The 72,089-nt window shown below is 36.2% G+C and overlaps 4 protein-coding genes and 1 pseudogene across 4 annotated transcripts in view; all 5 read left to right on the forward strand.

Annotated features, from left to right (window-relative positions):
• The first annotated feature begins 5,525 nt into the window (after positions 1-5,525).
• Positions 5,526-36,798, forward strand: LOC109086688 (mucin-5B-like). The gene is given in 29 exon segments (XM_042752813.1): positions 5,526-5,692; positions 6,626-6,639; positions 6,735-6,770; positions 6,875-6,902; positions 6,904-7,140; positions 7,288-7,402; positions 7,900-7,987; positions 8,070-8,149; positions 9,083-9,293; positions 13,512-13,637; positions 13,862-13,979; positions 14,069-14,207; positions 14,338-14,445; positions 14,702-14,771; positions 14,999-15,133; positions 19,259-19,356; positions 19,359-19,422; positions 19,595-19,693; positions 19,814-19,955; positions 20,098-20,352; positions 20,449-20,489; positions 20,622-20,725; positions 20,892-21,043; positions 25,199-25,337; positions 25,791-25,895; positions 26,136-26,304; positions 26,409-26,665; positions 35,455-35,519; positions 36,534-36,798. Coding segments are annotated over 29 exon segments (3,627 nt in total).
• Positions 36,799-37,514: 716 nt separating this feature from the next.
• LOC122142386 lies at positions 37,515-39,140 on the forward strand (annotated as a pseudogene).
• LOC122142387 (cell wall protein DAN4-like) lies at positions 39,112-39,945 on the forward strand. Its single transcript, XM_042752815.1, has one exon. The coding sequence runs from the start codon at positions 39,235-39,237 to the stop codon at positions 39,943-39,945; it is 711 nt and encodes a 236-aa protein (XP_042608749.1). The 5' UTR covers positions 39,112-39,234.
• A 9,153-nt stretch (positions 39,946-49,098) lies between these two features.
• On the forward strand, positions 49,099-52,084 carry LOC109113373 (intestinal mucin-like protein). The gene is made up of 7 exons (XM_019126169.2): positions 49,099-49,230; positions 49,336-49,455; positions 49,929-50,027; positions 50,133-50,252; positions 50,830-50,869; positions 51,043-51,162; positions 51,696-52,084. Exons 1-7 carry the CDS (start codon positions 49,222-49,224, stop codon positions 51,710-51,712), a joined length of 525 nt encoding a protein of 174 aa, XP_018981714.2. The 5' UTR covers positions 49,099-49,221; the 3' UTR covers positions 51,713-52,084.
• Positions 52,085-57,064: 4,980 nt separating this feature from the next.
• LOC109113853 (mucin-2) overlaps positions 57,065-72,089 on the forward strand; it is a 24,891-nt gene continuing 9,866 nt past the window's right edge. The window contains 30 exon segments of the mRNA XM_042752573.1: positions 57,065-57,208; positions 58,130-58,391; positions 58,483-58,597; positions 58,936-59,026; positions 59,189-59,310; positions 59,432-59,657; positions 59,782-59,907; positions 60,169-60,283; positions 60,604-60,742; positions 60,873-60,986; positions 61,518-61,584; positions 61,689-61,826; positions 61,921-62,085; positions 62,436-62,530; positions 62,806-62,932; positions 63,670-63,925; positions 64,033-64,085; positions 64,496-64,596; positions 64,715-64,866; positions 65,406-65,544; positions 65,638-65,742; positions 66,047-66,226; positions 66,347-66,589; positions 66,703-66,859; positions 67,102-67,236; positions 69,285-71,000; positions 71,003-71,180; positions 71,182-71,369; positions 71,372-71,669; positions 71,671-71,973. Of these exon segments, the coding sequence (XP_042608507.1) occupies positions 57,136-57,208; positions 58,130-58,391; positions 58,483-58,597; positions 58,936-59,026; positions 59,189-59,310; positions 59,432-59,657; positions 59,782-59,907; positions 60,169-60,283; positions 60,604-60,742; positions 60,873-60,986; positions 61,518-61,584; positions 61,689-61,826; positions 61,921-62,085; positions 62,436-62,530; positions 62,806-62,932; positions 63,670-63,925; positions 64,033-64,085; positions 64,496-64,596; positions 64,715-64,866; positions 65,406-65,544; positions 65,638-65,742; positions 66,047-66,226; positions 66,347-66,589; positions 66,703-66,859; positions 67,102-67,236; positions 69,285-71,000; positions 71,003-71,180; positions 71,182-71,369; positions 71,372-71,669; positions 71,671-71,973 (6,179 nt within the window). The 5' untranslated portion in view covers positions 57,065-57,135.

Raw genomic sequence — 72,089 nt, forward strand, 5'->3', positions numbered from 1 at the left:
GAATGCGGCTACTCGCCCCAAGACCAAACAACCCCAATCTTATCTTCTTTCGGCTCCCCACTACCAGCTCTGGCATCAGCCAAGGCCGCTGTTGGAACAACAACTCCCCCGGAAGAGCACTGCAGCGAGACGCTCTTGCGTTCCTCCCCCGACTCCACAGACACCTGCTGATTGTTGACTGTGTCTGGGACCTGATCAAGGCTGTCTCCATGGCAAATTGCTGTGTATCGCTATCACAATCCTGCCAGACTGAGGCATCTAGATTTGATGCCAGGAGTAGCAACTCTCCAGGCCTACATACAAGAACTTTTACATACATACACTCACACATACACAAATATACACATACACTCACCTAAAGGATTATTAGGAACACCTGTTCAATTTCTCATTAATGCAATTATCTAATCAACCAATCACATGGCAGTTGCTTCAATGCATTTAGGGGTGTGGTCCTGGTCAAAACAATCTCCTGAACTCCAAACTGAATGTCAGAATGGGAAAGAAAGGTGATTTAAGCAATTTTGAGCATGGCATGGTTGTTGGTGCCAGACGGGCCGGTCTGAGTATTTCACAATCTGCTCAGTTACTGGGATTTTCACGCACAACCATTTCTAGGTTTTACAAAGAATGGTGTGAAAAGGGAAAAACATCCAGTATGCGGCAGTCCTGTGGGCGAAAATGCCTTGTCGATGCTAGAGGTCAGAGGAGAATGGGCCGACTGATTCAAGCTGATAGAAGAGCAACTTTGACTGAAATAACCACTCATTACAACCGAGGTATGCAGCAAAGCATTTGTGAAGCCACAACACGCACAACCTTGAGGCGGATGGGGTTACAACAGCAGAAGACCCCATCGGATACCACTCATCTCCACTACAAATAGGAAAAAGAGGCTACAATTTGCACAAGCTCACCAAAATTGGACAGTTGAAGACTGGAAAAATGTTGCCTGGTCTGATGAGTCTCGATTTCTTTTTTTTTTTTTTTTTTTTTTTTTGAACTGTGTTTTTATTGAACTTTTTTCCTTTTTTATAAAAAAAAAAAAAAAAAAAAAAAAACAATAACAACAATTAAAGTTAAAATAAATACACAAATCCTTGACAGCACTTCAAAGAATACACCACATACCAGTACATTCGCTGCATTGTTCAAGCATTAACATATATTAAGTCCATTTATTTCCAGCAGATTTTCTATTAGTGTCCACCTCTGTCGAAAAATGTCCGATTTCAACTGCAAGTCTGCTGTCATCTTCTCAAACATGTATATCTGTTTCAGTCTATGTGTCCATTCTGTCACAGCGGGCTCACGCACCTTCATTCAGTTCACAGTGATTATCTTCCTAGCTTTCCATTAACAAGATATGCAATACAAATAAGTGGGATTTACTGAACTGATCTGAGGGGAACCATCAAGCACAAAAAAAAATTCTGGATGCATCGGAATATCTCTTTCTAAAACTTTACTGATTTCCCTTTTAACACCTTGCCAATACTCTTGTATTTTGGGACATTCCCAGAATATATGCACATAGTCCCCCACCATCCCGCAACCTCTCCAGCATTGTGATAATGGCGAAGTACTGTCAAATCTGGCAACCACCAGTGGAACTCTAAAGAATCTCATTTTCATTTTCCAATCAAATTCCTTCTACATTTGACTGCTGATACCCTTATGACAGCTTGCACATATATGTAACCACATCTCATCCTCTATTACAGCATTTAACTCTAGTTCCCAGTTTCTTTTGATATGAAATGTGTCATCAGATTGGTCCTGCATTAACTTCCCATAAATATGTGCTATATGATTTTTAGTGGGTAAATCATGTTCAATAATATTGATAAAATATTTGTCAATATTTGTTGGAGATCTTTTAATGATGTCCCAGTGTTTATGAGTTGTGATATAGTGTCGTAATTGTAAATACCTAAAGAGATCCTTAAATCTCAATGTAAACTTGTCACGTAATTGAGAAAAAGATCTTATGGTTTCTCCATCAAAAATTTGATTACCGTATTTTCCGCACTATAAGGCGCACCGGATTATAAGGCGCACCTTCAATGAATGGCCTATTTTAGAACCGTTTTCATATATAGGGCGCACCGGATTATAAGGCGCATAGAATAGAAGATACTGCCGTCAAACGTTTGACTGGGTTTGCGTTATGCATCCACTAGATGGAGCTGTGCTAAAGGGAATGTCAACATTTTGACAGAGCGCCTTGATCCATATATAAGGCCTGGTTCACACGGGACGATTTTAAAATTGTTGGCCGATTTTCCAAACCTGAGAGACCCCACACACGGCGATAAAAAATCACGGGTCTAACAGTTTTGGTCGTACAGTGTGTGGTGTGCAGCCACACGGCAAAATCAACACATCACACACGAACCGATTTGACTCCTGAGCATTCCCATGTCAGACGGCAAATCTCGCAAAATCCCTCGAGATCAAACGTGACTTCAGAGTAAACAATCATGGCGGACGAATGTTGCTGATCTGTAGACACTGGATAAGTTTAGTTCATTCATTCCTGGTTTCCACGCGCTGTTTGATCTGTGAATAACGGAGAAATGTGAATGTTTCTCTCTAGATCTCGCAGCGATGTTATTACTTCTGTGGTGAATTCAAATGCTTTCTTTACTGGATCTCATTAGCGCTGTGTAGCAACAGCGTCGCATGATCATGATCGGTTCGCGCTGCACTGGTCCAAACTGATAAACAGTCCGTCAACCACACAATAAGTATCATTACTGGACTTTCTGGTGCGCCATGCCGCTGGCTGTTTTGATTTTGTTTCCCGGTACTTCCTCACCGCCTCGTCACATCGCTTTCTGATTGGCTACACGCCACAGTCCACAGGCTGCGTGATCGTTTGTTCTCGGGGGACACCACACACGAGAAGAAATCGGGCCAAATAAATCCAACATGTTGGATATCCCCGATTTGAGATCGGAGCGGGTCCCGACGTCCTTCCCGAGCAGAGGAGAGCAGTCTTAACACACCACACACAGCAGGAATATTTGATCAGATTATTTTACGATAATCGGAGCATCCTAAGATTGTCGGAAGGGGTGAATCGGGGCTAAAATCGGCCTAATTATCCTGCTGTGTGAACCAGCCTTAAGGCACTCCGGATTATAAGGCGCACTGTTGTTTTTTGAGAAAATTAAAGGCTTTTAAGTGCGCCTTATAGTGCGGAAAATATGGTAAATATCTTTAAACCATTCTTTTCCCATCTACTAAAGGCACTATCCCATATAGAAGGGAGGAAATCTGGGTTACCTTTAATAGGTATTGCACGTGATATGGTGATTACTCCTCTAAACTTTTTTTGTATTGTGGACAAAATTTGTTTTCTTCATTATTTTCTGTGCTTGCAAGTCCATGAATGGCAGAACTGTCAAAGAGACTCCAGGAAGCGAATTCTGTTCAATATTAACCCATTCTGCCTCCTTATCAATGCCAAGCCAAGCAGCCATAGCCCTAAGCTGAGCAGCCCAATAATAGTATCTAAGATTAGAAAGGTTCAAACCCCCCCTGAGTCTCGATTTCTGTTGAGACATTCAGATGGTAGAGTCAGAATTTGGCATAAACAGAATGAGAACATGGATCCATCATGCCTTGTTACCACTGTGCAGGCTGGTGGTGGTGGTTGTAATGGTGTGGGGGATGTTTTCTTGGCACACTTTAGGCCCCTTAGTGCCAATTGGGCATCGTTTAATTGCCACGGCCTACCTGAGCATTGTTTCTGACCATGTCCATCCCTTTATGACCACCATGTACCCGTCCCTCTGATGGCTACTTCCAGCAGGATAATGCACCATGTCACAAAGCTCGAATCATTTCAAATTGGTTTCTTGAACATGACAATGAGTTCACTGTACTAAAATGGCCCCCACAGTCACCAGATCTCAACCCCAATAGAGCATCTTTGGGATGTGGTGGAACGGGAGCTTCGTGCCCTGGATGGTGCCCTGCATTAATCTCCATCAACTGCAAGATGCTATCCTATCAATATGGGCCAACATTTCTAAAGAATGCTTTCAGCACCTTGTTGAATCAATGCCACGTAGAATTAGGCAGTTCTGAAGGCGAAAGGGGGTCAAACACAGTATTAGTATGGTGTTCCTAATAATCCTTTAGGTGAGTGTATATACAGATATGCATTCACCCCAACCCAGCCCCCATCCCTCGCCTTCGCCGCTTTGTACCGCCAGTCTGACAAGCGGGTCTGCGACCAGCGCCGTAGGGCTGCAGGACCGGATGGCTGCTTGCCTGTGCTGGATTACCTCGACCCCCCTTTTTCCCCTCCCCTGTTGCAAGTTGTGTGTTTATGCTGTATTGATTATGTGCTTTTGTTGCTGAGGTGTTTTTCTTGTTCTCACACTGTACTCCCAAAAGGAGCATAGTCTGGGTGTTGTTTTTTTCTCCTCCCTTCCCTAATGTTATGCTGTATTTCTTCTTCCCCTGTACTGCATTTCGCTGCCTTGTACCCACATGTGCAATGACAATAAAGTTGAATCTAATCTAATCTAGTAATTAAAAATATATATTGAATTAAAAATAGGCCTATATACTTTTCCTAATATGTGTCACATCCTGTATGAACGCAACATAAAATAATGCCCTCTTCCATATAAAAAAGTGGATGGGACTGTCAAGGACAGACACCATCCAAAAAAAACAAACAAACACAAAACAAAAACTAAAGCAAAACAAACAAACAAACAAACAAAAGAAAAACATAAAAGTAGCTGTGCACTATTTCTGAAGTGTTCTACAGCCATACGTTAGTTTTGTCCGTTATTCAATGACAATCTCTTCTGTTGACCTTCTACTAAAGTTTCTTATTTAAAGGGGAAGCTTGCTGATTTTCAACCAGGGTTGTAAACAAACCACGTTTAAGGAGTTCACACTTACATATAATAAACAGAGTAAAGGTTAGGCGTATTTGGCGTGCTGTCCGAGGGGAGGACTCCGAGCTCGGAATTTTGGCCTGTGTTAAAAGTGTCAGACCAACCTGGATATATGAATGCAGAAAATTATTAATTCCTATGTCTGAACCAAACAGTGTGTACATTTAGTTGTTGTTGTTTTTTTATTATTACAGTCATGCACTATTGTTGATGTAATGTTTTAGATTATGTAAACCAGTATAAATGCAAGTAGACTTTTTGCTAGCCCAGAACTAGCAACAGCTAGTAGATAGGAAGATATTGAATAGTTTCTCTAGAAAACAATTTTGTCCCCATTGGATTCACACCCTTGTTTAGTTTGAAATGAAATACAGATACATACAGTTTTGTCAGTGGCAAAAGTGTTTCTCACAACCAAGGTTTGCATTAATCAAATACAGCTATTGAACAATAAACATTTATCTGATTAAAAGATATAATCTCTTGGTAATGCATTAGATGGGTTCCACCTTGTCATCACAAATAACATTCTTCCAAAGAAGAGGACAATTCACTATAAAAGAGCTAGTGTTGACGTATTGTTCACATTAGCTCTTGAGGATGGCCATTGTCTCCATGGGGGTTGTGATGATGTCCCAGATGTGGATGCTGAGATGGGTCATGCTACTGATGGGGCTCCAGCTGACACAAGCAGGTTGGATGACTATAATCAGTTTTGTTTTCTCATTTGACAATATTATTGCACTATATTACACAACATGTGCAACGTGTAAATATGTGTCTCTGTCTTTTTATGTTTATAGCTGTAACAGATTATACAGAGAACCCAACAGTGACAGGTAAATATTTCTTATAATGCCTTACAGGCACTAATTTTAAACACGGGAAAATTCATATACATTTTTAATTGTAGGGGAAATTAATGCATTCCTTTCTGTGATCAAGGGAGAAAAGTGCATTTATCAGCATATGAAAAGAAGTTGAAAAAAAAAAATTTATTAAAAGTCAAATATGCTTTCTTTACGTTCATTACAAATTAATCTGATTCAGTGCGTAAATAATACAAATAATAATACATTTTATTTATTGGTGCCTTTGAAGTACAACAATATACATACAACAAAACTTTTGAACAAACTGAGTTTTGGCAATGTTTTTCTTCTTACATTTTGGACTATGTAAAGGAATGACCATGTAATTTTTTTTCTTTCTCTATCCAATTCAAGTATATTTGTATAGCGCTTTTTACGATACAAATCGTTGCAAAGCAACTTTACAGAAAATTACGTTTCAACAATATTTAGTAGTAGCTTATCAGTGGTGACTGTCAGTTTATGTATATATGGCAGAAATGTACAGAAAAATCAATTAAAGACTTAATCAAACAGACAATGAACACTATTAACAACAATTATTATATGGTGCAATCAAACTTATAGCAAAATTTTCTCTTTTAAATTGTAAATTATTGATAATGTGTCTGTTGCTCCCCCTTCCCTGTTTGTTTGTTGGTTCGGATGGATGTTGTTTTGTTAATATAAAAAAGTTAAAAGTTGATCACAAAAAACAAAACTGAGTTTGACCCAATAGATAGGCTCTAAACCAGGAAAAGGGAACACCATTGATTCCAAAATATGCAATATTTCTAAGTTTTAGTTTACTAATTGCACCTAACATAATTAGTAAATTCATTATTTTAGCCCCAGTACTACTTGCATTGATTTATAATTAATCAAATAATTAAAATGACTGAACTCTTTACACGATTCAAACTGTTTAATGATGTTCCTCTTTGTCTTCTATATTTAGCGTTCCCTGACATGACAAATCTCATTGTAACTACAGGTATGCAGTCTTTAAAAAATTTGTAATCACTGAAACTGCCATTTCAGTGCAGGTTTAATATTTAGATCAGATCACACATTAATAAACTTTCTCTCTTGGTTTAGTTGTACCGAATCCTGACCATCGGTTCACAATGCAGCACATGGGGAAATTTCCACTTCAAGACCTTTGATGGTCATTTCTTTCAAGTGCCAGACACGTGCAACTACATTCTGGCCAGTTTGTGCAACAGAGAGCTGATTTCTGATTTTAACATTAAAATTCAAAGAAAGATTGTAAATAACTCAGTCACTTTCAGCAAAATCACAGTAGATCTTCAGGGGACAGTCATTGAACTCACCAACGACAATATCATCATGGACAAACAAGTGTGAGTTTTTTTTTTAATATGAACTTGAAAATGCATCCAAATGTCTTATAATTCTTAAAAAAAACAATTAGTAATATTTCTAAAAATAGAAATATTTGTTAAATATTATGATTTCTCTCTCTCTCTCTCTGAAACTTGCTTTAACAGGTTGTATAATGCAACACATAAGAATGGAATTACAGTCATGTTGAGTACATCAAGTGTTAAGATCTCTAACAATCATGGGGTGAATGTCTTTTGGGAGAAGGACCAATCTTTATTGGTATGCCGTTTCTCTATTCATTTATACGAGTACTGTATTTGCATTTTGCATTATGTGTTTTGGTTATGCTTTATTTTTTTTTGTCCACTTTAGACATTAACCTTAAGTAACTTTGCGACAACGTGTCAAGTAACTCTCATTACAGTATTAGTGTAGTATTGGTAGACTGTTGGGTTATGACTCACATTTCACTGTTGGTTATATATTCTCTATATAATCGTGTATGTGACGAATAAAAATCTTGAATCTTGATTAGGGAAAGTAAGCTGACATGCAAAGTTGTAAAGTTACTTCTAGTCAGTAATGTCATTTTAGGGACCATCAAAATAAGTACAGATATTAAAACAGTCTACTAATACTCTAGTTGTATTATTCGGCAGAATGTCTAAAGTGGACTATCAAAATAAAGTATTACCTGTATTTGTGGCACAGTTGGACAAATAGAGCCTCATCTCAGTCATCTAAAAATCATATATTTTATAATATGATGTTCCCAGATTGAACTTCCGGAAAAGTACCAAAACCAGACCTGTGGACTTTGTGGAAACTTCAATGGCAACAAGACTGATGATTCATTTGACAACGGTAAACCTAATTTTGATAAAAACTAAAATAATTTAGTAGTTCATATTTTAATATATGATATCTAAACATTTGATTCATATAGGTTTGGCCACATGGAAAGTGCCTCTATTAGAATCTTGTGAGGACGTCATAATTCAACCTAATGATCAGTGCAAAAACCAGGTATTATGAAATAAAATTAAAGTTGTTATTATTTTAACAGATTTTGAACTTGTGCCTTAATGTCATCACATACCGTGTAAACGATAAATATTACATTTTAAATTGTTTTATGTCAATTACTAATTGACTTTAAACATTGGCAGATCACTGTGCTGTTCTGACTACATGACTTCTTGTATGTCTTGAAATTGTTGTGGTGATCCGGTACAGGGGCTCACACACTGCATGAGCTGACAACAAATCTATAACCCAATGACTATCCAGTCCCCAAACCACGTTTTGTCACAAAAACACACATGAAAAGTGGAAGAGGAATGACGCGTGAAACAGGAGTTGTTTATTTGAAAATGGACCTCGGGAAGAAATTAGTGCTGCAAGCTGTTTGCACAATGATCTGTTCTAAAAAAAATTTATCCATTTCTTGTGTCCAAACTTTTCTCAAGGCCATGTTGCTGCTGCTGTTTTTCTTTCGGTGACTTCAAACCATGCCTTGCTCTCTCATTGGCTGTAGCTCATCACAACACCTGACACCATGTAATGTCGAGTCGGCTGACAGGTCCAGATATTTATCATGCTAGATATTTTTCTGGCGTCAACGAGCCTCTTTGATTTGTCGTTGAGTAGTTCACACATAAAGATTGCGAGCGCTGATTACCCACTGATTTTCAGAAGGTACACGGACCTTTAAAATAAACAAAAATTAATAATAATGACAAAAAACACAACACAATGACTAAAACTCAGACTAAAATGAAAATGGAAAATATAAAAATAAAAACTAATTCAGACTATTAATAAAAACTAAAATAGGATCTCAATGATTCTAAAATAAAACTGACTAGTCAAAAGGCCTTTAAAATGCTAAAAAGTAAAAGAAAGAAAGAGACATTGCTGTGCTCTGAATTTATTTTTTTTATTTTTTTTAAGTCCCAGACAAGCGTTTGCCAGCAGTATCTCCGCAGTCCAGGGTTTGATGACTGTTACAATGTGATGGACATGGGTTCATTTGAAAAAGCCTGTGAAGTCGACCTGTGTCAGTGTTACGCCAATCACGACTGTCTCTGCAACACGCTCACAGAGATTTCACGACAATGCACTCATGCTGGAGGAATACCAGGAACATGGAGGACAGAACAGCTCTGTCGTGAGTATGATCAAAGACTATGTTTTTTCAATATGCGTTCTTATGTGATCTTGCATCCTTGTGTTCTCGCTCTACGTCATCATTAACCACTGAAGTTCAATTCCAATACTCAAGAACACAAGTATAGAGGACACATGAAAGTGCCTGGATGTGTTCTTGATAGTGATGGGTCGTTCTTGAACGATTCGTTCATTTTGAACGAATCTTTAATGTGACTCGGGAAGAACGAGTTGTCTCGGGGAGTGATTCGTTCAGTCGCGCATGTGCAAAATTCTATAGGTTCTGTACTGGAATTAGTCTAGTTCACCTGTTTCAGTCAATGCAGTCTGAGCCGGAAAGAGAATTGATTAGTTCATCTCATGAGTCTTTCGGGTTTGAGTCGTTCCTTTATCACGTGACAGACCCATAAGCGTTACCAATGCAGTCTGAGCCGGAAAGAGAATTGATTAGTTCTTTTCCTTTTTTTTTTTTTTTTTTTTTTTATTAATGCCAAGGTAGCAAAGATAAAAGTACAGAGAATGTCAATATTGCATACAAAGAATTGGCATTACATGCAAAGCACCATTTACAAACGTATGTAAACATAAAAATAAATAATACTAAACGAAATCTTTAACAAAATAAATTGAAAAGATTAAATAAATTAACTGTTTTAACAGCCTTAAGATTTTTGGAAAATTAAATAATTACAGTTTGGATATACTGTTGAACCTCTTTAAAAAAAAAAAAAAAAAAAAAAAAAAAAAAAAAACAATATATAAAGGATTTTGATGAGTGAATTTACTGTGGTGAATGTGAAATTTTGCAAGAAGTCATAATAGGTTAATAATAAAATATTCATTAATTTTGTCTTTTTGAATATTAAAGAAGCCAAACAGTACATCCTTAAAAAGCAGAGAGAAACCCTGGAGCACACGGCGATGGATAACATTAGAGAATTCAATTCAAAAAAGCTGTATGTGAGGACAATCCCAAACGATATGTACAGTATATCAGTTTCATTAGGGTCACCACAAAAAGAACAGCTTGTATCAATGTCTGACTTAAACCTTTTCAAAAACACTTTAGCTGGGTAAAATCTGTGTAACAATTTGAATTAGATTTCTCTAACCTTGTTATTTATTATGTATTTCGAAGACAGAGTCCATACTTTTTTCCAGTCAATATGATCAACCACATTCTTCCAATAAGATATCACCTATGGAGTTGTTACAAACTCCTTTTGAAAAAGTGATCTAATATTATAGTTATGTGATGAAGGATGTGACAAAAAGCATAGTTTTCCTACTGGGATTTCAAATGGGTTTAAAGAAATAGATAAAGTGTTGGATGATCTAACAGAGTCCCTTAAAGCATAACAGCTCCTTTGGGAATTGTGTCCATGAAAATGGAGAATTCCTTGGGAGTTACTGGAAAATTAAATTTACATAAGAATTCTTTGCAACTTAAAATAAGACTTTCTGAGTTAAATAACTGGGAAACAACCAAACAATTTTTCTCAAACCAGTTATTAAAAAAACAAAGATTTTCTCTTATATAAAATGTCTTGATTGTTCCAAATGAAGTACCAGTGAGGGGTGCTTAAAAATTAATGACCATGCAAGTAATGCCTGTTTATGAAATTTAGATAAATTGCAAGGGATTCTAGCAATATTATAATTACAGATCAATAGGAAAGGGAGACCACCTTATTTGGAAAAGTAGTAATTGGGCATAAAATTCCACAAAAACTGTCTAATCCAATTAATTTTGAAAGTGTTGTTCAAAGAAAAGAATTCAAGGAAATTAAACCCACCATAATCATATGTGTTCATTAATAAATACTCTTTATTACCTTTGTTTTATCATTCAGTGTATAGAAAATAACCATCATGACAAAAATTCATACATTTATAAACTGTAAGAAGTAAAAAGCTACAATTTGAAACCAGAAATGCAGTAACTGTTAGAGTAAATAATAATTATAATAATGATGATGATGATGATGATGATGATGATAATAATAATGACTATGCACCCGTTTGTAAGGAAGCTTGTAAATTAATTTCTCTATCCAATGCTGTCACGTCACGTGACAAAAGAATGAACGATAGGTTAAAGCCTTTTATACAGTCTTTTTATTATTATTATTATTATTATTATTATTATTATTAAACAATACAAACATTAAAACATTAAGGCAGTACATTTAATATCATAAAGTCAAAAAAATAAAATAATAATAATAATAGTAATAATATACACACAGATTTGTTGCCAGGGTAACTCCAGTCTATGGTCAAAGCTTATGGGTCTGTCACATGATAAAGGAATGACTTAAACCCGAAAGACTCATGAGATGAACTAATCAATTTTCTTTCCACTCAGACTGCATAGGTTAACTCAAACCCGAAGATTTGTCAGATAAGAGGTGAGGTGAGCTAATCATAGACTGAAGACCCAGTTAAACAATGAATTAATCTTTTCTGTTTATTATAGCATTATAGTTTTGTATTGTTTGTAGTGTGATCAACGTTTGCATAAGTACTAGTAGACATTAGGGAAGTAACACGTAACATTTTAATTATACTTTGATAAAAAGAACGAAATGAACAAAATAACTCGAAAAAAGATTCGTTCATTTTGCTGAACGATACTCAAAGGTCCGAGTCGGTAAAATGATCCAAACTTCCCATCACTAGGGCTGCATCCGAAAACTTAGGCAGGTGACTTGCTGCCTTACTGCTGTATCAGGCAATGACTTTGCAGGCAGCGTTTTTGCATGAAGGCACCTCATGAACTGATTTTGGACAGGCTTCTGAGGCAGAGTAATGGTTGAATGATCTACAGCAAAAAATAGAGAGCTTTGGTGATAACTAAGTGGATATTTAATTACTGCAGTATTAATTTCTCACTAGAAATGACATAAAAAGTGGAAAAAGTTGGTTTAAAATGTATATTTACACACAAACTGACCACCAATTACAACTTTCAGACACCATCTTCATTTTTTGGCTTAACTGTCACAGAATGGAACGCACAGGATTGTGGGATATCAAAGGCAGCGAAGGATACATCTATGCTGCCTTCAAAAATTGGCCAGATGAAGGCATCTCAGGAGACAGGAACTGAAGCTAACATTGAATTCGGATGTGCCTTGATGCCTTCCTACCTTGGAATGCGTCCTCCGAAGGCAGCATTTTTCAGTTTTCGGATGCAGCCTAGTTCTTGAAATTGATTTTTCATTTTATGCATGCATTGTAGATTTGAAACTTTGGAACTTTTAGAAGACACTGCGAGTGGATGATGTACAGAAGCCTGTAAGCTTTAAACTTCTCATTCTTGCTTGACAGACTACCGCTGCAGCTTGCAAATACTCGACGGCTCATGAAAGTAAACATCTGTCATTATGTTTTACATTTTTAATGACGTGAAAAAGCATATTAAAAAGAATTTTTACTTGGTGAACAGTTTTGGAGAATTTGATGTTTCCCCATTCAAAGGGCTGCACTTGCATGCCCGAGAGGCATTTCAAAGATGGCCGCTGAGTGACATGACTTGCCATAAAGGGACTTTGGTATGATTGACTATCCATCTTTTTCCTGAGTAACCAATGAGTGCCACCATGATGGATTCTAATTTCTGTTTGGGTGCTCTCGTGTTCTGGTCTCCAAAGAAATCCATGTTAAACGGGATTAAAATAGATTGACTGAATTAATTAAACTGAAACTTATATTTTCAATATAACTAAATATAAACCTGATGTGCACAGGGTTAAGCTGCACTGTTGTTGGCCACCACAGTAACAGCAATAAGCTTAAGGAAATACTTGTTTTGCATACCAGCAAATCTGTCTGTGTCCGGCGCTGTATGCCTGGCATAAACACTGACAAAAGAAAACGAGCATGTCACCTAAACACTCATTTTAAACTCATTAAAATGTCAGGTTACTGCAAAAAGAGGGTCATTGTGAAACTGTAAAGTGATAAAACTATGGCACCATGTGGTTTTTAACATTAATATTATTAGCTCTGAAAATATGTTAATTTAACTACAAACACCAGAGGCCGGAAATGTCAAGCATCGTTCCAGTATGAGACTTCCGTGTTCAGAAAAAAGGTGGATAAACAAATAAAAACAATAGAGAGATACATTCTACAGTATGTTTCATAACAGTTAATTTTGCACAGCAGCAATGATGATATATTTTGATACTATTTCATTTGTTCTGTGGAGCAGCAAAGACATGTCCTCTGAACCTGCAATATCTGGAGTGTGGGAGTCCGTGTAAGAACACCTGCTCAGATCCAGATGCAAATCAGCGGTGTAAAGAGCACTGTGTGGATGGCTGTTTCTGTCCTGTTGGTGAGAAAAGATTTACAAAATGACAAAACAAGTTTTTCTGCAACTAGATTAAGTGTTTCCACTACATGGGTCTATTTTCAAATGAAGCTTCTCCTTGCAAAAATATGCTTATCATGCTTCAAGTATTACATTAGCTGCAAGCAGAGCTTAATTTATGATCAGATTTGTTTTTTTTTTTTGTTATAAATATGGTTGGTAATTTTTTTTTATTTTTTTTTGTAAAGGTACGGTTGAGGATGACATTGGTCAGAGTGGCTGTGTTAATGTAAATGAATGCCCTTGTGAACATGACGGCACAGTATATCGATCAGGAGAGTCTTACAAACAAGCTTGCAAAAAATGGTAACATTTTTTACATTTAAATATTTAAATGCACTTTAAATACCACTTACATATTTCCCCATGCTAACAATGCTGCCATACTCTCTCAGTAAGTGCACTGCTGGACGCTGGACTTGTACATACCTGGATTGTCCCGGAATCTGCTCTGTTGTTGGAGGGTCTCACGTCACCACTTATGATGGAAAGACCTTTACCTTCAGCGGCAACTGTGACTACATCCTCACTAAGGTCTGCCAGTACAGCAGATGATCCCCACAATTAGAAAAGTGGGGTCATTATAAAGGTTTCCATGCCGCTGAATATAATATGATATATATAATTTGGAGGTTCTTACAATCTTTTTGTTTTTTAATTCCAGCACTCTAATGACAGTGGCATTGCAGTTGTGGGAAATCTGGCACAGTGTGATTGGGGCCGATCAGACACATGTCTAAATTCAGTTACCCTTGTCATCTCAGGGACCACTGTAAGCGCTGGGTTTAATTTTCATACTGATCCATGTTTTCTTCATTCAAATTCAAAGATAACCAAAATAATGTTTCTAAGAGCACCAGCAAATGTGTCTGTGTTCAAAATGGTACACTTGCTTTCAGCATAGTGCACATTACCTATGGTATACTCCACTATTTTACTTTTATACTCAAAAAAATTAGCAAAATCCTTCAAGATGCAATTACAAAACATATTTTGTTTTCTTTTTTGTTGTTTTACTTATAAAACAGATTAGTTTTTCCTCCAGTGGTGCTGTGACACTGAATCGAAACAGTCCATATAAGCTTCCTGTGACCACAGGTGGGTTGTCAAAAACGGGGATCGCTCTATTATGAACGTTAAAAATAAAATAAAATTTAATTTAATTTAATTAAACATAATTAAATGCATTTTTCAAAAGATACAGGGCTTTTTCTTGCTTCTATAAATTCAGATATCCTGTAAGCATAGCCTATTAGCATTAACAAAAAGACACTGATGACTAGATGTTCTGTTTTGTATCCTAACCACCTATTTAATTGTCCCAGGTCCTGTGAGCATCTTCCAGCCCTCTTCCTCCTTCATCATTGCTGATATGAAGAGTCTTCGTCTAGAGATACAGTTGGCTCCAGTCATGCAGTTGTATATTGTAGCCAGCACTGAAGAGAAAGGAAAGATGAGTGGTGAGTTTTCAAAAATATGTGATTAGAATCACTTATTCTTATGGAGTGTCCATTTACTCTAAGTGCAAATAGCCCACCTTGTTGGCAGGTGCTATTTACACTAGCTCCGCTCACCAATGTCTGGTTGGCGTAGAAAACAGTATACAAAAGATGGACATTGAACAAAAGGCTCAGTGGCGTAGGGTGTAAAGAGCATGATGGAATCTTTTGATGCAATCGACAGGAGTTCGACACCGTCTTTTGCCGAAATCACTCTTTTCTCTTTTCCTGTCACACATCAGATTGGAAAGGCATTCATTTTCAATAAAAACGAAGGAAATATTTAAAAAATAGAAATAAAGTGCATTGCAGCAATTTAATAATAAAGTGTTGATCGGGTAGGTTTAGGGGTAGGTGTAGGGAGGGCTTTATTGTCCCGATACATGGCGGCATCCATTTAGTAATTAAATAAATATGATCATTTAAACTCAATATGTTATTTCTGCGTGCTGTTTTATATTGTAGTACAATAATGAGGTGCAAATATCTGCCATTTTTGTCACTAAGTATAAACAGTATTTACTATTTACACTTATTCCAAAGAAAATGTTGCTATTTTTACATAGTGTAAATGGAATATGTCGTTATTTGCACTTAGTGTAAATACTAAATAGCATATTGCCAATTAAAAGTGTAAATATCATCTATCGCTTAGCCGCTGCCCTTTTTGTTGTGGAACGAGTAAAAAAAGTGCAACTTACTTTTAATACTTAAATATTATAAATTGACCAAATGTTAACATTGCTAAAATTTATAAAATTATATATCAGTGGTGTGCGGTGGTGTTTTAAAATGAAGAGGCAGTTTTATATATATATATATATATATATAAATTCATGCTCCTGTTACACTTAATGTCAGATTTTCTTGGTTAAATAAACATTAGGCTACATAAAGAAGAGAGAACAAATATAATTCTATTTTGTATTAAAAAAAACAAAAAAAAAAAAACAAAAAAAAAAAAAAACAAAAAAAAGATAACAAATATAATTCTATTTTGTGTTTGATTAACATTATTTTTATTTTATATTATATTTTAAATACTAATTATACATTTCATAGTGTTCATAGCATTATTTTAAATTTTTTAAACAATATTTTGAAAATACTTCACAATAAGGTCTCATTAGTTAACATTATTTAGTCTAACTACTTTATTTAACATGAACTAAGAATACACAATTCTTCTACAGCATTTATCAATCATTTATTAATAGCAGTATTTTCTTAGCGATATGCTATTTACACTACTACGTGCCGGATTCGAATCCAGGTCGATTGCATCAAAAATGACTCCGGGAGGTCGCATTACCATCTATGTCACTAAACCTATTAAAATATTATCGTCTTTTGTAGTAATCACACGTTGGTGGGTGGAGTTAGTGTAAATAGCCTCTGGCAGCAAGATGGGCTATTTGCACTTAGTGTTGTTCTTTTTAATAGTCAACTTATTTTCGGGTCATCGTCATAAAGGCACAAAGATACATATTTCATCAAGCTGAATGCTCACTAAAAACTGACATAGTCATCATATTTTCTGGCCATTTCAAGTTTTATTTTGACGTGACACAAAGCAATGATATCTCATGACTATCTAAGTGGGTGAGTTATTTGCTTACTTTATAATTAGTCAATAACCCATCATTTTCTTCAAGTTCATTCAGGCTGAGAGCTTGCACGAAAACAAGAGGCAGGATTTATTCCATGAACCAATCACATCCAATCATAACTGATCATATCCAATTATAGCATGATGAAGGCATTATCTCCTCTCATGTGATTTTCCCCCATTCATTCTAAGTTACCCCCCACTAAACCCACAGCACGCTAAGGGGTCTCTATTGTAAGTCTATAGACTGAAGGGAGTCAAGCCTCCCTTGCCTCCTATATATATATAGTATATATATATATAGTATATATATATACATACACACAACACACAACACAACACACACTGAACAAAATTATAAACGCAACACTTTCGTTTTTTTGCCCATCAGTTTTGTCTTTCTGTTTTTCTTGAGCTGAACTCAAAGATCTAAGACTTTTTCTATGTACACAAAATGCCTATTTCTTTCAAATATTGTTCACAAATCTGTCTAAATCTGTGTTAGTGACCTCTTCTCATTTGCCGAGATAATCCATCTACCTCACAGGTGTGGCATATCAAGATGCTGATTAGACAGCATGATTATTGCACAGGTGTACCTTAGGCTGGTCACAATAAAAGGCCACTCTTAAATGTGCAGTTTTATTGCATTGGGGGGTCCGGGGGGTCCGAAAACCAGTCAGTATCCGGTGTGACCACCATTTGCCTCACGCAGTGCAACACATCTCCTTCACATAGAGTTGATCAGATTGTTGATTGTGGCCTGTGGAATGTTGGTCCACTCCTCTTCAATGGCTGTGCAAAGTTGCTGGATATTGGCAGGAACTGCAACATACTGTTGTATACGTCGATCCAGAGGATCCCAAACATGCTCAATGGGTGACATGTCTGGTGAGTATGCTGGCCATGCAAGAACTGTGATGTTTTCAGCTTCCAGGAATTGTGTACAGACCCTTGCAACATGGGGCCATGCATTATCATGCTGCAACATGATGTGATGGTTGTGGATGAATGGCACAACAATGGGTCTCAGGATCTCGTCACGGTATCGCTGTGCGTTCAAAATGCCATCAGTAAAATGCACCTGTATTCGTTGTCCATAACATATGCCTGGCCATACCATAACCCCACCGCCACCATGGGCCACTCGATACACAACTTTGACATCAGCAAACCGCTCACCCACTTAATGCCATACATGCTGTCTGCCATCTGCCCTGTACAGTGAAAACCGGGATTCATCCATGAAGAGAACACATCCCCAAAGTGCCAGACGCCATCGAATGTGAGCATTTGCCCACTCAATTCGGTTACGATGACAAACTGCAGTTAGGTCGAGACCCCGATGAGGACGACGAGCATGCAAATGAGCTTCCCAGAGACGGTTTCTGACAGTTTTTGCAGAAATTCTTTGGTTATGCAAACCGATTGTTGCAGCAGCTGTCCAGGTGGCTGGTCTCAGACGATCTTGGAGGTGAAGATGCTGGATGTGGAGGTCCTGGGCTGGTGTGGTTACACGTGGTCTGCGGTTGTGAGGCCGGTTGGATGTACTGCCAAATTCTCTGAAATGCCTTTGGAGACGGCTAATGGTAGAGAAAGGAACATTCAATTCATGAGCACATTCATATTCACATTCAATTCATATGGTTGTGGGTTCGAGTCTCGGGCCGGCAATACCACAACTTAGGTGCCCTCGAGCAAGGCACCGAACCCCCAACTGCTCCCCGGGCGCCGCAGCATAAATGGCTGCCCACTTCTCCGGGTGTGTGTGTTCACTGCTGTGTGTGCACTTTGGATGGGTTAAATGCAGAGCACGAATTCATACTTGGCTGTATTCATAGCATACTTGGATGTATGTCGGGTCACAACAATCACAACACAACAGCTCTGGTGGACATTCCTGCAGTCAGCATGCCAATTGCACGCTCCCTCAAAACTTGCGACATCTGTGGCATTGTGCTGTGTGATGGAACTGCACATTTTAGAGTGGCCTTTTATTGTGGCCAGCCTAAGGCACACCTGTGCAATAATCATGCTGTCTAATCAGCATCTTGATATGCCACACCTGTGAGGTGGGTGGATTATCTCAGCAAAGAAGAAGTGGTCACTAACACAGATTAAGACAGATTTGTGAACAATATTAGAGAGAAACAGGCCTTTTGTGCACATAGAAAAAGTCTTAGATCTTAGAGCTCAGCTCATGAAAAATGGGGGCAAAAAGAAAAGTGTTGCTTTTATAATTTTGTTCAGTGTATACAAACACACACACCCACACACACAACACACACACACACACACACACACACCACACACACCACACACATATATATATATATATTATATATATATATATATAAATAATATATAAATATATATATACTGTATGACACCTTTAAGAAAGGACTTTTCAAAAATGTATCAGTGCATAGTGAATAAATTACAGGCATACTTTTAATTCTATATCTTGCTTCTTTTAGGTCTGTGTGGAAACTATAATGATGTCCAATTAGATGACTTCAGAATAGAGTCGGGCATCACAGAGGGCACACCAATACCCTTTGTCAACTCTTGGAAAAACCAAACAGTTGTCCAAATCTTGAAAACACATTTGACAACCCCTGTAGTCTGCATTCAGAGATAGGTACTCAGTTTTATTAACATAAAGGCTATTTTTTAGTATGCAAAAATTCCCAGTCTGATATTTGTTTTATTTGGGATACTAGAGGACAATGACCTATTCAGTTTTTGTCAATGTTAAAATATGGCTTTTTTGTCAGAATTAAAATCTAGAGTGTTTTTATTTTTTTATTCAGAGAAGGTAGCTATTAACTGGTGTTCCCATCTTACCGACCCAAATGGAGTATTTTCTGCATGTCATTCAGAAATATCTTCTGAGATTTACTACCAAGTGAGTTTTTTTGCACAAAATGATAAGGTAAATGAAATATGATATAAGCCCCGTGAAAATTAATAAGAGCTCTTCTCATTCTCTAATAAGGTCTGGGGAAGGCTTTTGGTTTCATCCTCTGCAGTGGTGTGCCCCTATGACACATGCAAATGGTGGCAGTATAGCGTTAACGAGTGGCGAATGTATGTGTGCAAGGCCGTGTCCAACTATGCCCACACCTGTGCTGCCAGAGGAATTATTCTCCAGGGCTGGATGGATTCTTGACCCCTGTGGTGAGAACTTCAGAAGGGAGATTTTTTTGTTTACATGTATGGGGCTTGAAAATCTTCATTATTACTATATTAGCAACAGTATTAACATGTTTGAATCACTTTCTAAAAAAGAAACTTCAAAAGTGTGTTTGTCTGTCTGCACAGTGACTAAGTGTTCAGCCAACATGAAGTACTCCTACGGCGTGACCAGCTGTGGCAGCACATGCCACTCTCTTAGTGTACAAGATAGCACCTGCCAAGGGTCCTTCACACCTGTAGATGGTTGTGTATGTCCTGAGGACACCTACCTCAATGATGTCAGGAAGTGTGTGCCTGCTGACCAGTGTCCTTGTTACAGTGGCAACCAGGTCATAGAACCATCAGGAATAATCTACAATAATGGTGTTAAATGGTAAAAATAGTAGTTCAGCATATGTTTTTGACACATTATTCATTATTGATAAAACATTTTTTTAACTTTTGATGCCTTCTTTTTTTTTTATTACAGCACCTGTAACCTTGGCAAATTACACTGCTCCAGCCAAGAAGGTGAGCTGCAAATACCTCTTGCCAAATTCAAATTCCACCTGCCAAATTCAAATTAAGATGTCACTGAGATATGGCAACATTGGTATGAATTTTGCAAGTTTTCTGTTCCTCATCCATGTATCTGTTGTTTAGATTGTGAGGATCCAATGGTCTTCTTCAACTGCTCAAATTATGAACAAGGACGCAAAGGGACAGAGTGTCAGAGGACATGTGAGAAACAAGACCCCAACAATTGTGTGAGTTAGAATGGATGGTTGGATGAGAACAAATGAAAAAAAAAAAGAAAAGAATAATATAATTATTTTGTATTTATATAGTTTACTGATAACCTGAAATAGCAAATCTTGCAGAGCATATGATGTTGCACTAATGCTGGTCCTTCTTGGTTTGTTCTGTCTGTAGGTGAGTACGGGGTGTGTATCAGGGTGTATGTGTCCAGATGACCTTCTGGCTGATGGAAAAGGTGGGTGTGTGAAGAGGACAAACTGCACCTGTGTCCACAACGGACTCAGCTATTCACCTGGAGAGCAAGTTCAAGAGGACTGTAACACCTGGTGAGCCTTATATAGATAACCCATGTTTTTATAGTGTATTATTGAAGGTTCATATAATACTGAACTGCATTTTCTCTGCAAGTTGTTAACATGTTGTGTTGAACATCTAATACAGCACCCATTCATTTGAATTTTAGGATAAAAGCAGTTGGGATGTTTGTGCTATTTTAATCTTCACTGTTTAAAATCTAGCCAAAATATCAGAACGTGGTGAAACATCATTGTTTGCGATGCACCTCACATTGCCTTGAAAATAGACCAGACACCTGTGAGATCAAAGGATATTCACACTTATTTACGTTGTTGCTAATAAACTGGATGTAATTTAAATTTTGTTTTAAAACAAGACACCCAAATCACTTATTAATTTCCTCCATCAGAAAATTGTTTATTATATTAAATTAATCTGTTATTAATTTAATACACACAATTATTTTAGTTAATTTAGAAATAACCTATTCCATACAGAGAATGCAATGAAAGTGTTTGGGAATATATTTTGTATTTACAGTATACACATAAAAACATGATATCAAAGTAAAACAAAGAGAGCAACACATCACGGTTGTTTAAACCAAAGAGCTTTAGGCTGTGACATCAGCAAGTTGTTCCCCATTGTGCCTTTACAGGGTTACTCCACCGCAAAATGAAAATTTTGTCAGTAATTACTTACCCCCATGTCGTTCCAAACCTGTGAAAGCTTCGTTCATCTTCGGAACACAATTTAAGATATTTTGGATGAAAACCGGTTGGCTTGAGACTGTTCCATAGACTGACAAATAAATAACAGTGTCAAGGTCCAGGAAAGTATGAAAAGCATCGTCAGAATAATCCATCTGCCATCAGTGATTCAACTGTAACGTTATAAAGCGACGAAAATTCTTTTTGTACACAAAGAAAAAAAAAAAGATTTTATTCAACAATTCCCCTCCTCTGTGTCTCTCCAAATCAGCGTAGTGCCATTTTGGCATACACTCTTCTGTGTCAGCCGCGATGCACCGATGTGCTGTTTGCTTTCAAACCAAAGCATAAATACACATAAAAAACATATCTTTGTGGCGTGGCTGATACAGAAGAGCGTAAGCCTCTTGCATACTGCTCAGATTTCTATATTGTTTAGGGTGGGGATAAATAAAATGTGATCTGCCATGACGTCATAATCGTGTTGCATTGTGGTCTATGGTGTGGAATGAAGTGTGCATATGAAGCAGACTCACTCACTCTGTCAAAATCAAGGGGTCGAGTGTATGTTCATATAAACTTTCCTCGTCCACTTCCAGTGGAATGCACTTAAAAATGACAGGTCCCCAAGGGGAAGTGCTAAGGAAAGTTCTCAAGTGTGTGTCTAAAACATAGACTGTAAAAAAAGATGGATGACACAGCTCCAATTCCTTACACTATAGAAAAGTGAAGCCAAAGCATTTCAGTATGGCTGCTGCAATCTTGAGTAAATGACATCATTTGGAGCCAGAGTTTGCACAGTAGAGATTTGTTTGGAGCCAGAATCTGCGCAGTAGTGTCCCGCCCAAACTCCCTCAGACCCAATCAAACATAGCGACACGCCCCATTTTTATAGCATCAGATTACTAGCTAAAATCAAACTTATCACAAAAACAAACAATTTAACATATATCAGCGTGATAACAACTGCCTTAAATGACCAAAACCATCTTTCAGAAAATTGTATTGGCAGTGTAATTTATGTTTTTTATTTTGACTCAAGTCCCATTTGTTTACATGGAGAGGGCAGGGTTTATGATCTGTACTGCAGCCAGCCACCAAGGCGTGATCAAAGAGCCCACAGCTTGACTTTTCAGGACGTGTGAGGCACACCTGGGTCTAAAAGTTGAGTGGAACGCAGCCTTTGATGGGCGCTGCAGTCACCTTTTGATCAAATATGCTGTCAAAGTACTGTGAGAGCAAAATGAGACCAGCCTTCAAGGTCAAGCCAGAGATTATACTACTATAGGGAGATGAGGGGGTCTGTATTACTTACTATTGGAGAAAGCGTAACGGCTAACTTGGATCACGTGTCCCCTAATAACCAATCACATTACAGCCTCGACGTCATTGAATTTCAGATGGGAAGTTCAGATAATTTTACAGACTCGGACCTTTGAGTCTCATTCAACAAAATAAATGAATCGTTTTTCAAGTAATTTTGTTCATTTCATTCATTTTAGCAAAATATAATTAAAATGTTACGTGTTACTTCCCCAACTACTACTTACGCAAACATTGATCACACTAACAATACAAAACTATGATGCTATAAGAAACAGAAAAGAGGAATTCATTATTTGCCTGGGTCTTTAGTCTATGATTAGTTTATCTCACCTCTTATCTGACAAGTGTTCGGGTTTGAGTCATTCATTCATCACGTGACAGCCCCATAAACTTAACCAATGCAGTCTGAGCTGGAAAGACAAATTGATTAGTTCATCTCTCAAGTCTTTCGAGTCATTCGGTCTTTTGTCACGTGACAGCATTGGATAGAGTAATTAGTTAATTTACAACCTTCCTTACAAACGGGTGCATAGTTACTATTATTATTATTATTATTATCATCATTATTATTTACTCTTAGTTACGTGATGCGTTTCTAGTCTCAAATTGAAGCTTTTTATTTCTTACAGTTTATAAATGTGTGAATTTCTGTCATGATGTTTCTTTTCCATAACACTGAATGTGGTAATAAAGATAATAAAGAGTTGGTTATTATTATTAAGTCTCTTTTTGGCTCAGACTGCATAGTTAAATTTATGGGGCTGTCACTTGATGAACAAACAACTCGAAAAACCCAAAGACTCGAAACTAAACGAACTAATCTCAAAATGAACGAATCTTTCAAGAACGACCCATCACTATTTCAGAGTTGTAAGACACTCAATCGCAGTCTACGGATACAATCGGAATGAATCAGAAGTGCCTTCTCTTATATAATGGCTTTTTTTTTTTGTGGTAAACTCTAAAAATAGTTAAATCCAAAAGTATTGTTCAGTGTAAAACATGTTGAAGTTTAGCAGATAGGCTGTCAATTGATTAAATGATAAACCGTCTCCTTTAAAATGCTGTTTATTCAGCATAGTAAAGCCTCTCCTCCATTGAAATCCATTCAAAAAAATGGCCTCTGGTCTCCTTTCCATGTATTGCCAGACCAGAAGCGTTAGCTTTAGCCGTTACGCTTTTTCGGCTAATGGTTGTAGGCTAGCCTTCTAGTGGCTTTGGTCAGGCACTGCAGTTGCTCAAAATCGGCTGCGAAAGCCTTGATGACGACACACTTTATTCTCATTGGTCAGATTCTGTGATGACAAGGACGATGTGTGTTTCGGGTTTATTCTAACAATTTCATTCCAATAATGCTCACAAATCTGTGTTTTATAACAGTAAAAGCTTTTTAGTGTAGTTGTTTAGTGTAGTTGTCTATTATATTGAATCGTGTTTATCAAAAACACTGATAAAAGCATATATACCTCTACTTTATTGGTATTTAAATAGTATATGTTTATGTTGAACTTCATTCATGAACAGATGGCACTGTATTAAGCAGTATATAAAAAGTGTTTCTGTTGCTCATGAAAACGTTTCTGAAACATCTGTGTATTTCACAAATATTGCATTTAATTCACTTAATCTGTGATAAGAGTATGCAAACACCTTTACTTGACGTCTCCGCTTTTAATTCCGCCCCGATTTCAAGCGGCTACTCTCGCCAGCTGGTGACAGGCTAGTGTAGTTCATCTCGAACAAGCCTAATCTTACAATTGCCTCTAGTTTGTTCCGTGTGAGAAGTAATGGGCATCATTTGTTTTATGTGGATATATATTCATATATTCATTCAAATTATTCATTTTACTATGAGGGTAACAGCTGCTTCATGACCAGTTTGAAAGTACATTAAATTATTGCTATCACAAGATATGTACATTTGTGTAATATACTTCGAGCTTACCATGTATAATATATTTGTTCATTTCTGTAGCATGCTTTTTTGACTTTGATTAACATCAAAATAAAACTGACTGATTCAGAAGCTGCTACCATGTTGTCTCCCCTCTTCACTTTTCTAATTAAATGATGCTGAAACAGGGATTTCCAGACCCTTTTACATTGATGAGAACAGTATGGTAATAATTGTTATGTTTAATATTTCAGCACATGCACAAATGGGATGTGGACTTGTACTGAAAAGGCATGCTACGGCACCTGTACCATCTACGGTGAAGGTCATTTCAGGACTTTTGATGGCAGGAGATACTCCCTCTACAGAGAATGCGAACACACCATAGCCCGTGTATGTTTTTCCATGTCTGTGTCACTTAGTGGTGGACAGTAACTAAGTATTTTTTTATTTTGTTACTAAACTTCAATACATTTGTAAAGTATCTGTATGTTTTATTTTGTATTTTAAACTCTTACTTTTACTGCATTCCAAAGAATAATATCATACTTTTTATTTAACTACATTTAATTAAACCAAATTCTTCATTATTTTGAACTGAATAAATCAGTACCCATTCTGACACAAGCCAGGACTGTAACTGCTCTTGAGTCAGCAACTCAATGATTCAAAATTTCAGATAAAGCAAAAGTATAAGAAAAGTAAGAAAAAGTAAAAGAAAACAAAAACAAAGAATGCAGTTAACATGTATTTCAACTTGCAAAAGTATTGCAACTGTTTAGTGAAGTCACTCATATGTGGCAACTTCTTCACTCCCTGACATGTTACTGTTTGTGACGCTTCTAGGATAATTGCAATATGGACCAGACTCTCTCCTTCAGCCTTGTCACACAGAACAAATTCTGTGAGACCACCAACACCATCTGCAAGTCTATCAGTCTCGAATTTGGGGTGAGGTTATTTCAAAGCTCAAACTAAGCATTAATGTAGTAGAAAATGTGTAAAAGTGTGTAACATGCATATCACTAATGTATACATATATGTAAAGAGGATAGACATTTTTTTTTTTAATTCTAATGCAAAATTTGTGATATAATTTGTGACCTTGCAACAATGTCATAAGAGAGAGATATCCAGTTACATATATTGGAGTTATAGAGTGTTTTGATACTCACTGTTCAAATCCTGCAGAGATATGAGATACTTTTATCAGAGGATGGAGTCAAAGTTGTTGAAAGCAACGGCACTGATTACCAATATAAGATCCATTCTGCTGGAATATATGTTGTCACAGAGGTCAAAGGTCTTTTGAACTTAATCTGGGACAATAAAACAAGTTTAATGCTTCAACTCGATCCCAAATTTAAGGTATGCATTCTTTAAAGGTACACCCATTCAGACACAAACTCGAAATCGCAATAACTTTTGTTTTTGTTCTTATACTCTAATAATCTTCTTGATGTTTTTTGTGGGGGGGGGTGTGTGGTGTGTGTGGTGTTTTTGATTTTAATGATGGTAATGCGAAAAATGACTTTATGAAGCACAATGGAGAAGTGGTGACAGATCCAGAAGATTTTGGAAATAGCTGGAAGGTGAATCCCGACTGCCCAGATGTGACAAACATGATAAATGTTTGTAAAGAAAATCCACATCGGAGAGTCTGGGCTGTAAAACAGTGCAGCATAATAACAACTGATGTCTTTAAAGACTGCCATGCACTTGTAAGTAACAGTATAAACTATTTTCTACAGTAGTTACATGTGATGTGTATTTTTAAATTTCACATACACGTATGTTTTTGGGAAACCTGTTTAAAAATACTGATTATTTTTACAATACTTTTTGGTGACACTAGTGGCACAGAAATTGCACTTAACCTTTAAACGTTTAGAACAAAAACAAGCCGAATTTTGACCTTCTGCTTTTATCTCTTTGTCTGTACATGAGAGATTATTTGACATGTTCAGCCATCCTTGGTTTTGTAAAAAAATAAACACACACACACACACACACACACACACACATACATATATATATATATACACATACTGTATATATATATATATATATATATACACACACAGCAGGTAAAATAAATACTGAACACGTCATCATTTTTCTTAGTAAATATATTTCTAAACAGGGCTCTAGAGTGCGACCAATTTGGTGGCACATGCGACCTAATTTCTCAATGGTGCCACTAAAAAAAATCAGAGGTCGCAACGGTGTGACCAGCCATTTGAGGGGGAAAAAAAGTCTTCGCGACTCTGAAAGTCTCCCTGTGGTTCAGCAACAGACACTAGAGCCCTGCATTTCAGCCCGAGCCCGACGGCCCCCGAATTTTTTTTACGCCCCTCGAGCCAGGCTTCGGGATAATTTTCACGTCATAGTTAAGACACGGACCAGGCCTCCCACCTGTTTAAGACTTCTCCTTACTTGTATATTTTAAACATCCATCAATTAGTGATGAAAATTTTTTTTTTGCCACGCTGGTGGAAACAACACGAGACCGTGCTACCGCGACCGTCAAGAGTGACTCGGCAGTGTTTATTGTCCCACAGCAGCAGTGCAGCTGAACAGTTCTCCGTTCAAATGCACGCAATAGGCTCAAGCTTGCCACAAAGCACCAGCAAAAATAATTACCATGAATGTGACAGGGGGAAATAGTAAGGAGATATCTGGAATTATTTACTAATAAAAATTAATGTTTTCTGAGTCTGTGTCGCAAGGATGAAGTTGCTGATCCTGACTCTCCATCTCATTAGACGTGCCTTTAGAGAGAAGTGCATCTTTACGGAATATGATTATAATGAAAGATGTTTTGTTTTCGATTTGTTTTATTTCGTTAAATAATCATTTAAAGCTTTCTATAGCTATATTTTTCATGTCTGTGAGTCATGTTTTCATTGAGTTTCGGTTCATTTTTGTACTCCTGTTAAAGACGAGACGCAGAAAGCGCATCGTGTTTGTTTTCTTTATTTTATAAAAGCACAACGTTTTGTTGATATTGTGAGTGCACACAAATAAAAGTAGACCCTTTGCAGGTACGAATGATGTATTACTCTTACCTTTTTGTGCAAAAATGCTGGCGTATCTACTGAAAAAAATGCAAGTGATCATGCTGGCGTCTCCATGTCCTGAAGCGTCTCCGCACAAACTATTGGATATAGCGCACATTTATCTGGGTCTAACGTTTAAACATTGTTATATGCTTGAACTGTTTTATATCTATAGATTTTATTTTAGGCGAGTCGTGATGATTTGAGAAGGCTACATTGATCAGACATAGGCTCACTGTCTAATGCTTTAGTTTTTCTAAATTAAATTAATAAAAAAATGAATCAGTGTAGAGGGGCCAAGTCTGGAAGATTTTGATGCTAGAGAGAGTGTGGCCAGCTGGTTTAGCCAAGGCCAAAGGTCAAGAAGGCCAAACTACAGGAGTTTACCATCCGAGGGGCATGTGACTGTAATGGAGTATAGGTCCCATAAGACATTGAGCCATGAGATGTTCAGTTTGAAGCCCTTAAAAAAACACTTAATTTTAGATTTTTCTCTTTTTCTTTCATTTATCTTGAGATGTTTTACAGTGTAATGTTTTTCAGCTCAGTGAAATACTTTAAGCACCAACCCATTTTTCAGTAAGTTACCTTTCTTGTAGATTTGTTCTTCAAATAAAGAACTTTATGTTGACCAGATTGTTAGATAATCATTTACAAGTCAATATTGCCTATATGGACAGCGATTAAAAAAAAAAAAAAAAAGTGAACTTGTAAAACTGTGTTAAATGCAATGCGGATGAAAATTTAGGTGCACTTAACTTTTGTGTTGGTGCACCTAAGAAAATAAGTTAGGCGCACCAGTGCAACCAGTGCAAAAAGTTAGTCTAGAGCCCTGCTAAAGGCGCTGTTTACATGAAATTTTCACCAGATGTTGGTAACAACCCAAGTATTCCATACATACAAAGAAAACAAAACAAATAAGTTTAGAAATTAAGTTCCATGTAATAAAATGGAATGACCCAGGGAAAGTATTGGACACGCTAACTGAAATTTATTTTTTTATTTTGTTAACATAACGACTTTTGTTGTTAATGACAGCTTTCAAGATGGCCTCCTGTAGGAGAAGAAACTAGTCGCATGCATTGCTCAGGTGTGATTTTGGCCCATCCTTCCACACAAACAGTCTTCAAATCTTGAAGGTTCTGTGGGCCTCTTCTAAGAACTCTAATCTTTAGTTCTTTCCATAGATTTTCTATTGGATTCAAGGTCATTGGCTGGGCCATTCTGGCAGCTTTATTTTCTTTTTCTGAAACCAAATGAGAGTTTCCTTGGCTGTGCTTGTGATCATTGTCTCGCTGGAATGTCCACCCTCATTTCATCTTCATCATAATGGTAGATGGCAGCAGATTTTTATCAAGAATGTCTCGGTACATTTTCCATTCATCTTTCCTTCAATTATATGAATTTTGCCCTGTACCACACCATGATGTGTTTGAGGTGATGCGCAGGTGACATTTGACCTCCAAACATGGTGTGTATTAAGGCATCCAAAGAGTTTAATTTTGGTCTCATTGGACCAGACTAGATGTTGTTTGGCATTTGATGTTTTGTTTGAGAACATGGTGTGTATTAAGGCATCCAAAGCTGTTAAATGAGCTTCAGCATGCTTTTTCTTCAACAATAAAGCCTTTTGTGGTGAGCGTGCATACAGACCTGAGTGTATTACTTATTGTTTTCTTTGAAACAATTGTACTTGCTAATTCCAGGTCTTTCTGAAGATCTCCACAAGTGGTCCTTGGCTCTTAGAAAACTTTTAGAAGGTCTATAGAGAGAGCCTTTGCTTTTTTACCCACCCCATCATGAAATGGTTTCTTGTTGTTGCACATTTGTAATGGAGCGACCTTTTTTATAGGCCATCAGTTGGGACTAAAACCAGCTAATATTAATTTTTTTTTCCCACTGGGAACTAGGGGACATGGATTGCTTTTTAATTACAGATAGATTTCTGCTGGTGTCTTGGATTCCATGCCTTTTTGTACCTCCATTTCTTTTTGTGTTCAATACTTTTCCCTAGGTCATTCCACTTTATTACACAGAGCTTAATTTCTGAACTTATTTGTTTGGTTTCCATACAGTGAAAATGGGTTCTATGTACCCCAGAAACTTTCTTTTTATGTACAAAAACAGTTGAAACATTGTTCAATAAATCATCTTGTGTTCCGTAGCAGAAAGAGAGTCATCCAGGCTTGGCATGAGGTTGACTGATGACAGAATGTGTGTTTTGGGGGAAATAGACCTTTAATATTTTATATTAACTTAATTCAACATGATATATCTACTAACAGTTAAAAAACTTTAGGGGGGGGAGGAAACATGATATATCTACTAACAGTAACTAAGAGGAAGAAAATCAAGCAAAAATGTGGCATGAAGAAGAAAATGATAGAAGCTATGAAATGTTCTATTTCTTTGTTCCTGGGTCACCTGTACATGTGACAGTGGGGGTGACTGTGATTGTCTCTGTACTGCAGTGGCAGCTTACGCTACTGAATGCCGTAAAAAAAAAGTTTGTGTTGAATGGCGGAGCCAAAAAATGTGCCGTAAGTCCTAATATTTCCTAAATTCATTTAATATTTTACTATTGCCTTTAACCCTCAAGCATCCTTCGGGACAAATGTTGCGAAAATCGGTTAGTTTTTTTTTTGTTTGTTTTTTTTTGTTTCCTTAATCTGAGTGGTACAAGACTTGACTACTTTTCCTAAGATTGCCACCTGAACACACACACACACACAACACACACAACACCACACACAACCACACACTCAACTCACTCACCTCACACACACCACACACACACAACACACACACACACACACACACACACACACACACACACACACACACACACACACACACAAAGTCAGATCAATGTCCTACTGCAAGATTTGTTGATGACTCCAAACAAAATATGTCTGAAACATGCTACTTGATAGGTTTATTGTTTATTCTTACTTGTTTGGTACCATTTTAGTTTTTTGAGTTGAACTGAAATTTGATGTTTTTTTTTTTTGTTAGAAATAAATGATTACTCTGTTTCCTACTTTGTCCTTTCCTTAAAGCGTGGTCAGATTTGTCAGTAACACTTCATTTTAAGGTGCCCTTGTTACACATTTTACATGCACTTATTATCATAATAACAATTATGCATAATTACATGCAAGTAACCATAAGCCAAACCTTAATCTTAACCCTAACCATATAGTAAGTACATGTAATTAATTAATATTACTCCGTACTTAAATGTTTACTTACACTGCTACAAGGACACCTTAAAATAAAATGTAACGGATTTGTCTGTACGCATATTTCGGCACCTTTGTATAGAATTTTTTTTTATTCTACAATTTTAAGTTGTGATAAAATCTAAAACTTAAAGAGGTTAAGTTCATTAAAACAATGGTTTATAGATTTTAGCCTGTATGAAGACAGTGAGTACTACAGCCAAATAGTGGCTATTGTTATTTTTATACCATCATATGTCACCAAAGACACCAGCTTTTTATGTTTTGGCTGTCTGAACTTGCTGGAATTATTATTTTTTTAACTGAAGTAAAAGTAATATTTAATATATATATATATATATATATATATATATATATATATATATATATATATATATATATATAAAATTTTACATTAAAAAATGGTACTTTTAGAGGTAAACAAATAAAAAAACAACAACACACAAAATACATACATTTATAGTTTTATATTTGATCGGAGATAGTCATATGACATTTATATATAAAAAAAATTGGATCACACCTGAGACCTCTGTGCCCAAATTTATCCGCGTAGGACCAGTTAAGAGCTAATATATGAAGAATACTTGAGGGTTAAACATACACAACACATTATATGTAAGTGTTTCTTTTACTATTCTACAAATTTGAGGGTTAAACATACACAACACACTATACAGTGTATGTAAGTGTTTATTTTAATGTTCTACAAATTTAAAGGGTTAGTTCACCCATAAATGAAAATTCTGTCATTAATTACTCATCTTCGTTCCAAACCCGTAAGACCTTCGTTCATCTTCAGAACACAAATTAAGATATTTTATGAAATCCAAGAGCTTTCTGACGCTGCATAGACAGCAACGCAACTGAAATGTTCCCAGGCCCAGAAACATATGCTCATTCTGTCAAATCAACCACATTTCAGAAACTTTCCCGGCTCAAATTTTTAATTTTGCTAATATTTCTTCTGAAGAAAGATAAACATGTATAGTGCTGAAAGCCAAAATATTAAATGTCATGGATGAATATTTACTGAGTAATCCACTATTTTTTTAGAGGGGGGTCAAAATAGCACTTTTCACTTGAGATTCAGAGGGGGTTTAAATCTCAGGGGGTTAAAAATGATTTGAGAAGGATGGCAGCATCATAATGTTACTTTTACACAGAGATTGGTAGGTCTGTTAGTAAAATCTGTCCATTTTAGCAATCTTTGTTGCATTATGTGCCAATGACGACCATTCAAAAATGGGGAAGGAGCACTTTTCAAGTTTGCAGGCCTGTAACTCAAGAAGTATTAAAGCTATCTTAAGATATGAATAATATCTTTAGATGTTTGGTCTTAACAAACTTTCCTTGTGGCATTTTCATTTTTAAGGCCCAATATGGTTCAGTTCCAGAGATATTTCAATATAGAATTTCAATATAGCTCCAGGAGTAAATTGTTAAATTGTACACATTTTCTGTGGCCAAAAACAAAACATGGGTCACTTTGCAAAAATATCACACTCCTTTTCTTTTAAAGAGGAATGTCTGAAGAACAAATAAAGAGTTCATTTGCAAAAACAGATAACTCAGTTTTTATACATTTTCATAAATCATGTTTTTTTTTATTTTGCATTACAAAGTAATATCAATCAAACTGGAGTTGGGTTGTTTTGATTAAGTAATAATAACTCAAAAAATACAGGTAACTTACAAAATTGAAGTTTTTTATATATATTTAAAGTTTCTTTTTTAGCAAAAGCAGGTAACTCCAACAGTCGTTTTTTGGCAAAAGCAGATAACTACACATTTTATGTTTCAGAGTTAAACAAAACCAAGTAATTGCTTTGTAATTGCTAACTTAGCGGGTCTAGGTTTTGGTATAGGTTTTTATAGTTTTTTTGTATAGTTTTTTTCCTCCTCATTAAAACCAAATGTGTTCAACAGTGATGGTATATCAAGAGCAGGGACATGTTTGTGTGCATTTTGTTTTGTGATTTCCCGAATGAATAGAAAGTCTCCAAAACATTTAGCAATAGATTGAAGCGCTCGTGCACAAGCTGCCGGCACTGATAACAGTGGCAATAAGCACTCAGCATGATTTCAAAAGCAACACATTTCTTAATAAACAAAAAGTGTTCCAAACACATTTCTAAATTAACTTAATAAAGAAACTAAAAGAAATATAACCACTTTGTCATTAAATACAAAACTGAACTATTTTAATGGCTGCAACAGTAATTGGGAAGAGGGAGAGGGAAAAAAAGACACAGGTCTAGTCAGACTCGGGACGAGAATTCTGATAAGCTGTCGGACAAGGGATGGGCTAGGGCCTATATTGGAGACCCAGGAAGGGCTCTAATCTCCAGTTGCTATTTGCAAGAGGAGGCAGTTGATGTCAGTGATGACCCGCTTGCTTGGTGGTGGAACAATGAGGCAAGATACCTTCTCTTGGCCATGGTAGCTAAAAGTGCATGATACCAAAGCAAATTACCAGGCCAACGCAGATTTTCCAGCATGTGATTGAAGTTGTTACGAATTTTTACAATGAATGTTTGTTTAATATTTAACTTTCTTATTTAGGCTACTTTCTTATTTAACTGTATTATTTATTTGATAGCCTATTTATTTTAGTGTTTTGAGGCTGCCTGACGGACTTGCTAAAATAAACATGCATGTTTGTTTATAGATGTTTGAGTCTCATTTTATATATATATAGTATATATATATATATATATATATATATATATATATATACATATATAACATTTATGTGTGTATATATATATAATTTTTTAATCTTTTAATTAATTACTTTTGAATTCATTGTTGAATTTTGTGCATAACAATGCGATGAATCATGATTTATTACAGAAAATCATGTGATTAATCGCATTGTTATGCACAAAATCTAATAATGAATTCAAAAGTAATTAATTGTGCACTTTTTCATTTAAAAGTACTGCTATATGAACAAAAGAGCAATAACATTTGGTTTGCAAATGTTATTGCAAAACAAATAAGGTGCTTTTTTTACAGCAGTATTCCTTATACATAGTAGCAGTTAAAATATTTCTTGGAAATCTCAACTTATAACATAAATGTAATCAAATTTAATATAAAACCAAAGATATTTGCCAATGTCAGGGCATTAACGTTTTTATAGAAAATATTTTATAGTATGTGATAGAAAAATAAGTTATTCTCAGAGTCCAGAGCCTCCATCATAACATTATAACAGGCACCTTAGAGACCTGCACTATAATAAGTGTGTATCACACTAGGCAATCTTAACCGTGCCCGAGTGTGTCTGACCCCCAAAGCCCGGTTCGTGTGTTCGCTCCGTGCCGCGGTTTGTTTAGCCGGCCCTGGCTCGGTTGGAAGAGGAGACTCAAAATAATGAACCACAAAGTTACCAAAACAATGCACTCCGCTTTGTTGAGTGAGATCGCTTCTCTGCTGTCTTCACGTGCTATTCCTATTTCCCACTTATGAAGTCATAAGCGCTTCATTTGAGCGCTGCTCTGCTGCAGTCTTAAGCCCTCTCCAAATGCTCTCATTGGTTGATACGCATGATGACGCTCATCCCAAGCCAGTACTGATAAACATCCCACCCCTCCTGTGACCCATAATAATAATAAGAATAATTGCCGCGTTAATCAATTAATGTGTTAACGTGACACTTACGGTATTTGGTCCATTACAACCACAGTAGTAGAAATCTGCCAAGTAACATCCCCACTTGTAGCTTCGAAAAATTACGGTTGAACCACTGATGTCACATGGACTATTTTACTAATGTCCTTACTATGCTTCTGAGCCTGGGAACAATTCAGTTACGTTGCTGTCTATAGAGGGTCAGAAAGCTCTTGGATTTCATCAAAGATTGCATCGAAGATTAACGAAGGTCTTACAGGTTTGGAATGACATGAGGGTGAGTAATTAATGACAGAATGTTCATTTTGGGTGAACTAACCCTTTAAATAAACTTCTTTGATTTGATGTCTACTATAGGCCTAAATGTTTTCGTTGTACTGACTCAAGTGGTTGTTTTTGCAGCTTTGTGCTGTGACTACTACAACACTCGGGGAAAATGTGTTTGGAACTATGAATCCTGTGGACCACCCTGCCTGAAAACCTGCAAAAACCCCTCGGGAACTTGCTCTGATCAAATTCCTCTTCTTGAAGGTTGATGTAATTTTTTTTAATACTCTGTCTGTTTTATAGTCTGTCCCAAAGCTTGCAGACTTCATGAAGGCTAAAAAAGATGAATTTGCTGACGTTGCTAACTTGTTAACATCAAATCCATTTTAAGGACCCTATTAGTCTGTTTACTTACATTTACTGTTTGTCTTAACCTCCTGGAGTAGATGATGGCAGCAGCAAAATCATTAGCATTTTTTCTTGATAACAGCGAAAAGAACTTAAAATACGCCGCCATTTTTGAACGTACATATAAGTGCAATGCATAATTTTAATCTGTAAAGGGTCTACTTTTATATGTGTAGACTCACAATATCAATAAAACATTGTGCTTTTGTAAAAAAAATCAAATATACAGGGTGTGCTTTCAGCTGTTTCAGTCTTCGCAAATATCTTTCTGAAATGCGTCACTAAAATAAAATAAAACTCTGTGAATATTTGACACACAGACATGAGAAATATGTCTATCTACTTTTAAATAATGTAAGTCTCATAAACAAATATTGGGTGTGGTGTGTGTGTGTGTGTGTGTGTGTGTGTGTGTGTGTATACATAAGGGCTGGGCAAGTTAATGCGTTATTATCGCGTTAACACATTACACATACAGACAAATCATGGGTCACCAGAGGGGATGCCCCCTATCAAATTATTTAGGCTATAGGAATTATTTTTCAAAAAACTGTGTACTGTTTTTTTGTGTGTGTGTGGTGTTGTGTGTGTATTTTAATGGGGAAAAAATAAACTTAAATGATTTTAGCAAATGGCTGCAATATAACAAAGTGAAAAATTTAAGGGGGTCTGAATACTTTCCGTACCCACTGTATATATATATATATATATATATATATATATATATATATATATATGTGTGTGTGTGTGTGTGTGTGTGTATGTGTATTATATATGTGTGTGTGTGTGTGTGTTTGTTTCTTCTTTTTATTCTTTAATTATTTGCACAGGATGTTTTCCTCAGTGCCCTCCAGAGACTCCATATCTATTGGATGAAACCATGACTTGTGTTGCAACATGTGACAATACTACCACTTCAACTACTACAATATTTACTACCATTACAACTGTAACACCACCATCTACAACAACAGGAACATCTACAACAACTACAGTGTCAGCCACAACTCCTACAACTACTACCACTACTACTGTAACACCACCATCTACAACTACAATTACTACAGTGTCAACCAAACCTACTACAATACCTACTACCACTACTACTGTAACACCACCATCAACAACAGGAACATCAACTGCTATCTCTACAACAACTACAGTGTCAACCACAACTCCTACAACAACTACCACTACTACTGTAACACAACCATCGACAACAGGAACATCTACTGCTAGCTCTACAACAACTACAGTGTCAACCACAACCCCTACAAAAACTACTGTAACACCACCATCTACAACAACAGAAACATCTACTGCTAGCTCTACAATTACCACAGTGTCACCTGTGTGCCATAATCAGCTAATGCGTGTAGAATGTTGCAGCACAATAATAAACACTACAACTCCCACAATACCTACTAACACTACTATTATAAAACCACAATCTACAACAACAGGAACATCTACTACTACCTCTACTACAACAACTAAAAGACCTTTGTGTCAATGGTCAGAGTGGTTTGACAACAGCCAAGCCAGTACAGGTGTCCACGGAGAGGAAAGTGAATCCATCAGTAAATTGTGGAATGAGAAAAAAATATCCTGTGAGAAACCAGACAAAATTGAATGCATGACAAATTATGGGAATAGGAATTTCACAGGAAAATACTGGAAACATAATCAAATAGTGTCGTGCAATACATCTTATGGACTGTTTTGTTCAAACAAAGAAAATTTATTAGAAGTATGCCAAAATCATCTAATTCGTGTAGAATGTTGCAACACAATAATAAAAACTACAACTCCCACAGTACCTACTACCACTACTACTGTAACACCACCATCTACAACAACAGGAACATCTATTACTACGTCTACAACTACTACATCAACTAAAAGACCTTTTTGTCAATGGTCAGAGTGGTTTGACAACAGCCGAACCAGCACAGATGGTCAAGGACAGGAAATTGAATCCATCAGAAAATTGTGGAATGAGAAAAAAATATCCTGTGAGAAACCAAACAAAATTGAATGCATGACAACAACAGTAACATCTACTGCAAGCACTACAACAACTACAGTTTCAACCACGACTTCTACAACTACTACCACTACTACTGTAACAACACCATCTACAACTACAACTACTACAGTGTCAACCCTACTGTAACAACACCATCTATACCATTACAACTGTAACACCACCATCTACAACAACAGGAACATCTACTGCCAGCTCTACAACAACTACAGTGTCAACCACAAATCCAACAACCACTACCACTACTACTGTAACACCACCATCTACAACAACAGGAACATCTTCTGCTAACTTTACAACAACTACAGTGTCAACCACAACTCCTACAACAACTACCACAACTACTGTAACACCACCATCTACAACAACAGAGACATCTACAACAACTAGAGTGTCAACCACAACTCCTACAACTACTACCACTACTACTGTAACACCACCATCTACAGCAACAGGAACATCTACTGCCAGCTCTACAACAACTACAGTGTCAACCACAAATCCAACAACCACTACCACTACTACTGTAACACCACCATCTACAACAACAGGAACATCTTCTGCTAACTTTACAAACTACAGTGTCAACCACAACTCCTACAACAACTACTGTAACACCACCATCTACAACAACAGAGACATCTACAACAACTAGAGTGTCAACCACAACTCCTACAACTACTACCACTACTACTGTAACACCATCATCTACAACATTAGAATCATCTACTGCTAGCTCTACAACAACTACAGTGTCCACCACAACCCCTACAACAACTACTGTAACACCACCATCTACAACAACAGGAACATCTACTACTAGCTCTACAACAACTACAGTGTCCACCACAACCCCTACAAAAACTACTGTAACACCACCATTTACAACAACAGAAATATCTACTGCTAGCTCTACAATTACCACAGTGTCACCTGTGTGCCATAATCAGCTAATGCGTGTAGAATGTTGCAACACAATAACAAACACTACAACTCCCACAATACCTACTAACACTACTATTATAAAACCACAATCTACAACAACAGAAACATCTACTACTACCTCTACAACTACTACAACAACTAAAAGACCTTTGTGTCAATGGTCAGAGTGGTTTGACAACAGCCAAGCCAGTACAGGTGTCCACGGAGAGGAAAGAGAATCCATCAGTAAATTGTGGAATGAGAAAAAAATATCCTGTGAGAAACCAGACAAAATTGAATGCATGACAAATTATGGGAAAAGGAACATCACAGGAAAAGACTGGAAACATAATCAAGTAGTGTCGTGCAATACATCTTATGGACTGTTTTGTTCAAACAAAGAAAATTTCTTTGAAGTATGCAATAATCATCTAATTCGTGTAGAATGTTGCATTTCAATACTAATAACTAACTCCCTCAGTACCTACTACCACTACTACTGTAACACCACCATCTACAACAACAGGAACATCTATTACTACCTCTACGACTACTACAACAACTAAAAGACCTTTGTGTCAATGGTCAGAGTGGTTTGACAACAGCCGTGCAAGCATAGATGGCCAAGGACAGGAAATTGAATCCATCAGAAAATTGTGGAATGAGAAAAAAATATCCTGTGAGAAACCAAACAAAATTGATGCATGACAACAAAAGGAACATCTACTGCAAGCACTACAACAACTACAGTTTCAACCACGACTTCTACAACTACTACCACTACTACTGTAACAACACCATCTACAACTACAACTACTACAGTGTCAACCACAACTCCTACAACTACTACCACGACTACTGTAACACCACCATCTACAACAACAGGAACATCTACTGCTAGCTCTACAACAACTACAGTGTCAACCACAACTCCTACAACTACTACCACTACTACTGTAACGCCACCATCTACAACATTAGAATCATCTACTGCTAGCTCTACAACAACTACAGTGTCAACCACATCTCCTACAACAACTATTGTAACAACACCATCTACTACAACAGGAACATCTACTGCTAGCTCTACAACAACTACACTGTCAACCACAACTACTACCACTACTACTGTAACACCATCATCTACAACATTAGAATCATCTACTGCTAGCTCTACAACAACTACAGTGTCAACCACATCTCCTACAACAACTATTGTAACAACACCATCTACTACAACAGGAACATCTACTGCTAGCTCTACAACTACTACAGTGTCAACCACAACTCCTACAACAACTACCACTACTACTGTAACACCACCATCTACAACAACAGAATCATCTACTGCTAGCTCTACAACTACTACAGTGTCAACCACAACTCCTACAACAACTACCACAACACTACCGTAATGCCACCATCTACCACAACAGAATCATCTAGCTAGCTCTACAACAACTACAGTGTCAACCACAACTCCTACAACTATGACCAATACCACTGTAACACCACCATCTACAACAATAGGAACATCTACTGCTAGCTCTACAACAACTACACTGTCAACCACAACTCCTACAACAACTTCCACTACTACTGTAACACCACCATCTACAACAACAGAATCATCTACTGCTAGCTCTACAACTACTACAGTGTCAACCACAACTCCTACAACAACTACCACAACTACCGTAATGCCACCATCTACCACAACAGAATCATCTACTGCTAGCTCTACAACAACTACAGTGTCAACCACAACTCCTACAACTATGACCAATACCACTGTAACAACACCATCTACAACAATAGGAACATCTACTGCTAGCTCTACAACAACTACAGTGTCAACCACAATTCCTACAACAACTACCATGATTACCAAATGTTTTTGCATGTATGAAAATGTAAAATACCCAGTTGGTGAGTATTATTATCATTATTATTATTATTGTTGTTGTTTTTGTTATAATTGTGTCTGTTTAGTACATGTAAATTTGCCTATTAGATTGATTTACAGTTACATTTAAAGTGACTTGATTTTATTTGTTTGTAATTATAGGGTCAACAATCAGCCCTCTACAAGATGCGTGTTACACTGCTTATTGCAACTCCTCTTGTTATATTGTAAAAAAGATTAGATCTGACAAACACAAGGTAACAAGAGAGCCTAAAAACAATTCTCATATACTATTTGTTACTGTATACTTTTTATTATTGCACTGCTGTACTGTAAAAAGTCCTGAAATTAATTATGACTCAGTTTTATTAACCTTTATTACTCAATTTTATTTAACTCTTTTTTTTTCTGTAACAGACAGACGCATGCACTGTGTTAACATGCAAAAATGGAAAAGTCACCCCAGAACCTGTGCTTTGTGACCCAATACCTGAAAATCCTCAATGTGAAAATGGGCTTGATCCAGTGAAGGTGTATTATAACAATGGCTGCTGCTATAAGTATGAGTGTGAATGTGAGTTTAAGTCATATATTTTTTTTAATGATTTTTAAAAAAAATCTTTTTAGGGCCCAAGCACCGCGGTGCGAGGACCCTCTTGGAAATGCTTCATTTCTTATTATTATTCTCCTTCAAAGTGAATCGCATTTTTGAGGGCCTAAACATGCTCCAAAACTCACAAAACTTTGCACACACGTCAGAACTGGCGAAAATTTACATCTGATATGGGTTTCAGAAGTGGGTGTGGCAAAATGACTTAATAGCGCCACCTGTAAAATTTCAATGAAGTGCGCTTTGAGCTACGTTTTACATACATGCACAATACTAGGGCTGCACGATAAATCGCATGTGATATTTAATTCACATCTTGTCAGTAAAGCCGGTTCTGGCAGCATTAACTACAAAGATTAGTTGTTCACTGACAAGCTGCGCAAAACCATGATCATATTTTGTGCAGCTTGTCAGTGTACAACGACTCTAGTAAATGCTGCTCCATGTGAAAGCACGCGTGTGATGGAGAGTCACCACTGATTACAGAACCGGCTTTACTGACAAGATGTGCATTCAATATCGCATGTGATTTATCGTGCAGCCCTATACTGTACACACGTGCAACACACCATTACCTCATTACCTACAAAAAAGTCTCTTGGTACAAAATCCAAAACCCAACAGGAAGTACGTTATTTTGATTTTCCTGTACGATTTTTGTGCAGTTTTTGCCATTTCCATGCCTCGTACTTTAACGGACTCCTCCTACAGTTTTAATCGGATCATCTTCAAATGTGGTGAGGGTCATCATAAGACCTTTGTGACGTTAAATTACGAAGATCTTGAGATTTTGTCAAGGGGTGTGTCTCTGGTGGCCTGACAAATTTTTATGTTTCGCCATGAAACAGGAAGTTGCTGTAACTCAGGCAAGCAATGTCCAATCTCACTCAAAGTTCACATGTTTGATAGGTGTTCCATCCTAAACAAACACCCATGCCCAGATTCAGTTATAGTCATAGCGCCACCTGCTGGCAACAGGAAGTTACATGGTTAACACTGTTATGGACTCCTTAGGAACATATTAAAATGTGTTAGCAAGTGCTAAATACACTGGCTAGAAACTTTCTAAGACATGCTAGCAACACTTAGCTAAGTGCAAAAGAAGGCTATTAATGCAGGACGTTTCTGTAAATCAGGCATGCAGTGTCCAATCTGCCCCAAATTTAACAAGTTTTATAAGAGTCCTGTCCTGAACACATTTACATGCCTGTATTTGATTACAGTGATAGCGCCACCTGCTGGCAACAGGAAGTGACATGTTTAACACTGTTATGGACTCCTAGCAACATAATAAAAAGCATCAACAAGTGTTAAATAGACTGGCAACATTCTAGAAGGATGCTAAAACATGCTAGGAACACTTATCTAAGTGTTAAAGCATGCTATTGATGCAATGAAACAGAACATTACTGTAGCTCGTGCGTACAATATCCAATCTGCCACAAACTTCAGATGTTTGATTAGAGTCCTGGCCTGAAGAAATCTACATGCTCATATTTGGTTATAGTTATAGTGCCACCTACTGGCAACAGGAAGTTACATGTTTTACACTGTTATGCACTATTAATAACACAGTAAAATATGCCATTGTGTGCTAAACATGCAAGAAATATGTTCAAACATGTTAGCAACACTTACAAAGTGCTAAAGCATGCTATTTATACTATGAAAGAGGAAGATGTTGTAACTCATGCATACAGTGCCCAATCTGCTACAAACTTCACACGTTTTTAAGAGTGCTTGCCTGAACACATCTAAAGGCCAATATTCAATTATAATTAGAGCGCCACCTGCTGGCAACAGGAAATATTTTGTTTCACACTAACTTAAACATGCAATGTCTGATCTGCCCTAAACTTCACATTTTTGATGAGAGTCCTGGCCTTAACACATCTTAATGCCAATATTTCAGTTATAATCATACCGCCACCTGCTGGCAACAGGAAATGACTTGTTTTAAACTAACTTAAAAGTTCAATGTCTGATCTGCCACAAACTTCACATGTTTGATAAGAGTCTTGGCTTGAACTCATCTTAAGGCCAATATTCATTTATAGTCATAGCGCCTCCTGCTGGCAACATGAAATTACTTGTTTTACACTAATTTAAACATGCAATGTCTGATCTACCCCAAACTTCAAATGTTTGGTAAGAGTCCTGGCCTGAAGACATATACATGCCAATATTCAGTTATAATCATAGCGCCGCCTGCTGGCAGCGGGAAATGTGGCACAAATATTTGCCATTTTATAAGCATATTGCCCAACGTTCGCTGTTCTCCTATGGCCACCCGGTGGCGGTGAGCCCAGGTACGAGGGCCCTTTCATCGCTGCTTGCAGCTTTAATTTATTTATTTATTTATTTTTTTGCTCAAATTGATCTTAAATGTGGTATCAAAAATAATGTTGTTTTGGCAGTGCATTATAATTAACTATTGTTTAACTTGTTTTCTGAGCCAACAGGTTTCTGCAAGACCTGGGGTGATCCTCATTACAGAACTTTTGATGGACAATACTATGCTTTTCATGGAAACTGCACTTATGTTTTGTTCCAAGAAATCATCCCTAGATACAATATCAGTGTCCATGTTAAAAACTACTATTGTGATGTTACAGACCTTCTTGCCTGCCCTGAGTATGTGATTGTGTATTACAAATCATACAAAATTAAGATGACCAGCGATGATGAAGTTATCCATGTAAGTTTATTCAGACAAATTTGTTTACCAAATCCCACACTCTTGAAAAACATTCTAAGCATTTAAAAGCAGGTCTACAGAGAATTGTTTAATCTCCCTCCCATCCACAAGTGTCTAGTACCTTACTCATGCTGAATTTTGCATAGTGTACAAATGCTCCCTGCTTACAATTATTTTCTTTCCAACTGTTCTACCTTAATTTAGAAACCTCATGCTGACAGTGTGACAATGTGCATTTAATCAGTGTAAATTTAATCCTCTGCTGCAAGAAATCCACTCAGGCCCCACTGAGGGAATGTAGACAACCTCTATTTGAAAAACTTCTTAAAATCCCTAAAACATTTTTTTCCCCCAGCATTTTCTTGTAATACATATTATTACATCTTTCATCATAAATATTTCCCTTAGGTCTATGTTAATGATGAAGAAACTAAGCCAACATATGCAATCGATAACATTATCATCACAACGACTGGCATGGCAGTGACTTTGAACATCTCTGATATTAAAGCTGAGATTACAGTCAGAGAATTAAATGTCCAAATCAGACTCCCATTCTCCTACTTCCATGATAATACAGAAGGACAGTGTGGTGAGTACAGATCTATTTCTGCAGTAAATGCAATTGTGTTTAATAGAGCTGTTTTACATAATGAAAGATAAGTAATTTGTAGTCTATGTATGACAAACAGTATGACAATTTAATTTAATTATAAGACAACCTTCAGCAAGAACAACAAAATATTTTTTGTTACTTACTGTGTTTGCTACTTACACCTGAAATAGTAACTAAACCTGACAGCTCAACCTGAATATTTACTGGTTATTGTTGAATTGGCAGGTGAAGTTTCATTTCTGTCCTGATTTGTTGCAGCTGTGATATACAGAAAATATACAGTTTGGCTTTTCCTTCTGTTTGATTCTGTTGACTTGTAGGGTATTGTGACAACAGCACCAGAAATGACTGCAGACTTCCTAATGGAACAATCGACAATTCATGTGAGCGAATGGCACAGTTTTGGATGGTCCCCCCAGGATGTGAATTACCTCCACCTCCTTCTGCACCTCCTTCTCCATCTAGCCCTCCAAACATTACTGTCTGTGAAATCATCAGAAGCAAGTAAGGAAAAAGACAAAGTTTGAGAGTGATAGTATTCAAAGCATTATTTAAAAGAATTACATCTTGATGTTAATGCAATTCACATGTTTTTGTTTAGTCATTCTCTATTAAAATCAGTGAAACTGAATATTTAGGGGGCTCAAAATTCTGTATTTTGTTTACAGTTTGTTTAACAGCTGCCATAATGCCGTTCCCTATCAGGACTATTATAAGGCATGTGTATATGATGTATCCAGAATGGGAAATGAGTCTGTTGCCTGCGCTAGCGTGGAGGCCTATGCACAGATATGTGGCCAAATGTCTGTCTGTGTGGACTGGAGAAGCTCACCTGTCCTCAAAGGGCTATGTGGTATATTCACAATAGCACTTATTTTTGTAGTAACATTAACATGTGTAATGTGTGTATGCATTTGATTGTATATTGACTGTTAATTAATGATATTATATACTGTATCTGAAAATGTCATGGATCTTTTCATTGTTTTCTGTCACAGAATTCAAGTGTCCCAGTCACAAAATCTACAAGGCATGTGGACCGAAAGTGGAAAAATCCTGCAGTACATCGTAATAAATCTCATCAGTTCATATCCATAAAATAAAATAATCAAATTTAATAAGTGAAATTTTAATACTAAATGCTCTAAAATGTACTGAATTTTAGTAGTCATTATAATTGACAAATCTCAACTTCCATTTCATGTTTACGTTGTTTACATTTTATGTTTACGTTCTTTTTTTCAACTAGGTACAATAATTTGTATGCAGAGAAAGAATGTCACAGCGATGATTGTAACCAAATGATAACGGAAGGTTGTTATTGTCCTGATGGACAATATCGGGTTAATATGACATCAAATATGTGTACAGCTTACTGCGGTAAGAACTGTTTCCTTATTTACTTTCTCTATTTGCTAATTTAATGCATCTTGATGCCATATTTTTTATTTTTGTTGTTGTTCCTTATTTGTAGATTGCATCGGCCATGATGATTTACCTAGAAAGGTATGTCACTTAAAATTTGTCTTGGACAGAGATACAATGATACAGCAGTAACATGGGTTTAGAAACATCTTAGCTGTCACCAGAGTTTCCAGGGCCCTGGTAGTGTTTGTTGCTTCGGACCCCTCAGCTGAAATTGTTGTGTAGGGCCTCTTTTCCACACTACGTTTGACCAAAGCTGCAGGCTCTTGTTAATAGCAGAGGGTCTTAACTCATTTTAGTCTGAGATATCACACATTTTTTCACAATTTAAGATAAAATTAAACTAAAACCAAAACTTACTGTCATCATTCATTTTTTTGCAGCCTGGGGACACATGGACATTTGACTGTCACATATATAATTGCACTACTTCCGGGATTCCTTTGAAAGAGCCTATAAAGTGTCCAACTGAAAGGCCCTGTGCTGATGGATACAAAAGTACTGTTAAAAACTGCTGTGAAACTTGTGGTGAGTAATCAAGAATTGATCAAAAATCAAAGAAAGCCGATATAAAGTTTTTTCTTGATTCAAGATTTTAAAATGTGTTGATGCATTTATATGAATGATGCATTTATATAGCGCTTTATCGTGTATTGCCATACACCCAAAGCGCTTTACAATCATGTGGAATGTCTTGTTGATTCCTACTCAAATATCATTGCTGTTTGTCATAAACCTTTTGTATTTACCAAGAAAGCAATTTAAATACAAAAGCACCATGAATGTGTCACATGTAGTCCATATGGCTATACTAACTTGGACCAATTACTATGTCTTTAAATGTATCGTATGACTTCATCAGACTTGGAATATGGCACATAACTTGTTTAGTCCACTTTAATGTTACAATCATGGTACTTTTGCATTGTTTCTGAAGCTTTAAAGCTTCAGTCCCCATTCATCATGGTTTCATTCATCACCATCATTTCTCCTTTTGTGTTCCATGATAACAGAATTTTAATTTTTGGGTGAAGTTTCTCTATAAGCAATTTCCAATGGTTTATTTATTTATTTATTTTTTTAGTGCCTGAAGATGTCTGTGTGTACAATAACACAGTGTACAAGGTGAGCTGCTAGGTTCATTTTAATTTTTTTCTTAATAATTAATTAAACTCTAAATTTAAGCAGAGGCATTAAATTATCATTTTTGTATCAAGTTGATCAGGTTTTTATATTTGTTATAATTTTCTTCACTTCATCAAACAGTGAATTTGCTCTGTTCTTCAATGGAGTCTGTCTGTCTTTTTGTTAGGTTGGAGAAGTCCGCCGTTTTACATGTGAAACCATTACTTGCCGTCAAATCAACGGCTCCTTTGTGACTGAGAAGAGCTCTGAGATGTGCACTTACTCGGGTCAATTTGACTGTAAACTTGTACGTAAAATCACTAGCTTAAACTCCACACATGACACACCTTTTTTTTTTTTTTTTTTTTTTTTTTTTTTTTGTATTGCTGTCACTTTCTGAAGTAATATGATGATGATTTTACAGTGGTGATATTGCCTTCTTTTTTACCTGTGACATTGTGGATCACTGACCAATGGCGTTCATCCTGATTTTTTTTACTTTTTTAGTTGGGACTGATGTCACTGTAGATCTCGCATTTAGCTATCTGTGCATCCTCTCTCACAGAGCTCCATACTGTGACTAATATAGTCGCAAATGTGAAAAAAATTCCAGATTTCTGACAACAATGTAAAATCTACTCGTCGTTGGAAATAGTCACAAGCCATATGTGCTTCCACAAGTACTTTTATCATAGATCATCTCATGAGGTGCAGTTAGTTAAATACCAAATTACTTTAGAGTGCACACCAATGTTGCCTACACGCATGAACAAACATGCAGCATGAGCAGTTATGTCTGATTCATGTACAAATGATTTTTAAGAATGGAAGTCATGAATGGAGTCATGAACCTATGGTAAGTCAGTGGTTTGAATCAGAATCACTCAACCAATGAATCATTCATTCAGAGCAGTAACTGAGGTCACTACAGATTTCCTTACTGAACTGCGAATTCGTTTTTTTTTTATTATATCCAATTTGAAATGAACCAGGAGTTACTGCTATTGTATATTTTAGCTTTGGGCGACACATCGGTTTATTTACTGACTGGTTGTTCATGTTTCTATGTTCACCTCCTCATTAAAATCACCTGTTCTTCTTTCTTCAGCACTTTAAAAAGTAGAACTTAAAAAGATGTGACTTAAGAATGCAGTATAAAGGTGCCACTGAATTAAATTATTTTTGCACTCAAGGCTCTGAATATGTGAAACAAGAAGAAGAGTGCTGTGGAACATGTGTACCAAAGAACTGTACTTACACAGCAGACAACACCACATATATGATGCGGGTACATTTGTAAACATTTATGAACATTTATTAATTCTTTTAGTTCATCAGACAATGGATCTGCTCTGTTCCTCCATCATAATTGAGTTTGTCTGTCTTTTGTCAGGTTGGAGAAGTCCGCATGCACACATGTGAAAATGTTACCTGTCTTGAAATTGATGGCTCGCTTGTGACTGAGAAGAGCTCTGAGACGTGCACTTACACCAGTTCACTTGACTGTAAACTTGTAAGTAAAATCACTAGCTTAAACATCACATGACACACTTGTTTTCTATGTTTTTTGTATTGCTGTCATTTTCTGACACAGTACAGTTTTTCTTAATTAATTCCACAGTTGTGATGAAGCCAAAATCTTATTAAGAAAAAAATATATAAAATTTCTAACTTTTAAGAAGAATTTTTAACAATGTTCTATTCAAGAATTTGAATTCTTCTTAAGTTTTGTCTTAAGAACTGTCTATATAAAAAATACAATATTTTGGGAATATGAAGTATCATACTTTAATTTTTAAGTTCACGTGTTTGCCTGCCCATCCAGTCCTGATTGTTAATGGTAAATGGACTTGGTTTGCTGTCCTCTATGGAGGCTCTAACCTGAGTCTCGGCTTGAGCTCAGAGCACCCCCCCCCCCCCCCCATTTCAGTACTACATGAAAAAAGAATAACAGAAATAGAGGAGGAGATGGGGAGGTGGAGGGATGCTGGAAGAATTGTCGCTGAGATAGCGCAATGACTGCTGTCTTATATGGGCTTGTAATGATGATTCACAGAACTAAATGATTAGGCTCCACCCAAACCTGTGTTTGGAACTTCATTTAGAAAATGGGAATAAAATAAGAATTAAAATGTAAATTTTTAGTTTATCTGGCTCTGGTTCTTTTTAACGAGTCTGTCAAAAGGAGTGAATTATTAAACTACATACTTGTTTTTACCCTTCAGGCTCTGAATATGTGAAACAAGAAGAAAAGTGCTGTGGAACATGTGTACCAAAGAACTGTACTTACACAGCAGACAACACCACATATATGATGCGGGTACATTTGTAAACATTTGTGAACATTTCTTAATTCTTTTAGTTCACCAGACAGTGAATCTGCTCTGTTCTTCCATCATAATTGAGTTTGTTTGTCTTTTGTCAGGTTGGAGAAGTCCGCATGCACAAATGTGAAAATGTTACCTGTCTTGAAATTGATGGCTCGCTTGTGACTGAGAAGAGCTCTGAGAAGTGCACTTATACCAGTTCAAGTGACTGTAAACCTGTAAGAAGAATCTCTAGCTGAAACTCCACATGACACACTTGTTTTCTATGTGTTTTGTATTGCTGTCATTTTCAGATGCAATACAGTTTTTCCTCATTTCCTCATTTTCTACAGTGGTGATGTAGCCTTGTTCATTTCCTATTCATGGACAAATAATTCAGATCTGGGGCTGGATTCACAAAAAGTCTTCTTAAGAAAAAGAAAAGAAAACCTTAAAGAAGTTATTTGTAATGATTTTTAACATACTATATAAGAATTGTAATTCTTCTTAAGGTTTGTCTCAAGAACAATCTTAAGAAAAAAGTATTTTTGGGAATACAAAATATTCCTAATTTTATTGTTAAATTAGAAAATAAGAAGAAAATACAAGTTAAGAAGATTTTAATGTTCGGTGAATCTAGCTCTGGTTTTTTTTAATGAGTCTGTCAAAAGGAGTGAATTATTCAACTACAAACTTCTTTTTACCCTTCAAGTGCTTTGAATATGTGAAAGAAGAAGGAGAGTGCTGTGGAACATGCAGACAATCTTGCTGTATTTACAATGCACCAGACAACACCAAACATACTCTCCAGGTACATGGTCAAATTTTCAATGTTTTCTTTATTCTTTCAGTTAATCAGATAAAGTATCTTTGCTGTCTTTCAAACCTCATATAGCCTCTCTGCCTTTCTGTTTAGGTTCAAGAGGCATACAAGTTTAAATGTACGACCGGTACCTGCAATAAAGTTAATGGCTCGCTTCAGATTGTGGAGAGCATTAAAACCTGCCCTGACTTTAATCCAAATGACTGTGTGCCTGTAAGTTTGTCTATTACGGTTGTTTTCTGCTACTGCTTAAGTTTGGATGTATGGCTGTGATGTATTACAGGTTTTCTTATTTTCTCCAGAGAAAATAAGAAGGTCAGTGTTCTCAAAAAAATTAACACAGACAAACAACACATTCGTAATTAAGGGGCGATTCTGCCATCATTTACTCACTCTAATGTTATTCCAAACAGTGCAATCAATGTGACATGGGGTCAGGGGCTGTCAGATTTATATTTACACACACACGCACACGCACACACACACACATATATAAAAACTTACAACTTTAAAGGGCTTTATTCCAAGATTTCTGTTTCATACTGGAAAGAAAGTAATACAGGGTGAGTAACTTGTGACACAATGGTGTGAATATTCTTTTAATATGGCTGTGTTAATTGTTTGAAGTTAGGTTTCCAAAATTTTGAGTATTTTTTTCAAGAAAATAAAATATGTACTTTTTAGTATAAAATATATAATTTTTTGGAAAACTGGATGTTTTAAGAGATTTGACCATACTTTTAGAAATATGTAAATAATGTTTTCTGTTCTATTATTACTGTCTTTACAGGGAACAATAAAAGATGACACAGATGGATGTTGCAAGATCTGTAAGATATTCTTTACACTAAAACAAATAATTTGTGTGAGGATGTTCAATGTTAAAATGCTTTGTCCCCAGATCATTTAACAGATGTTAAACAAATTAAAAATAACATGTTAGGCACTATGTAAAATGTTGTTCATTAGAGTCACTGGCTTACATACCTCTATTGTCTCTCAGGTGAAACCTACAAGTGTATTCCTGAAAAGAACATCACCCGTCTGCATGTCAATGATTGTAATTCCTTCCAGGATGAAGAAGTTGCATCCTGCACTGGCCACTGTGAATGTGTAAATCGATGTGAGTAACTACTGACACAATTCATATAATATTTTGTAAGATTTCCTTTCTGAAGACTAAGCAATAAATATTAAATAATTATCAATACTATTAGATTTAAGATGTGAAAATTAGGGAAATGTGAATAAAAACATTTATAGTATGCCAAAATGAATAACACTGCAAATTAAGACTAATTTAAGCTGGTGCTATCAATTAGCTATCTTGGGACCAAATGTTGATTTGTAGTTATTGATGAAATTATATTTTCCATAAATTAATTATCTATATGTGTATAGATATATGAGATATCAATATGTCATTGCTAATTAAATTCATTTTATAAATTTTTCTGTAATGATTTTAATATCAATTCAACAGACTTAAGTTAAAAGCTATTGTAAAATCTCCAACATTCATTTGTGATAGCCAACCTTTTTGGGGACACTGTATATTAGGATAAAATAATATAAGCACATTCAGCTGTACTATAATGTTTGTTTGTTTGTTTTTGTTTTGTTTTTTGTTTTTTTTTTTCATGGAAACCTGCGCAGGTATTCGATGTACGTGAACGATTTGATTCACAGCTGTTCCTGCTGCCAGGAGAAGAATTTCACCCTTCGACCGGATAAAAATAGATCCTAATTAACTGCTGAATAATCTGACATATTACAATTTTAAAATATATATCCAATAACGGAAATGATTTAAGGTGATTGTTATAGTACATTAATGGCTAAGGTTATTTTGGCAAATATTGCACCATTTATTTTTTTCTGTGTGGTTTGATCTTGGGGTATGGTTAACTCTAGTCTGTTACCTCTTAAAGGGGATCCTGGGCATCTTTTCTTTTATTTGTTACACTCTCTGGTAATGCATGAGATAATGTACTTTTCTTTCCAATGAATTGAATTAAAATCACAATAAAGCATAATAAAGAGCATCAATTACAGTCCCCTGGATTTTTTTCAGAGAAATGCACTGAAATAAAGCCGAGCACCAACACTTCAAAACCAACTGTCAAACAATGATGAAACGTATGTCCTAAAATTGTGTCCTTGCTCAATATCGAGAGAACACATTCAGTACCTACCAGGCCACAAAGGAGGTATTGTCATATCCTCTGCCGTACCTACATCTCACCATAGGAAGGCACTGCTGTCCACCTGATGAAAGTGACTTTAACATGCACCTGTCTAACAGCGTTTCTCAGTTGGATTTACACATTTCCCCGCCATACTCAATCTTAATTAAACTTATTACAGAGTACTTAATTCTGATTCAGATATTTGTGAATAATAACCGTTGTCCAGGTCTACGTCATGGACTGCAACTGTAGCAGCTTCAGTATTACTTATTGTGAAGAAAACTTGACCAGATTACCAGAACGTCTGGGAGAACAACAAACCAGTGTTGTGTAATATTCAATTCCTGTTCCATTGCTGGAGTTTACCTGAATTCATGATATTTCCCCTGTTGGTGTCTTTAACCTATAGTCTAGACTATTACAGTTAGTTTTACATTTGTTTTTTTTACTTATCATTCAATATCATTCAGATTTTTTACTCTTTCCCTGGAATTACTGTTGACCTGTCTTGAACTCATTCTGATCAACGAGGAAAAGTACTGCAGTATGCACTGTAGGCTACATACACAACATTCAAGTTAAATGAGGCAGTGTCAATAGAAACTTGAGACAGTACAACCAATGTTGGTTTATCTAATCAATGTTTTATATTTGTTCCCTCCCTTTGCCAACAATGTTTCCCGGTTTCAGAAGGGTATCTTCTGAAGAACAGCTGTTTCTTCCACTGTCAACACTTATGTTTGCAGTGTCACAAAAAGGTGGAGCTTTTGGATTGGATCTCACTTTGCTTGCACATTAAAAACCTGATGTTTGCCTTTGGAGGAACTTTTGCTCTACTAAAGATTGTTTGATGGCTTGGGCAGATCTCAACATCACAAAATTATTATATTTGCTGTCAACTGAATGATTTACAAAGGAGGGCCTGAATATACTTGTTGTCTGATGGCTTGCCAGGTTTCTGATTATTCACTGTGGAATGAAATGAAGGGCCCTGTCAATAAATGCTTTTTTATTATTAAATTTATTAAATCATTCTGTAAATAATTTCATATAATCATATCTGCATTCCTTCATTTATCATATTGAGGTATACAGATACATGAATCCATTTGAGCTTGCAAACTGAATTGTAAATGCATATTTATAATGACAGTGTGTTTATAAAATGTAATATGTTTTACTGTATAATCCCAATATATTTCCCTATGCCTTGATTAAAATATTATATTTGAATAAAATATACTGAAAGTAGAACTTAAAAAGTGTGTGTTGTATTGCATTATCAGATGTATTTTGCAGAGGTGGGAGTAAGTCACTCATGTGCAAGTCACAAGTAAGTCTCAAGACTTAACCTTCAAGTCTCAAGCAAGACCAAGTCTATTTTTGTGAGAATCAAGCAAGTCAAGTCAAGTCACTGCTTTTGTAAAGAAATTCAAGTCAAGTCGTAGCTTGGGACAAGCAAGTCACTGTCAAGTCATATGATGATTTAACTGAATTTATATATTAATATAACTTAAAACGACAGTAGTTATGGACTATGGGAGTTTTATTTGCAACAAAACAAAATTGCAATATGCATTTCTACTCAAAAAGTGTCCACATACAGCTGAGTTGTTAATACAATAAAAATCTAAAATGAATAAATAAATAAAAATTGTAAATGTAACTGAAATTAGTCCAACATAACAGCATGAAAAGTATTTAGGTACAGCTATTTCAAAATGCCTCAAACATAGAAGAAAACCATGAAAAAGTATTAAACAATTCACATAAATTGTTTCTATGCCACTAAATGCATTCTTCAAACGGGCATCACCTTTATGGGACATGAACACATCATTAAAGGGATACTCCACCCCAAAATGAAAATTTTGTCATTAATCACTTACCCCCATGTCGTTCCAAACCCATAAAAGCTTTGTTTGTAATCGGAACACAATTCAAGATATTTTGGATGAAAACCGGGAGGCTTGAGGCTGTCCCATAGACTGCCAAGTAATCAAGATCCGTAAAAGTATGAAAAGCGTCATCAGAATAGTCCATCTGCCATCAGTGGCTCAACCGCAACATCATGAAGTGACAAGAATACTTTTTGTACAAGAAGAAAACAAAAATAATGACTTTACTCAACAAGTCTCTCTTCACATAAACGTAGCGCCATTTTGGAGAATATGAGCTGATTGCAGGCAGCATACGCGTCATTACGGTTGAACCACTGATGGCAGATGGACTATTCTGATGATGCTTTTCATACTTTTCTGGACCTGGACAGTGTAAGTTACTTGGCAGTCTATGGGACAGTCACAAGCCTCCCTGTTTTCATCCAAAATATCTTAAATTCTGTTCAGAAGACGAACAAAGCTTTTACGGGTTTGGAACGACATGGGGGTAAGTGATTAATGACAAAATTTGAATAATTGAATTACACAAACCTTGCACCTGTTTATAATGTACATTATTAATCTGTGTGTGTGAGTGTGTGTGTGTGTGTGTGTGTGTGTGTGTGAGAGAGAGAGAGAGAGAGAGAGAGAGAGAGGCTGTGTGTGTGTGTGTGTCACCTCAATGGAGAAGTGCGCTGAAAAGCTCTTTGAGTGTGTGTGTGTGTGTGTGTGTGTGTGTGTGTGTGTGTGTGTGTGTGTGTGTGTGTGTGTGTATGTATGCATGGTTGGGTTCGAAACTGTATGTTTTTTTTTTCTTTTATGCATCCCCATAAATTATTAAACACTGAAGGCCAATTATTAGACAATGTACTGTACACATGCTACTGCCAAAAAGCTGACATTTCCTTATAAACAGTTAATAACCATTTACAATGCATTCCACTTGCAAAAAAATACATTTGATAGTGCTCACAAACTGTATTATAATGCAGCCAAATTCTCAATAAAACTGTTTTCACTGTTATATCTTTCTGTTTCTGTTGTAAGACAACTGGATAATCTTGAATCTTGAATATGAAATAGAGACCAAAAGTGGCCCATTAAGACTACCAGCTCTCCGTTAGATGTTAATCTGCACAAAAATCCTGATTCATAATCATGACGTCATCTAATGAAATCTAATACACATAAGATAAAAACAATGGCTGTGCTGTGATTTCAGCTATATTTGCTTGTAAAATAGAGTTAAAAGTGACAGAATATATTTTTTGTTTTAAATTGATTGATGGAGAGCAGACGCAGAGAGAGGTGTGCGCGTGCTGGGAAAACCAATCGCGCTCATGCGGCAGTAGGTTAGGTTGCAGTGCTTCAAAAACAAACAGATATTTATTGAAGAAAAGACAAGTTATTTCAAGTCATTTAACTCAAGTCCGAGTCAAGTCTCAAGTCATGAATATCAAGTCAAAGTCAAGTTCTGAAATTTGCAACTTAAGTCTGACTTGAGTCAAGTCATCTGACTCGAGTCCCCCACCTCTGGTATTTTGCAATATTTCATTCTTAAAGAAACTTAGTCGTGATTTTTCTTTTCTTAAGTTGCAACAACGATAGCAGTAAAGAGCCTGAAAACAAATAAAAACAGCAAAATATATTTTGTAATATAAAAAATTTTGTATTTAAAAAAAAAAAAATGTTTATGTATATTTAGGATACATAAATGAGCAGCTTGGACATTCTACTTAAAATTCTTAAATTATAAGCTTTCAATTTTAAATATTTCTTTTTTGGATGAACTAATTATTTTTCTAAAGTTGCAAGGGGTCAAACATGTCCATATACTCATAAACTGATTTTATTTTTTATTTATTTTTATTTATTTTTTATTTTATTTTTTTATCATGTTGTCTAAATCCTGTCTGTATGAATGTGGTTATTTTTACAGTAACTAAACAACAATCAGAAATGTCCCCTAAGACTCATTGTTTTGTTTTGTTTTGTTTTGTTTTGTTTTGTTTTGTTTTGTTTTGTTTTGTTTTGTTTTAATTTAATTTAATTTAATTTAATTTAATTTAATTTAATTTAATTTAATTTTATTTTTTATTTCATTTTAAATACTGTATAACTTTTGGATGACTAATTTTTCATTTCTGGATGAACTAATCATTTTTCGAAAGGTTGACAGGGTCAGCATTGCTTGAAAAAATAGCTGAAGAAATGGCCATAAATGGTTATGCATAACATCACATTTCTCACAAGTCTAAAATCTTTAACAAGAAAAGGATCAGGATATGAACACTGCCAGATGGTGAATGGTCAGTTTGTTTTAATTCACGAAAGCACAGATGGCATTCAGGAGCTTGAGACACACCTGTGTACCTGCAAGGATGCTGAGCGTCAAACTGTCTGCATCACAGACAGGATGTACAAACCTCACACGCAATCATATATGTGGTCACTCGACATGTACTGCCATTTTGCTGCATGCTTAATGGAAATTTTGATTAATTTGCCACATTTATGATCATATCCTTCTTGAGAAATTCATATGGATGTCTACAAAGTAACTCAGGACACTTAAGACTCTAGTTATTTACAAAAGATCATTAGTCTTCATCTCACTCTCCATATCAGCTTCTAAATGGTTTATTAATCATGTATTGTATATTTATTTTGCAGGTTTTAGCGGTGAATGTTATTTTTACTAATCCTCATCATACATGTACACAGAAGTTGTAAATTATTCACACCCTGCTGTAAATATAATGTTCATTACACAAATTTTATTAAAGGTCTCATAAAACATCGCCCTCACACACACACACTCACACATACACACACACACACATGCCATCACTGGACTTTTGTAATAGCAGGTTGACTTTTTTTTATGTCACATACACCACAGAAAGCTGGCAGACCCTCCCTGCAGGGTGGGGAATGAAAGGTGAATGAGAAATGATATAAAAGAGGGTATGAAAAGAAATCCAACAGTACTGGAGCTCTACCTGTAGACTATTCTCACCTCCCACCATGGATTGGAGAACATCTACAGTCTGCATACTGCTTCTGGCACTTACCGGCATTCAGGTTGATTCAAAGACAGGTATATAAGAGTTAACTTTCATTTATTTTATTTTATTTTATTTTATTTTATTTTATTTTATTTTATTTTATTTTATTTTATTTTATTTTATTTTAAAGTTTAGTTTAATCAGTATACAATTTGGAAGCTTTTATATTTAAATTTCAATATATATATATAGAATTTGAGTATGTACATCCGTTATTAAGTATGAAAAAATATTTTAAATTCACAGCTTTTTTAATCATTATAAGTTTCTTTAGGATTGTAACTTTGACCATGGCAATGTTGGTGCAAAGATGAATTTCAAAGATGATTTTATCTTGTCAAATAGCTTGATGTTGTGGTTGAAAACAGCATTGGTATCAGCATCTAGAAAGAAGGAAAAACAGAAACCAACCAGCTGATGACTGTTGTGAAGAGCATAGTTTCTTCACCTGAACCTGATACTATCAGTGCCATTGATGACTTGCACTGGAATTTACTAAATATTTTCAGTTGTGTCAAAAAAGTGACAAAGTTCATTTACTTCCCTTCATGATGAATTGAAGTTCAGCTTGATCAGCTTTCCATAAATTTGTGGACTGACAAATGTAAAAGTTACCAAATGCAGGAATTATCTGAGAATGCCTGAATTTTAATTGAGTTTGCAAACAGGGAACATAATTGTAATTAAAATTTAAGGACATATAATTCAAATTGACTGTAAGCATAGATTTTAATAATACATTATATATTTTACATACATACATTATTTCAGCGATCAACATTTGAAAAGCCACTTAAAGAAATTTGTATTTAATTTATATTTAATAAATTATATTTTACTTAATGGGCTGTGGTAGAAGAACAAAAGTTCCCAAAATGCTTTAAGTTCTCTCAAAATTTTCTAAAATAAGTCAAACTTTTCATATTTCTTTGTTTTCTCCCATTTTTCTGCAGTCTATCCCAGCAACCATGTCAACAACATCTGTAGCATGTGGGGAAACTTCCACTTCAAGACGTTCGATGGAGACGTGTATCAGTTCCCAGGCACATGCGAGTATAACCTGGTGTCTGACTGCCAAAGCCTCATTCGCCAGTTCTCAGTTCATGTGAAGAGAACAGAACACAACACTGGCCCAAAAATCAGCAGAGTGTCGATTTCCATCAATGACATTGGCGTTGAGTTCACCGAGAAACAGGTCGTAGTCAATGGAGAAAAGTAAGATTCTGGGGAACCCAACCAGCTGTAAAAGGCTTAAACATGTATTCTGGTTGGCCAATCTTTCATTTGAATCTTTTCTCTTGTTCAGAGTAACGCTGCCCGTGCATGTCGCAGGGATCCTTGTGGAAGAGAACACAATTTACACCAGACTCTATTCCAAAATGGGCATCACTGTCATGTGGAACAAAGAGGATGCTGTTATGGTGAGTTTATAGGCTCTTCATGAGCTCAAAACAACTCTTATGAAAGTACATCTTTAACCAGGGCTGCCAACTCTCAAGAATCAAAAGATATGATACATGCACTTCACACTTTTCTCACACTCTCATGCAACACAACTATTTTCCAACGCAGTCAAAACCACCCTAAGTTGGAAATGAAATATATTTGTGAAGCAGATTTGGTAGATTCTCCAGTACATATTTGTGTTTGCGCTCTGGACAATATCAAAGGAAGGAACTTAGAACATTCATATCAATATGAAGGAACTTAGTGAGATTGTGATGATGTAACAGTACATTTTTGTGTGGTCCTTTGTTAGGTGGAACTAGACTCCAAATATTCCAATCGGACTTGTGGCCTGTGTGGTGATTTCAATGGAGTTCCAGTTTATAGTGAGTTCATTGAATCTGGTAAGTCACTTTTACAGCCTGACTTCTCACTTTTCTCTATATAGTGATTATTTGACCAATTAGGAACAGTATAAATGATTATTCCTCATGGATTCCTAATTTGATGAATCTCCAATAGTTTTAACAATATCCAAGATCAAGCGTCTGTCTTATTTATTACAGGACGGAGGGTTGGCTATACTGAGTTCGGTAATATGCACAGAGTTCCCAACCCAACACATGTCTGCGAAGATCCTTTTGAAAACGATGATGAGCAAAATGTGGTGGACAAATGTGAAAAATTTGTAAGTTACTGAAGAAAGCTGATCGTTCCAGATTACATTTTTTGTCACAACAGCAACTCAGAATTCTAGCAGTGTTACTTAATATGGACCTTCAAGATGTTCCATGTCCTTTTCACAACAGCGGGCAGATTGCGCAGATCTTTTGGAGGATGAAAAGTGGTCTTCTTGTAGCTGGGTTTTGAACCCAGAGCCATATATCAAAGCCTGTACGAATGATATTTGCTCGAGCCAACCTGAAGATGAAGACACCAGCATCTCTGCGCTTTGTGCGACTTTGTCTGAATATTCACGTCAGTGCTCTCACTCCGGTGGAACTCCACCGTCCTGGAGGACAGCAAACTTCTGTGGTAAGAAATGCCTTGATAATTCTGGTGGAAATGGTAGGATTTTTCTCTCTTGAGCAGTTCCTTTGTTTTTATTCCTTATTAATAGCAGTTGTAAAGACTCTGTGTGTCTTGTATTCCTATGCAGCCATGAAGTGCCCCTACAATATGGTACATTCTGAAAGTGGCTCCCCCTGTATGGACACATGCTCACACAAAGACACAAATGAACTGTGTGAGGAACACAACATTGATGGATGCTTTTGCCCGCCAGGTCAGTACCACTATTTGTATAATATAATCCAAATTAATATAAACTACTGTTCAAAAGTCTGAGGTCGGTAAGAAGGAATATTTTATTCAGCAAGGATGTTTTAAATTGATTTAAAGGTATAGTAAAGAATTATAATGATAGTTATATTATATTTTAAGTTATAATAATGTTTCATAATATTACTGTTCTCATTGTATTTTTTTTTTTTTTTTTTTAAGAACCACATTAAGTTGATATTGATGCATTGTGTTTTTGTTTTAGGAACTGTGTTTGATGACATCTCAAACACGGGCTGCATCCCAGCAGAAAAGTGTCAGTGCAAGCATGACCGCGTCTACAGCTCAGGAGAAATCCTACACGAAGATGAGGAAGAATGGTAAGAAAACACATTTCACTCAGTTCTCCTCATATTCCCAAAATCCATATGTATGGTGCATTTTTTTTTTTTTTATCCTGGTGCATTTTGTGTCCTTTCATGTATTTTACAACTTATATACAAGAAAAATATGTATATTTATTTATTTATTACTGTAAACTGCATATTCATGACAAAATGCTAAATTATGATGACACTGGATGAAAATGAAAAAATGCAGTTTCATAAATATATAAAAATATCAGAACTGTGATTTACCATGTTGGAATCGGAAGCTTATGGTTTTCCACGTCTGTTTGTAATTGTATTGCATAACTCAGCATATGTAAGGAGGGAAACTGGATCTGTACAAGTATTCCCAGCCCTGGCCTGTGCACAGTAGAGGAAGGATCTCACTTCACCACCTTCGACGGGAAAGAATTCACTTTCCATGGAGACTGCAACTATGTGCTCTCAAAAGTATGTGTGTTGTAGTTACTAACAACACCTTATTTAATTGCTAAGACATGTTGGGATTCATGGCTTTATCCTTGCTTTAGGAATATGTGAAATTCTTAATAAATCTCAACTTCTGCATTTGTTTTTGTAGGACTGTAAGGAGTCCAAGTTCATCATATTGGGTCTGATTGTTCCATGTTCTACTCATCAAACTGACACCTGTTTAAAGTCTGTTGTGGTGCTGTTTAACAATGATATGAAAAATGTGAGTACACCTCTCTACTTCCATCTTGTAAATTTGGCTTTTATAACAAACAGGTCTTTTTGACAGTTTGAGTGAGTAATGAGATGTACATATTACAGTGCTGTTCAAAAGTTTAAGGTCAGTGAAATGTTTCAAATGTTTATGCTTACCAAGGCTGCATTTATTTGATTGCAAATACAGTCAAAACAGCAACATTGTTAAGCAACTGTTTTCTATTGTAATATATTTTGAACGTAACATATTCCTGTGAATTTTCAATCTTCAGTGTCATGGGATTCTTCAGAAATCATTCTAACATGTTGATTTGCTGCTGCAGAAACATTTCTAATCATTAATGTTGAAAACAATTGTGCTGCTTAAACATTTTCTGGAAAACGTGATACATTTTCAAAATCGCTTGAGGAATAGAAATAAAACAGCAGACTTTACTGTTATTTTTATTCAGTGTAATGTGTCCTTGGTTAATAATAAAATTGAAAAGCAGTGTAGCTTGTGAAAAATAAAACTATGATGGTGATCTTTCTTCTTCAGCCTCTGATTATTAAAGCTGATGGGACGGTACAACACAATGCAGAAATTTCACTTCCTTACATGACAGGTGAGGCAGAAGAAAGTTTTTACTTCTTTTCTGTGTTTTAGAGCCCATGTGCTAAAATATATATATCAAGTGTTTTTCAAACTCTTTGACTCTTTTTCTTTCAGCTGACTTCACGGTGTTCATGCCGTCATCATTTCACATCATGCTTCAGACCACCTTTGGGCTGCAGGTGCAGGTACAGCTGGTGCCTCTTATGCAGGTCTACATCACCGTGGACCAAAGCTTCCAGGGCAAGACTTGCGGTGAGACCTCGTTCTTAAAACGCATGAAAAACATCTGCAATATAAAGTGAATCCATTAATGAGACCAATGCTGTGGCATTTCTTTTTTCTGCAGGTATCTGTGGAAATTTTAACAAAGTGCTGTCAGATGATCTGGAGACCCCTCAGGGAGTGGTGGAGGGTACAGCGGTTTCCTTTGCAAATGCCTGGAAGGCCCAATCCAACTGCCCCGACCGTACTGAGAGACTGGACGACCCCTGTTCCTACAGCAGTGACAGCGGTAAGAGACTTTTTGCTTCCAAAGTCAATGTGGCAAAGTCAGACCGGTTCGTTTTAAATTCTGTATTCATCTTGTTTTATACATATACCAAAGGGTTTATAAGTGGATAAGATAGTAATAAATTTGGAAGCAATCAAGGGCACTAGTGGGTGTTCACGTATGACCGAAAACCACATCAACAGGTGTCAGTATTCTTCCAATACTGATACATCAGCCAGTATTTCCACATAAAATGACGTGGTACCCATGTTTAATACTATATCTGTTCATTTACATATTTTGTTCTTAAGTAGTTTTTATTTTTTATTTTAAAGTTTTGATTAAATTCCCGTATTTTATGATGCTTTTAGAGCACTTCGCTGAGCACTGGTGTTCCAAGATGAAGGACAAGGAGAGCCTCTTTGCCAAATGTCACAGCACTGTCAATCCAGACAGCTACTACAAAGTATGATCTGAAACAGTAGCAGATTATATACAGACAGGCAGCATTTTCTTAACCTTTTGCAACTAAGCAACCCAGTGTTAATTTAATATTATTTATATTGTATTATAGTATTTATTAATATTTTAAATTAGGTTTTATCCTTACATGTTCAGTTTTAGTAATTGTATGTGCTGTAATTGTATATTTTTATTTAGCTTTAAATCTAACACAAATTTAATTCAATTTATCCCAGCTTTCACAACATGCAGTGACACAGCATGTCTATGTATTTTCAGAGATGCAAATACTCCAGCTGTACCTGTGAGAAGAGTGAGGACTGTCTGTGTACAGTGTTCTCCTCGTACGCACGGGCCTGTGCAGCTAAAGGAATAATCCTCCAAGGCTGGAGAGACATTGTGTGCAGTAAGATGGCTGAAAATGATTGATTCTGTAGAATGATGGATGAGGGGAAAATTTCAGTGAACAAAACATCAAAAGCCTATTTAAAAAGTTTACTGTCATTATGCTTTATGCATAATCTCACCTTGCAGTCTAAATTTTTCCCCTTTGCACTATTCTCTGTATTATAAAAATGTAATATTAAATACATTTCAGCTGAATTCTAAAGCTTCAAGGCCCAGTGTCACAAGTAGGCCTTAGTTAAATTAAGATATTTATGCAACTTTTAAAAATGCCTTAGAAGAAAACATTACAGATGTGCATCTTGACACAGAACAATGACACTGACATATTTAAAAAAAAAATGTCAGAACAAGATACTTTCAGTCGAGACAGCTCAAACATGCATTTTAGTCTAGCTAAAGCCTTGTCTGTGAAACCGGGGGCCAGTGTTTACATCTAGAATTAAGAGTAAATATTTTCCAGGTAATATTACTTTTAATTCAGTGGTAATGAAGTTGATGCCAACTTCATATCTTTATAAAACAATGCTTAATTTTTCACATATTATGTAAGGACATAAAACTATATAGCTGCCTTTATATTTTAGGAAGGTCATCCTTTACAAATGGGATCATCATATTTGGGTATCTCAAAACACTTGAAAATCCCTTATCTAATCTAGAAGATTAGAAGAATGCTTATGTAATTTTACTACATGCATCTTTAAAACACAATCCCTTTCAAACTGATCCCCACAGAGAAATATACAGAGAATTGCCCGGCCTCACAGAACTACTCCTATGAGCTGCAGAACTGTCAGCATACCTGTCTGTCTCTCGCTTCTGAGCGCCAAAGCTGCAGCGTTGACTTTGTGCCTGTTGACGGATGCGCATGTCCAGAGGGACTCTACCAAGATGAGAATGGACTGTGTGTACCTATGGAAAAATGCCCGTGTTACCAAAATGGACAGAAAATTAATCCCGGCAAGTCTGTGACCATTAGGGAAGAACACTGGTAAGTGAATGATAATATTCTGTGGGTATTAGTGGAGTAGTTATACAAGAAATTTAAAAACTATGAATTTAATATACAATTTGATCTTATCTCCTATCTCTGTCCAGTGTTTGCATGAATGGAAAACTACACTGTCGTTCCTGGAAAACCCGAATTCTGGGTATGAAAAGTTACTTTCATCTACCGCTTAGGTTAAGTTTGTTTTCGCTAGTACTGGACTATCATAGCATCTATAGCTCATAGGCATAGTTATCTAGTCAAATGTGATGTTGAAATTAACTGGCGTAACAAGGTTTTAATAACCAACAAACAGTGAACAATAAATAGTGGTTGATTATTATGGATTTTTAATGGCCAGTGCTGATACAGTATGTTAGACAACAAGGTGGCAGAAGGCAAATATAAGTGATGCTGCACAAATTAACTTTTAACTTTTTTCACAGTTGTTATTTATTTATTTATTTTTATTTTTTTAATTGCTCGATGTCTGTTGTAAACAGTCTTTGAATATGGTTTCTGATATAACAAGTACAAGAATGATGCAGTGTCTGTGTCTGATATCTTTTGCAGGATGTTCCTCTCCGAAGGTTTACTTCAACTGCAGTACAGCAGCCACAGATGAACATGGACTAGAGTGTGCAAAGACATGTTTGCAACAGGAAGTTGACTGTGTGAGTCTATAGATTCTAACACCTCTTCTCTCTTTTTCTTTCCCAAAGTCTAACACTTTTAATTTGTGTGGATATCAGCATTTTGCTTGTACATAATGTTTTCTTCCCTTCTTTCCAGTTCTCACTGGACTGTCAGTCTGGCTGCCAGTGTCCTTTTGGTCTATTGGATGATGGGAGAGGACACTGTGTTAAACCAGACTACTGCCCGTGTAAACATGATGGACTGTATTATGCACCAGGAGCTGAGATAACCAAAGATTGCAATCAATGGTCTGTAAAACCGGTGTTATTTTAGTATTATTAACATACTATTGTAGTTTTTAGTGATTTTTGGCATTTGTTTTTATTTGTCATTTTAGTATTTTTTAAAACTACTTTTTTAAAAATATAGTTTTTATTATTTTTTATTTCAGTTTTTGTTGTTTTTTAGTACTTCAGATTAAAAGGTGCACATTATAAATGTTACAACTAGTTGAAATAAAATATGTTCTGTTTTTTAAAAAAATGTAAAAAATATATATATATAAAAAAAAAAAATACAATTAAATAAGATACATTTTTATACTTACTGTTTTTGTTTAGTTAATGTTTTTTTTTTTTTTTGTAGTGATGATGTTTTTTTTTTTTTTTTTTTTTTTTTTTTTTGTTATTAATTAATAAAGTGTTGTAAAACAGCCATTACCATTTCCACAATAAAGTAACATTATCATAAAACCTTAAATAATAAGGAAATACAACCTGGCCTTTAATGATCTATAGTATAATACTGTAGAACCACACAAGATTTGAGTCTCCTTCTATATTTACAGCACTTGCAAACGGGGAAAATGGAAATGTACACATAATAAGTGTCCAGGCAAATGCACCATTTATGGCAGTGGACATTATATAACTTTTGATCAGCAAAGATTTGGCTTTAGGGGAGATTGCAGTTATATTGCTGCTCAGGTATGTGCATTTGGTCAGAGGCTTTATTTTAAAAAAATTACAAATAAAGCTCTCACTTCAGGAGGCAACACAGTACGTTCTCTTGTTTTGCAGGACAAATGTGGAAATAAAAATGGCAAATTCCGTGTGATCACTGAGAATATGCCCTGTGGAACAACAGGAACCACATGTTCAAAGGCTGTCAAGATACTTTTGGGGGTAAGGCCACAGGCGTAGCATGCTATGCAGTTTTATGTTTGGCAAATTTGTTCAATACTATGTGGTTCAAAGGAAAATAAAAGATTTTAGCTGTTCAGCATGAAAAAAGTTATTGTTATGTGTAGTGTAAGACAGTAATAGTGTACAGTTTTTTTTTTTATTTTAAAGGCCAATGAAGGATTTTCTCCCCTGATTCTCTTCAACATCTGAAAGCAAAATAGAGTCAATGTCTGCCATTGGATTCTATAGTTGTTTTAAGATGTTTACGACTGTTTTTTTTTTTTTTTAACTTCTCTCTCACCAGAGGACTTTGCTGCAGCTTTCTGATGGAAATGTAATAGCCATTGATAGTACAAGTGGTCCAAAAATCAAGTACACTGAGAGAAATGTTGGGATGTACCTTGTCATTGATGCTGACATTGGACTGACAGTTTTGTGGGACCGCAAAACCACCGTCCACATCATTCTGGAACCACAACACATGGTGAGTTGAAGCCACGACTCATGATCTTCAAATTTTTATATTTTAAACTCACCCTTTCAAACAGTCCCTTAATTTGAATTATTTGTAGCGCAACATCTGTGCTTTATTGTTTTTTGACAGGGAGACGTTTGTGGTCTGTGTGGAAATTTCAATGGAAATGGAAAAGATGACTTTACCACTCAGGGAAATTTGCCAACTTCAAATATCCTGGAGTTTGTAAACAGCTGGAAAGGAAGCAAATGTCCGGATGCCAATCCAGACTCTAACCCATGTCTTGCGACCCCCAATCGAGAGACATGGGCAAAAATACAATGTAGCATCATCAAGGACATCAAGGGTCCATTCATAGTCTGCCATAACAAGGTACAGTTAAAATACAGTTAAAAAGACTCCTTAGTCAATAAATGGAGTTCTCTATAATTTGGTATTCAAGAATCCTACATATATTTTAAGGATGGAAATGCATATTCCCACAGGTGGATCCAAACCCATATTATGAGAACTGTGTGAAGGACTCGTGTGCATGTGACACAGGTGGAGATTGTGAGTGCTTCTGTACAGCTGTGGCAGCTTATGCTCAAGCCTGCAATGAGGCAGATGTTTGTGTGAACTGGAGAACCCCTGAGATCTGCCGTAAGCATCTTTAACTCTAGTGCAAATCTTAATCTGTAATCTTTTAATGTGATTCATGCAGATTCTGAATGATTCTGAGCTGATTCTTTCTGTGTTTTCACAAAAAAAGATAATGTGATTAAATTGATTGCCTGATAATTGCTTGAAGTGATTTCTTTCCTTTAATAATGTACTGCAGTTTTATTGCATTTCTTTTGGTTCAACTGTACACATTCATACTTCTGTCTATGTTTCTCTTTCAGCTGTGTACTGTGACTACTACAATAATGGAACAGAAGATTGTACATGGCATTACAGTCCTTGTCATACACCTTGCTACAAAACCTGTCTCAACCTTAATGGTACCTGCAGTAATAACAGTTTACCCCATCTGGAAGGTGAGTTGACATCTGGTGCACGCTAGTGTGCAGTTTTCAAGACTGATATGCACACTACATATTTCTGACTTCCTTTTTGCATGGCAGTGTGCACACATTTTTTGTTAGTTTGTGAACAGCCTCGCCTCTGAAGATACACAATTTTAAGGCAACTCTTGGCAAGGTGGCACATCTTTACCTTTTTTTGTTTTGTTTTGTTTTGCTTTTTGCTCTTTGTAGCTTTGAGGGACAAAATAGTAGAATTTATTGCATAGGTTATCCAAGGCTTTTTTTTTTTAATTAAAGTATATTTTATTTTTAACCATTTTAATTGCAAAGTTTAGCCTATTATTTAAAATTAGTATTGGTTTTGTATTGATTTTTTTTTTTTGTTTGTTTTTATTTTTATTTTTTGAGTTAACGGACAGTGATTAACCTCATAGTTTTGTCTCTGTACATAAAGATACAACATTTCCTGATTGTGTACTGTAAATGTGATCATTTACATTAAGCACCCAGTTTGTGCCTGTTAAAATTTAAATTACATTTACAAAATTAGCGTAAAATTAGGGCTGTCACTAATGATTCTTTTGGTAACTGAGTAATAACCTGTCGATTATTCTGATGATTAATCAAGCAATTTGACCCTTTTTTTGTGGTAATAAAAATAGACTTAAGAGAACAATAGACATCAAAAATGACTTAAAATACATATACAGTAGCAATGAGGTAATAGTAATTGTTTCAAATACAATTTCAAGAGCAAGTAATCATATAGTTTTATTTGACAAAACTGTTAAAATACATACAGTGTAATAAAGCATTTTAATCTTTACTTTATGCACATTATATCAAATGCCTGCAGAGGCCGTCAACAGCCTGACGATCGTTTTTACACTTGGAGCACAATCTAATCCTTGTTTGATACTGACTAAACATTTAATTCAAATGCTCACTTAATCTTTAATATTTGGCCACTTCTTTATGATAGAAATGCTACAGCCACTGTAATTTCTCAAACAAGAACATGTGGACATCAAAACATTGGCTAAATAAGTGCGAATTTAATTTTGAATTTGATTTTGAAATTTTAGTGTACTTTTAGAAAGATCATGATGTAATTATACTGTGTTGGGGTAGGATTATAAATTATTTACCTTATAAATCTATATATAAAATGATAGAATGGTGCACATTGTTCTGAGATGAATGTTATAAGCAACTTAGACTAGCAGCATATGTAAAGATAGAGTTGTGTATTATGTGTATTTATGTGTAATAATGTTGTTAATGAAATGAAAATGTTTAACAAAATTAGAAAAGAAGCTTTAAGAGATTGTTGCACAATTTAGTTTGACACAAATAATATTTAAGGGTTACTGGGTTTTATATGATTCTTTGATTCTTTCGTAGTGTGGGTTTGGGGAAGTGCACTAAAAACAAACATTTTTTTCATGTGTGTCCTCCCAATGGACCCACAACCTAATCAGTTTTTTTATGTTTGTACATTGTGTTATTTATTAATTTTTTTATTTTTTTTTATTTTATTTGTTGTAATTATTATAGATATCAACGTGATAGCAGCCTACAATGTAAAGGTGCAATAAAAATCCATAAAGTGCAATCCATTATACCATCAGAAAAATCAGAATTATTATCCATATAACATCAGAGCAACCTACAATGTAAAAAAAAAGCACAATAAGAATCCATAAAGTGCAATCCATTATACCTTATACCATTTGTTACCAACTTTGAGATAATTTTTGAGACTTAAACTACTTCGGTCTGTGTGCACTGAATTTATTTAATACACAAGTTTCACAATTTGAGTTGAATTACTGAAATAAATGAACTTTTCCATGACATTCTAATTTACTGAGATGCACCTGTAAATTTTAGAATTTTTGTTGAATTAAATAAATTTATGTATTTTATTGTAATTTTTTTATTTTCACTTAAGTATGTCATTAATTTTTGTTATTTTGTGCTGCTCGTTAGGAACTGATTATTTATGTGCTATACTATATATATTTATGTATCTATTTATTATTAATTTTTTTATGCAGGATGTTATCCAAAATGTCCAGAGGATAAGCCTATTTTTGATGAGCAAAACCAGATCTGTGTGATAGAATGTATACCCCCAGAATCTACCACATCAACTGCCCCTACACCAACAACTACCACAAAGTCTACTACAACAACACCAGAATCAACCACATCAACACCAGAACCTACCACATCATCCACCCCTACAACAACAACTTTAACAAAGTATACTACAACAACACCAGAACCTACCACATCATCTACTCCTATACCGCCAACTACTACAGGATCTACTAAAACAACACAAGAACCTACCACATCATCTACTCCTACACCAACAACTACTACAACGTCTACTACTACAACACTGGAACCTACAACATCATCTACCCATACACAGACAACTACCACAGAATTCTCTACTACAACACCATGTATGATATGTTGGTGGACTGAATGGTTTAATGTATATAATCCTAGAGTAGGAGGAGATGATGACTTGGAGACTTACAAAAACATTGCAGAAAGTGGAAAAGAGATCTGTGATGAGCCAGTAGATATTGAATGTAGGGCTGTGGGCCAACCTGACATGAGTTTTGATGATTATATTAATCATTCAAATCAAGTTGCCCATTGCAATGTTTCATATGGATTGGTGTGTAAGAAAGAACAACAGACTTCACGGCCCTATAAATGCGTCGACTATGAAATACGTGTTTACTGCTGTGTCCCTTGTTCAAGTACCACATCATCTACCCCTACAACGACAACTAGCACAAAGCTTACTACATCAACACCAGAACCTACCACATCATTTACCCCTACACCGACAACTACCATAAAGCCTACTACATCAACACCAGAAACTACCACATCATCTACCCCTACACCGACAACTACCACAAAGCTTACTACAACACCAGAACCTACCACATCATCTACCCCTACACCGACAACAACCACAAACCTTACTACAACAACACCTGAACCTACCACATCATCTACTCCTACACCAACAACTACTACAATAACTTCTACAACAACACCAGAACCTACCACATCATCTACTCCTACACCGACAACTACTACAACGTCTACTACAACAACAGAACCTACCACATCACCTACCCCTGCACCAACAACTACTACAACATCTACTACTACTTCAACACCAGAACCTACCACATCATCTACCCCTACACCGACAACTACTACAATGACTACTACAACAACACCAGAACCTACCACATCATCTACCCCTACACCGACAACAACCACAAAGCTTACTACAACAACACCTGAACTTACCACATCATCTACTCCTAAACCAACAACTACTACAGGATCTACTACAACAACATCAGAACCTACCACATCATCTACTCCTTCACTGACAACTACTACAACGTCTACTACAACAACAGAACCTACCACATCATCTACCCCTACACCTACAACTACTACAACATCTACTACTACGTCAACACCAGAACCCACCACATCATCTACTCCTACACCGACAACTACTACATCTACTACTCCAACACCAGAACCTACCACATCATCTACCCCTACAACTACAACAACAAAGTCTACTACATCAACACCAGAAACTACCACATCATCTACCCCTTCACCAACAACTACCACAAAGCTTACTACAACACCAGGACCTACCACATCATCTACTCCTACATTGATAACTACTACGTCTACTACTACAACACCAGAACCACCACATCATCTACCCCTACACCGACAACTACTACAGCATCTACTACAACACCAGAACCTACCACATCATCTACCCCTACACCGACAACTACTACAACATCTACTACTACTTCAACACCAGAACCTACCACATCATCTACCCCTACACCGACAACTACTACAATGACTACTACAACAACACCAGACCATTCAGAGGATTGTGACTGACCTATCAACAAATCTAAACACTGTTACTATAACGACACCTGAACTTACCACATCATCTACTCCTAAACCAACAACTACTACAGGATCTACTACAACAACACCAGAACCTAGCACATCATCTACCCCTACACCGACAACTACTACAGTATCTACTACTACAACACCGAACCTACCACATCATCTACTCCTACACCAACAACTACTACAACGTCTACTACTACAACACTGGAACCTACAACATCATCTACCCCTACACCGACAACTACCACAAAGCTTACTACAACACCAGAACCTACCACATCATCTACCCCTACACCGACAACAACCACAAAGCTTACTACAACAACAACACCTGAACCTACCACATCATCTACTCCTACAACAACAACTACTACAGGATCTACTACTAGAACACCAGAACCTAGCACATCATCTACTCCTACACCGACAATGACTACAACGTCTAACAACAGAACCTACCACATCATCTACCCCTACACCGACAACTACTACAACGTCTACTACTACAACACCAGAACCTACCACATCATCTACCCCTACACCAACAACTACTACAATTCATCTACCACAACAACCAGAACCTACCACATCATCTACCCCTACACCGACAACAACCACAAAGCTTACTACAACAACACCTGAACTTACCACATCATCTACTCCTAAACCGACAACTACTACAGCATCTACTACAACACCAGAACCTACCACATCATCTACTCCTACACTGACAACTACTACAACATCTACTAAAACACCAGAACCTACCACATCATCTACCCCTACACCGACAACTACTACAACGTCTACTACTTCAACACCAGAACCTACCACATCATCTACTCCTACACCGACAACTA

The sequence above is a fragment of the Cyprinus carpio genome, chromosome B25 (assembly GCF_018340385.1).
Source record: "Cyprinus carpio isolate SPL01 chromosome B25, ASM1834038v1, whole genome shotgun sequence".
Taxonomy (NCBI): domain Eukaryota; kingdom Metazoa; phylum Chordata; class Actinopteri; order Cypriniformes; family Cyprinidae; genus Cyprinus; species Cyprinus carpio.

Bases quoted from the DNA above. Each gene is read 5' to 3' on its own strand.
- LOC122142387 (XM_042752815.1), top strand. From the start codon at position 39,235: ATGACAACAAAAGGAACATCTACTGCAAGCACTACAACAACTACAGTT.
- LOC109113373 (XM_019126169.2), top strand. The intron at 49,456-49,928 runs GTAAGAAGAATC...TTACCCTTCAAG, and splicing joins GTTCAAGTGACTGTAAACCT to TGCTTTGAATATGTGAAAGA. The intron at 50,870-51,042 runs GTAAGATATTCT...ATTGTCTCTCAG, and splicing joins AGATGGATGTTGCAAGATCT to GTGAAACCTACAAGTGTATT.